Source organism: Tachyglossus aculeatus, chromosome X2 (assembly GCF_015852505.1).
Source record: "Tachyglossus aculeatus isolate mTacAcu1 chromosome X2, mTacAcu1.pri, whole genome shotgun sequence".
In the NCBI taxonomy this organism is placed as follows: Eukaryota; Metazoa; Chordata; class Mammalia; order Monotremata; family Tachyglossidae; genus Tachyglossus; species Tachyglossus aculeatus.
Window position 1 is genome coordinate 3065587 of NC_052100.1, and position 72089 is coordinate 3137675.

Here is a 72089-nt window from a genome sequence, read left to right on the forward strand (position 1 = left end):
CTGTCCGACCCTATTCGCTTGTTTCCACCCCAGCGCTTCGCACACCGCCCGGCACGGAGTAAGGACTTATCGGATACCGTCATCGTTATTACTGTCCACTAAGTCACGCCGCTGGACCGGGACGGGGTCAGTGGGAGCCACCTCCGCCCCCGAGAAGCAGGCTGGAGAAGAGGCGGGGGTGTTCATCTCGGGCGCCGCGCTATAAATCAAACGCGACTCAATTAGGGCGGCGTGAAAACTTTCTGCTCATGCGGCAGAAATGGCCTCGGCCTCGCCTGGCCCTCGGCCAGCTGCCCGCTCAGAGGGGCGTCGGAGCAGACCCTGCCCCGGGGCCGGCGGCCCCAGGAACCCCAAAGGAGTTGGGGGGTGGCGGTGGTGGTGGAAGGGGCTTTGTTCTGGGCAAGGCCGGGATGGGGGGGAAAGTAGGCTGGAGAGGAAAAAGCAGAGAGGGGCAGTTGGAGGGAAGAGTGAGGAGGGTCTTCCCTGGTGGAAGGAGAGAAGGGGGTTGTGTGGAGGGGGAAACTGAGGCTCTGAGGATGGGGGCAAGCTCCTGGAAGGTGCCCCTACCACCCAGGCCTTAGGGGGGAGGCGAGGATTTGGGGGAGACTGCCAGAGGGGGGATTCTGGGGAGGAAAGGGCCTGTCGGGGGCTACCCAGGGAGGGGGTGCTGCCGGAGAGGGGCTGTTGAGGTGGGGGGCTGTTGGGAGAAGGTCTCTGGGGAGGGGAGTGGGAGAGGAGGGGGCCGTGAGATGCTGTGTGTGTTGGGGGGTCTCCGTCTTGGAGCTGACAGGTGGCGCGGGGAGAGGGGGGCGTCCGCATTCCTGTCCCAGGACCCCGGCGGAGGAGGCCTCGGCCTCAGGGAGGCCCCTCCTGGCACGACCCCCCCCCCCCCGGCCCCCTCCCCCCTCGCCCGGCTGGGCCCGGCCCCCACACAAAAGGGCCTTCAGTGCCAGCGGACAAAGCATTCCTCCTCGGCCCGTAATCAGATTGCCAGCCAGCAAACCACCCTTGTCTGGCCCCCGGGCACCGGGGTTCCAGCCGGGACCCTCTCCCTGGGCGGGGTCGGCCCTACCGGGGACCCCCGACCCTTGGCCCTCGGCCGCTCTGGGCTCCAGAGAAACCAAACCCCGGGAAAATCTCTCCTTTTCCTTGTTTTTTTTTTTGTCACGGTATTTGTTAAGCGCTCATTATGGGCCTGGCACAGTACGACACGCTGGGGTAGATACAAGTTAATCAGGTTGGACGCAGTCCCCGTCCCACGGGGGGCTCACAGCCTTAACCCCCGTTTTACAGACGAGGGAACCAAGGCCCAGAGAAGCAGAGGGATTTGCCCGAGGCCCCACAGCAGAAGAGTGGCGGAGCCGAGGTTGGAACTCAGGTCCCGCGGACTCCCAGCCCTGAGCTCTAGCCATTAATAATAATAATAATAATGTTGGCACTTGTGAAGCGCTTACTATATGCAAAGCACTGTTCGAAGCGCTGGGGGGGATACAAAGTGATCAGGTTGTCCCACGTGGGGCTCACAGTCTTCATCCCCATTTTACAGATGAGGTAACTGAGGCTCAGAGAAGTTAAGTGACTTGTCCAAGGTCACACAGCAGACGTGGCGGAGGCAGGATACGAACCCATGACCTCTGACTCCAAAGTCTGTGCTCTTTCCACTGAGCCATGCTGCTTCTCTGCTTCTCTCGATCAGGCAATCGTATTTACTGAGAGCTTAATGTGTGCAGAGCGCTGTACTAAGCGCTTGGGAGAGTACAAAAGAACAAAGAACATCCTCCTCCACCTCTTTCTTCTCCACTTCCCCTCTAGGAGTCTGGCCCCTCTGTTTCCCCGCCTCTTTGTCTTCCCCTCTGTAGTTTACAGGTAATTGGAGTCCAGAGAGGGTAAGCTGCTCGCCAGAGGTCACACAGCAGCCGGAGACGAGATGGAAACCTGGTCCCCGGGCTCTTTCCCGGGGTCCCCACTGCCAGCCACCCGTGTCCGGACCCCCTGTTGCAGTGTGATCCCAAGGCCTTCCCCACAGCACCTGTATATATGTATATATGTTTCTACATATTTATTACTCTATTTATTTATTTATTTATTTATTTATTTTACTTGTCCATATCTATTCTATTTATTTTATTTTGTTAGTATGTTTGGTTTTGTTCTCTGCCTCCCCCTTTTAGACTGTGAGCCCGCTGTTGGGTAGGGACTGTCTCTAGATGTTGCCAACTTGGACTTCCCAAGCGCTTAGTACAGTGCTCTGCACACGGTAAGCGCTCAATAAATACGATTGATGATGGTGATGATGAAGGCCTTACCATCCAGGAAGACTTGGATGAAGCCTGGTGAAGAGCGGAAGCTACCACAACAGCAACAGTAATAGCCGCAGTATTTGTGAAGCGCTTGCTTAACAAATAACTAACGCCCGAGATGATCCCCCCCATCTTACCTCCTTCCCTTCCCCACAGCACCTGTATATATGTATATATGTTTGTACATATTTATTACTCTATTTATTTATTTATTAATTTATTTACTTAGTTTTATTTATTACTTTTATTTATTTATTTATTTATTTTATTAATTCATTTATTTACTATTTATTTATTTATTTATTTATTTATCTTGCTTGTACATATCTATTCATTTTATTTTGTTAGTATGTTTGGTTTTGTTCTCCGTCTCCCCCTTTTAGACTGTGAGCCCACTGTTGGGTAGGGACTGCCTCTATATGTTGCCAATTTGTACTTCCCAAGCGCTTAGTACAGTGCTCTGAACATAGTAAGCGCTCAATAAATACGATTGATGATGATGATGATGGCATAGGACACAACCCCTCTCCCACCCTGGCCTCACAATCTGAGGGGGGATGGAGAACTGGGATCTCATCCCCATTTTACGAATGAGGCTACTGAGGCACGGAGAAGTTAAGAGACTCACCCAAAGTCACACAGCAAGCAACGGAGCTGGGATTAGAACCCAGGTCTTCCGATTCCCGGTCCCGGGCCCTTTCCGCTACGCCAAGCTGCTTCCTTAAAATTGACGGAGAGGAGGAGGAAGTGGGTATGCCGAGGAGTGAGGGCTTTAGTAATAGCCCTCAAGCGCGTAGTACAGTGCTCTGCACATAGTAAGCGCTCAATAAATACGATTGATGATAATAGGGTACATAAGATGTGTCACAGGTTGACTTATAAATACACAAGCTAAAGAGAAGCACTGTGGCGTAATGGATAGATCGCGGGCCTGGGAGACAGAAGGACCCGGGATCAGTGAGGGTATCTAATAATAATTATTATGGTATTTGTTAAACGCTTACTACGTGCCAAGCACTCTTCTAAGCGCCGGGGTAGATGGAAGGTAATCAGGTTGTCCCACATGGGGCTCAGTCTTAATCCCTGTGTGCTCTGCACACAGTAAGTGCTCAATAAATATGACTGATGAGGAATCCCCCTTTTACAGATGAGGTAACCGAGGCCCAGAGAAGTGAGGTGGTTTGCCCAAGGTCACACAGCAGACAAGCGGCAGAGCCGGGATTAGAACCCACGTCCTCCGACTCCCAAGCCCGGGCTCTTTCCACAGGGCCACACGGCTCTTTTCTCTGTTGGTGGGAGAGTGCATCTGTGTGTGCGTCTGTACTGGTGTGACCGCGGACCCGTGACTGTGCCCAGCGCTTAGGACGGTGCCTGGCACATTGTCAGCACTTAACAAATACCGTTAAAAACAAAACAGGAAAAAAAAAACTGTGGGTTTTCACTGCTGTGTCAATTTGTTGCGTTTTCCTTGTCATCGTCATCATCACCAACCGTATTTATTGAGCGCTTACTGTGTGCAGAGCACTGTACTAAGCACTTGGGAAGTACAAGTTGGCAACATACTGTCTTTCTTAAGCGTCCTGAAACGTGCCCAAGTCCCTGGGTATTGGGGCAGGGGGTGTCTCTGGGGTGGGTCACTGAGTGAATACGGGACGGGCAGCCAACCGACGCTGCCATCCCTAGCATCCCAAGTCCAGCCATCCCAGGGATCCGTCTCTGCCAGGGGCAGTGGGATACTTGGAGGGATTGGGTATGGATTGCTCACTCGGCCACATCCACGCTCGTGGTGAGGCATGAACCAATATCCCTGACTGTCCCCTCTCCATCCCTGACTCTTCCCCTCAGTGAGCCAGCCCGGACCATCCAACGCCCCCGACTCTCCTCTCTCCCTCTCTGCCTCTCCCCCGGCGACGCAGCGTGGATGCTCATCTATAAATCCAGCCAAGCCTCTCCGGGCCCCGCTGCTATTTTTAGCTGCCCCGGCTTCCTGTGGCTTGGAGCGGGGGCAGGCTGGGGGGCAAGAAGGAGGCCTCCCTCAGGAAGCCGATCACTTCCCAGCCCCGCCTGCCTCTCCGCAACGGCCCCCGTCGGCCAAGGGGGCCAAATCCCAATCCCTCCTGCTCTCCCGACTTGTGGAAGCGCTTAGGCATCTCTCCCGCAAAGGCCCCGACCTACCAGGATCCCCTCCCCTCTCGCCTGCTGCTCCGTCCCCCTCCATCCAATCCCACAAACCGGATCCGCAACTCAGCTAGGGCCGCTTTCCGCGCACCCCCAAAAAGGAGCCTGGCTCAGTCCCCGCCGGTCGGTGCCCCCGTCCCACCCACACCACCACCGCGCCGTGGACGCAGCCTACAGCCCGGGGACGGTCTCCCCCCCGTCCAGGCCCAGCGGGAGAGCGGGCCGCTTCCCCGTACCGGAACGTCTGGGAGTCGGGAGGTCGTGGGTTCTCATCCTGGCTCCACCACTTGTCTGTTGGGTGACCTTGGGCAAGTCGTTTCGTTCCTCCGTGCCTCAGTTCCCTCGCCTGTAAAACGGGGATGGAAACTGTGAGCCCCAGGTGGGACGGAGACCGCGTCCAAACCATGTACCTGTAACCACCCCGGCGCTTAGTATACTGTGTGGCGCATAGTAAGCACTTAACAAATACTAGTTATTATTACCTCGAAAATTCCCCCCTTGCATTCTAGGAAGGAGCGAGACAATGGCGGGAACGGCCCCTCCAGCCTCCCAAGACCCCCCGCATCCAGCCCGCAGCCGGTGGCGGCCACCAGAAGCTGGAAATCTCTCCCCCGCCTCCAGGAAGACTTCAGGCCCTGCCCGTCCCCACGTTCCCACATCCCCCTCCCGGAATCGGCCTCATTTCTTCTCCCACCGCCCCCCGCCGCGCTCGGTTTCCGTGACTGATGGCAACGCAGCCTCCTCCGGTCGCAGCTCCGGGAAACCGGGTGGCCGTTGGTTTTATTTATTTCGCTCTCCCTCGCTCTTCGGAGCTGATAATTATTCCGATCATCGTGGGGATGATTTACTCGGCCATCAGAGGGGCTTGACGACGGCGGCCGGTGGAGGGAATGAGAATGACCAGGGGCGGCGGGGTGGGGGGTGGTCCCAGCCCTCTTTCTTTCTTCTCTTCATGTCCCCGTCCCCACGGGGACCCTCCCCAAAATCCACCAGGGCAGATCCGGGTACAAGTGTGCACACGGGGAAGAGTACGTTTCTTCACACACGTGAAGGAGCGGGGAGCTGCACACGGGTCTAAGGACGTGCACGCCGGCAGGGCTGCCCGTGCGCCGGAATGGGCACGCGTGGCTTCAAGCGTGTATGGGTGCCTGGCCGTCGAAATGCACGCATGTGGGGTGTGCACGCTCGCGTCCACGTGTACGCCCGATCGGTTGCGTGCAGGCCCATCGGTGAGGTCGTCCTTGTGTGCCAGCCCACCCAGGTGAGCAACAGTGCATACACGCTACGAGCTTGGGTACCCACCGCGTGGCTCCGCGGAAAGAGCCCGGGCTTTGGAGTCGGAGGCCCTGGGTTCAAATCCCGGCTCCGCCAACCGTCAGCTGTGTGACTTCGGGCAAGTCACTTCACTTCTCTGGGCCTCAGTTACCTCATCTGTAAAATGGGGATTAAAACTGTGAGCCCCCCGTGGGACAACCTGATCACCTTGTAACCTACAGTGCTTTGCACATAGTAAGGGCTTAACAAATACCATCATCATTATTATTATTATGTAAGTAGGATGTGTGTATTCATATGCACGCAAGCGTGCCTAGGGATCCACATGTGCCGAGCAAGAGTGTGTAAATGGGTGCGCGCGTGATTGTGTGTTTCTCCTTTCCTGATTGCTGCTCCCATCTTAAATGGCGGAGGCGAGGTGACCTCATTAACATCTCTGCAGCGTCCCCGGAAAAACCCATCCCATCCGTCTCATCCGGCTGCTTTAAACGTCGGAGAACGGGGCTGTGTTTTCTTCATCAGCTGCTTAAAATTCAGGGTCGGGGCTCAGTGCGGGGAGGTGTGTGTGTGTGTCGGGGGGGGGGAGGTCTGGGTTTCCTCCCCGCTCCCCTCTCTCACGCTCGCTCTCTTTTTGGAAAACAGGGATGCCGGCCTATTGGAAAATCTCCCCCCACCCGGCCCCTCCCCGCTCTCTGGAAGGAGCTCGGTGGGGAATAAACTCTGGAATCTGTTCCACTTGAGCAGATGGCTGAGAAACTTTTGGCTGAGAATTAAATTGAGTGTGACGGCCTAGGTCCAATCACAGATGGCTGAAACCCTAGCGCCGTCCCCGATGTCCTGAGCGGAGAGAGCTCCCCGCTCGCCCCTTTCGTGCCGGAGAGCCACGGTCGGCTGTGTAACGTGGGCTGGAAAAATGTGCGGGGAAAAGGGGCGGAGGGGCCGGCTTCCCGGCTTCGGCTCCATGGGGGGGGGCTGAAGCCGGGCCCTGGGAATGTCGTTCCGGGGGAGCCCCCCTCCCCATCCTGCACCCTCCTCAGCTCTTCCGCTCCTGAACCCCAGTCCTGTCTCCCCCCTCTCCCTCGTGTCTGGAAGGAAAGGCCCCTAAGCGTAGAGATTGGGAGCACCCCTGCCCTTACTATAAAGAGATGCCTGGACTGGGGAGTGGGCTGTGATTCCCCCCGGCCCCCCCAGACTGTAGGCTCGTTGCGGGCAGGGAATGTGTCTGCTCAACGCTGTACTGTACTCTTCCAAGAGCTCAGTACGGTGCTCTGCACACAGTAAGCGCTCAATAAATCACCCTGGAAACGAGCACGTGGAAGACGCCGGCCCCTGGAGCCTCTCCATCCCCCCATCTTACCACCTTCCCTTCCCCACTGCACCTGTATATATGCATATATGTTTGCACAGATTTATTACTCTATTTATTTTACTTGTACATGTCTATTCTATTTATTTTATTTTGTTAGTATGTCTGGTTTTATTCTATGTCTCCCCCTTTTAGACTGTGAGCCCACTGTTGGGTAGGGACCGTCTCTAGATGTTGCCAATTTGGACTTCCCAAGCGCTTAGTGCAGCGCTCTGCACACAGTAAGCGCTCAATAAATACAATTGATGATGGAGCCCCGGTGGAGCTCCGCCACTTGTCAGCTGGGTGACTCTGGGCAAGCCGCTTCCCTTCTCTGCGCCTCAGTTCCCTCATCCGGAAAACGGGGGTGAAGACTGCGAGCCCCCCGTGGGACAACCTGATCACCGCGTAACCTCCCCAGCGCTTCGAACTGTGCTTGGCACATAGTAAGCACTTAATAAACGCCATCATTATTATTATTATTAATAATAAACTCGATTGAATGACCGAGCGAATGGATCCTGGACATGGGGGTGAAGCGGCTGTCTCCCGGTCAGCCTGGTTCAACGCGGGTCCCCCAATGGGCGGAAAATTGGGGCTCCGGGACCCCCCGAGTCAGGGCCGGCCACCCACCCCGGCTCTGGACGCCGAGATGATTCTCCGCAGAGGCTCTGGACCGGAGCCCTACCTGCCCTACCCTCCCTCAGCCTGGCTCCGGTTTCCATGGGAACTACTTGGCCACCTGCCTCGGTCATCCTGGCCTGAGGATGTGGATTCCCGCCCGCCCCCCCTCCTGCTTCCCGGAGCTCTCTCTATTCCTCAGTTTCTCTGGGAGTAAAATGAGAAAGACCCAAGGGGGAAGTGGGGAGGAGGGAGAGGCTGGGGGGGCGGGGGGGGGGGGGAGGGAATCCTGCTGAATCAGATCCTGCCCAACTCTTCAGCTCTCTACCAGTCCGGGGAGCCGGTATCGACCAAGGTGAAGTCAAGGTCAATATCCACTTAAGCAGCATTTAATCCCCTTTTCCCTCGGCCTGAGCGGGTGACACCTGAATTACTTACACCCTCATCATCACCATCATCATCATCATCATCATCAATCGTATTTATTGAGCGCTTACTATGTGCAGGAAGTACAAATTGACAACATATAGAGACAGTCCCTACCCAACAGTGGGCTTCCACACCCCACAACCAGCGAGGTCCTCACCTTCCCACCCCCGGCCCTCTCCGGTCTCCCTGCGACCTCTCCCTCGCAATTCGCGCCGTTTCAGAGTGAAAACGTCCCCCCGCTTTCGGGGGGCAATAAGGCGGGCACACTTTTTGGGGGGCAGAGATCCTGGGGCTCTGGTTTCCTGGAAATCTTAGAGAACCCCCTCCCCAGTTACCTGAGCTGTGGGTGGGGGGCAGTTGGGCTGAGGTTTGTACATATTTATTACTCTATTTATTTATTTTTTAGACTGTGAGCCCACTGTTGGGCAGGGACCGTCTCTATATGTTGCCAATTTGTACTTCCCAAGCGCTTAGTCCAGTGCTCTGCACACAGTAAGCGCTCAATAAATACGATTGATGAGGATTTATCTTACTTGTACCTGCCGATTCTATTTATTTTATTTGGTTAGCATGTTTGGTTTGGTTCTCTGTCTCCCCCTTCTAGCCCGTGAGCCCGCTGTTGGGTAGGGACCGTCTCTATGTGTTGCCGACTTGGACTTCCCCAGCGCTTAGTCCAGTGCTCTGCACACAGTAAGCGCTCAATAAATACGACTGATTGATTGATCGATTGAGGTTGGGGGGGGCGAGGCGGGGAGACGGGGCTGTCCTACCTGGAGGCAGGGGGCTGGACGGGATGACCTTTGGAGAGTTCTGTCGGCCTGGCCTATGGGTCTTAAAATCTCAGCGCTTCGAACAGTGCTTTGCACATAGTAAGCGCTTAATAAATGCCATATCTATTTATTTATTTAAAAGGGAGGTGATGACGGTTCCAACAATGATCTCCGGGATGCAGCCAATCAGGAGGCGCAGATTTAAACAGGCAACCTGATCGGTTAAGGTTATTTTATAATAATAATAATAATGGCATTTATTAAGCGCTTACTATGTGCAAAGCACGGTTCTAAGCTCTGGGGAGGTTACAAGGTGATCAGATTGTCCCACGGGGGGCTCACAGTCTTCATCCCCATTTTACAGATGAGGTAACTGAGGCCCAGAGCAGTCAAGTGACTTGCCCAAAGTCACACAGCTGACAATTGGCAGAGCCGGGATTTGAACCCATGACCTCTGACTCCAAAGCCCGGGCTCTTTTCCATTGAGCCACACGGCTTCTCCTCTTTAGGGTGGCACATATGGGGTGGGCAGGGCTCAGGTGGGCTGGGGGCAGGGCCTCCATTCATAAAAACCCCCCCCCAACCCAACCGGTCAATCATCATCATCATCATCATCATCAATCATATTTATTGAGCGCTTACTGTGTGCAGAGCACTGTACTAAGCGCTTGGGAAGTCCAAGTTGGCAACATCTAGAGACAGTCCCTACCCAACAGTGGGCTCACAGTTTAAAAGGGGGAGACAGAGAACAAAACCAAACATACTAACAAAATAAACTAAATAGAATAGATATGTACAGGTAAAATAAATACAGTAATCAATAGTATTTATTAAGCGCTTACTATGTGCACAGCACTAGACTAAACGCTTGGCAGGGGGCAAATCAACAGACCCGTTCCCCGCCCACAAGGAGGGTGACTCCGACGAACTACGGAGGTTACGGTTTGGAAATTAAATTGCGAGGATAATCGTAATCCTCATCAAGGTGTTCGCTTAGGCACTGTCCTAAGCGCTGAGGTAGATTATAGGAATAATGGCATTTGCGAATAATAATAATAATAATAATGGCATTTATTAAGCGCTTACTATGTTCTAAGCTCTGGGGAGGTTACAAGGTGATCAGGTTGTCCCTCAGGGGGCTCCCAGTCTTCATCCCCATTTTACAGATGAGGTCACTGAGGCCCAGAGAAGTGAAGTGACTTGCCCAGAGTCACACAGCTGACAATTGGCGGAGCCGGGGTTTGAACCCATGACTTTTTTTTTTATGGCATTTATTAAGCGCTTACTATGTGCAAAGCACTGTTCAAAGCGCTGAGGTAGGTTATAGTAATAATGGTATTTGCTAGGAACTTACTATGTGCCCAGCACTGTTCTAAGCACTGAGGTAGATTATAGTAATAATGGTATTTGCGAAGAACTTACTATGTGCCAAACACTGTTCTAAGCGCCGAGGTGGACTGTAATAATAATAAAGGTATTTGCTAAGAACTTGCTACGTGCCAAGCACTAATGATAATAATAACTATGGTATTTGCTAAATGCTTACTATGTGCCAAGCACTGTTCTAAGCACTGAGGTAAATACGATAATAATAATTATTATTATTATGGTATTTGCTAAATGCTTACTATGTGCCAAGCACTGTTCTAAGCACTGAGGTAAATATGATAATAACAATTATTATTATTACGGTATTTGCTAAGCACTTACTATGTGCCAAACACTGTTCTATGTGCTGAGGTACATAAAATAATAATGATAATTCTGGTATTTGTTAAGCACTTACTATGAGCCAAACACTGTTCTAAGCACTGAGATAAATACAATAATAATAATAATTATGGTATTTGCTAGGTGCTTATTATGTGCCAGGCACTGTTCTGCGGTAGACACAAGATAATTGGGTTGGACACAGTCCCTGTCCCACGTGGGGCTCACAGTCCTAATCCCCATTTTACAGATAACTGAGGCACAGAGAAGTGAGGTGACTTGCCCAAGGTCACACAGCAGACAAGTGGCGGAGCCGGAATTAGAAACCAGGTCTTCTGACTCCCAGGTATAGAGAAGCAGCGGGGCTCAGTGGAAAGAGCCCGGGCTTTGGAGTCAGAGGTCATGGGTTCAAATCCCACTCTGCGGCTTTGGGCAAGTCACTTCTCTGTGCCTCAGTTCCCTCATCTGTAAAATGGGGATTGAGACTGTGAGCTCCCTGTGGGACAACCTGATCACCTTGTGACTTCCCCAGTGTTTGGAACAGTGCTTTGCACATAGTAAGCGCTTAATAAATGCCATTATTATTATCAATCAATCAATCGTATTTATTGAGCGCTTACTGTGTGCACAGCACTGTACTAAGCGCTTGGGAAGTACAAGTTGGCAACATCTAGAGACGGTCCCTACCCAACAGTGGGCTCACAGTCCACCAGGCCTCTCTGCTTCTCAATGAATAAGCGCTTAATAAATGCCATTATTATTATTATCAATCAATCGTATTTATTGAGCGCTTACTGTGTGCAGAGCGCTGTACTAAGCGCTTGGGAAGTACAAGTCGGCAACATACAGAGACGGTCCCTACCCAACAGTGGGCTCACGGCCCGCCAGGCCTCTCTGCTCCTCAACGAATAAGTGCTTAACAAATGCCATTATAAAAAAAAAAAAAAATGAATCAACCGATGGTATTTATTGAGCGTTTACTGTGTGCAGAGCACTGAACTAAGCGCTTCTCCCCCCTCTCCCCTCTCCGCCCCGCATAGATGGGGATCCGAGCCCGCTGTTGGGTAGGGACCGTCTCTATATGTTGCCGACTTGTACTTCCCAAGTGCTTAGTACAGTGCTGTGCACACAGTAAGCGCTCAATAAATACGATTGATGGATTGATTGATTTTTACTTGGGGTCTGGGGGTGGTCTCCATGCTCTCTAAGGGTGATGACCCTCCGGGCCCAGCGAGCCGGATCCACGCTCTGCTTCCTCCTCTTCTCCCCTTCCATCTTCTCCTCCTCCTGGTCCTCCTGTCTCTGGGATGGGCTTCCCGGCCCTGCCCGGAATCGCTTCCCGGGGGTTCCCGGCCATCACGTGCCTTCCCTCCTCCTCCTCCTCCTCCTCCTCTCCGGGGGACCGGTGCGGCGCTGGGAACTCGCGCTCCCCCCTTCCCATCCAACCCCACCCCCATCGGAGGGCTGACTGTCTCTATATGTTGCCGATTTGTACTTCCCAAGTGCTTAGTACAGTGCTCTGCACATAGTAAGCGCTCAATAAATATGATTGATGACGATGATGATGACCAGGGGGGTGGGAAGGGATGGGAAGGAGGGACGCGCGTTCACAGAAGAGGTAACTGAGGCCCAGAGAAGTGGCTTGTCCAAAGTCACCCGGCTGACAAGTGGCGGAGCCGGGATTTGAACCCATGACTTCTGACTCCAAAGCCCGGGCTCTTTCCACTGAGCCCTGCTGACAGGGCTCTGCACACACTAGGCGCTCAATAAATACGATTGATGATGATGATGATGATGACCAGGGGGGTGGGAAGGGATGGGAAGGAGGGACGCGCGTTCACAGATGAGGTAACTGAGGCCCAGAGAAGTGGCTTGTCCAAAGTCACCCGGCTGACAAGTGGCGGAGCCGGGATTTGAACCCATGACTTCTGACTCCAAAGCCCGGGCTCTTTCCACTGAGCCCCGCTGACAGGGCTCTGCACACAGTGGGCGCTCAATAAATACGATTGATGATGATGATGATGATGACCGGGGGGTGGGAAGGGATGGGAAGGAGGGACGCGCGTTCACAGATGAGGTAACTGAGGCCCAGGGAGGTGGCTTGTCCAAAGTCACCCGGCTGACAAGTGGCGGAGCCGGGATTTGAACCCATGACTTCTGACTCCAAAGCCCGGGCTCTTTCCACTGAGCCCCGCTGACAGGGCTCTGCACACAGTAGGCGCTCAATACATAGGACTGAATGAAACGAATGAATTCCGCGCGGGTCTGCGCCGAGGCTCCGGCGGCTCTCCCGGGGAACGGGATGCGGGCTGGCCCGGAGGCAGGGGGAGGGTGGAGATGACCTCTTGGGAATATCCGGGATCAGTCGCCATGGGGAGGAAGAGGGGGGAGGATGGAGGGGAAGCCAGGCGGAGCTGGCATTGCGAAGCAAAGCTGATCCCTGACCATCTGTCTTGATTTTCCTAAACCGCTGAGCCGGGCAGCTGTGTGCTGAGCGACCGGGGGGTCTTCAGGGGTTGGGGGCGAGGAGGTTGGCAAGGGTGGAGGAAGAGGGTGGGCACTAAGCCTGGCATTACTCAGAGCCCCGCGCTGCCCCTCTGTCCCCGTGCCTTCCTCCTGCGCCTAACCAATCAATCAATCAATCGTATTTATTGAGCGCTTACTGTGTGCAGAGCACTGGACTAAGCGCTTGGGAAGTCCAAGCTGGCAACATCTAGAGACGGTCCCGACCCAACGGTGGGCTCACAGTCGAGAAGGGGGAGACAGAGAACCAAACAAAACATATTAACAAAATAAAATAAATCATCATCATCATCAATCGTATTTATTGAGCGCTTACTGTGTGCAGAGCACTGTACTAAGCGCTTGGGAAGTCCAAATTGGCAACATCTAGAGACAGTCCCTACCCAACAGTGGGCTCACAGTCTAGAAGGGGGAGACAGAGAACAAAACAAAACATATTAACAAAATAAAATAAATAGAATAGATATGTACAAGTAAAATAAATCCCTTCCCCACAGCACCTGTATATATGTATATATGTTTGCACATATTAATTACTCTATTTATTTATTTATTTTACTTATACATATCTATTCTATTTATTTTATTTTGTGAATATGTTTGGTTTTGTTCTCTGTCTCCCCCTTTTAGACTGTGAGCCCACTGTTGGGTAGGGACCGTCTCTATATGTTGCCAACTTGGACTTCCCAAGCGCTTGGTACAGTGCTCTGCACACAGTAAGCGCTCAATAAATACGATTGATTGATTGACTGATTGAGTAATAAGTCCGGGTTCAAATCCTGGCTCCGCCAATTGTCAGCTGGGTGACTCTGGGCAAGTCACTTCACTTCTCTGGGCCTCAGTGACCTCATCCGGAAAATAGGGATTAAGACTGTGAGCCCCCCGTGGGACAACCTGATCACCTTGTGCTTAGAACAGTGCTTTGCACATAGTAAGCGCTTAATAAATGCCATCATCATCATGGACAGGATAGCCCTGCCTCCCGCCCCCATTCATTCATTCATTCAATCGTATTTATTGAGCGCTTAATGTGTGCAGAGCACTGTACTAAGTGCTTGAGAAGTCCAAGTTGGCAACATCTAGAGACGGTCCCTACCCAACAGTGGCCTCACAGTCTAGAAGTCCCCAATTTGATGCCCCTTGGCCTGCCCCTGCTGAGAGCTCACCTCCTCCAGGAGGCCTTCCCAGACTGAGCCCCTTCCTTCCTCTCCCCCTCGTCCCCCTCTCATTCCCCCCATCTTACCTCCTTCCCTTCCCCACAGCACCTGTATATATGTATATATGTTTGTTCATATTTATTACTCTATTTATTTATTTATTTATTTATTTAACTTGTACATTTCTATCCTATTTATTTTATTTTGTTGGTATGTTTGGTTCTGTTCTCTGTCTCCCCCTTTTAGACTGTGAGCCCACTGTTGGGTAGGGACTGTCTCTATGTGTTGCCAATTTGTACTTCCCAAGCGCTTAGTACAGTGCTCTGCACATAGTAAGCGCTCAATAAATACGATTGACTGATTGATTGATTACTCTATTTATTTATTTATTTATTTATTTTACCTGTACATATCTATTCTATTTATTTTATTTTGTTAGTATGTTTGGTTTTGTTCTCTGTCTCCCCCTTCTAGACTGCGAGCCCACTGTTGGGTAGGGACTGTCTCTAGATGTTGCCAATTTGTACTTCCCAAGCGCTTAGTCCAGTGCTCTGCACATAGTAAGCGCTCAATAAATATGATTGATGATGATGATGATGATGATGCCCCCACATTTCCCTCGCCCACGGATCCCGGGGTCACCCTCTCGTCCATCCCCCTGCCTCTGGGCAAGGTTGCCCGTCCCTGCCCACCCGGCGGACCCTTCCCCACCTCAGCCCGTCTCCTCCCACCCCGGGGCCCCTCAGCAGTCTGGCAGGGGAGCTGAGCCCGCTGTTGGGTAGGGACCGTCTCTATATGTTGCCAATTTGGACTTCCCAAGCGCTTAGTACAGTGCTCTGCACACAGTAAGCGCTCAATAAATACGATTGATTGATTGATACACGACAGGTAGGAAGATGGAGCAGACAGTTTAGTCAAGCAGAACCAGGGTGACCCGCTCTGCGGGCACCGTCCACGGCAGATCAGAGGTTCGGCATAATGGGTAGAGCCCGGGCTTGGGAATCGAAAGGTCCTGGGTTCTAATCCCGGCTCTGCCACTCGAATGCCCTCCCTCCCCACATCCGCCCTTCCCTTCAAGGCCCTACTGAGAGCTCACCTCCTCCAGGAGGCCTTCCCACACTCATCCCCCTCCTCCCCCTCTCCATCCCCCCCGCCTTACCTCCTTCCCTTCCCCACAGCACCTGTATAGATGTTTGTACGGATTTATTACTCCCTTTATTGATTTATTTTACATGTACATATTTCTTCTATTTATTTTATCCTGTTAATCTGTTTGGTTTTGTTCTCTGTCTCCCCCTTCTAGACTGTGAGCCCACTGGTGGGTAGGGACCGTCCCTAGATGTTGCCAACTTGGACTTCCCAAGCGCTTAGTACAGTGCTGTGCACACCGTAAGCGCTCAATAAATACGATTGAATGAATGAATGAAATGCTGGGTGACCTTGGGCAAGTCGCTTCACTTCGCTGGGCCTTAGTTACCTCATCTGTAAAATGGGGATTTGAGACTGTAAGCCAGCCGCACGTGGGACAGGGACTGTGTCCAACCCGATTTGCTTGTATCCACCCCAGCGCTTAGTACAGTGCCTGGCACATAGGAAGCACTTAACAAATCCCATAATTATTATTATTATTACCCATGGCTATGAGCCTATGGGCGAATGGGGAAGCGGCGTCGCCTACAGGATAGAGCACGGAGCCTGGCGGGGGGGCAGAAGGGCCTGGGTTCTAATCCCGGCTCTGCCACTTGCCTGCTGTGTGACCTTGAGCAAGTCACTTCACTTCTCTGGGCCTCAGTCCCGTCTTCTGGAAAATGGGGATGGAGATGTGAGCCCCACGTGGGACAGGGACTGCCTCCAACCCTGTTTGCTTCTATCTACCTCAGCGCTTTAGCACAGTGCCTGGCACATAGTAAGCGCTGAACAAAGCCCCACGGGAAGCAGCGTGGCTCAGTGGAAAGAGCCCGGGCTTTGGAGTCGGAGGTCAGGGGTTCAAATCCCGGCTCCACCAATTGCCAGCTGTGTGACTTTGGGCCAGTCACTTCACTTCTCTGGGCCTCAGTTCCCTCATCTGTAAAATGGGGATGAAGACTGTGAGCCCCACGTGGGACAACCTGATCACCTTGTATTCCCCCCAGCGCTTCGAACAGTGCTTTGCACATAGTAAGCGCTTAATAAATGCCATCATTATTATTATTATTATTTGGAGTCAGAGGTCAGGGGTTCAAATCCCGGCTCCGCCAATTGTCAGCTGGGTGACTTTGGGCACTTCTCTGGGCCTCAGTTCCCTCATCTGTAAAATGGGGATGAAAACCGTGAGCCCCCTGTGGGACAACCTGATCACCTTGTATTCCCCCCAGCGCTTCGAACAGTGCTTTGCACATAGTAAGCGCTTAATAAATGCCATCATTATTATTATTATTATTATTTGGAGTCAGAGGTCAGGGGTTCAAATCCCGGCTCCGCCAATTGTCAGCTGGGTGACTTTGGGCACTTCTCTGGGCCTCAGTTCCCTCATCTGTAAAATGGGGATGAAGACTGTGAGCCCCCTGAGGGACAACCTGATTACCTTGTATCCCCCCCGGCGCTTCGAACAGTGCTTTGCACATAGTAAGCGCTCAATAAATGCCATCATTATTATTATTATTTGGAGTCAGAGGTCAGGGGTTCAAATCCCAGCTCCGCCAATTGTCAGCTGGGTGACTTTGGGCACTTCTCTGGGCCTCAGTTCCCTCATCTGTCAAATGGGGATGAAAACCGTAAGCCCCCTGTGGGACAACCTGATTACCTTGTATCCCCCCCAGCGCTTCGAACAGTGCTTTGCACATAGTAAGCACTTAATAAATGCCATCATTATTATTATTATTATTATTATTATTATTTGGAGTCAGAGGTCAGGGGTTCAAATCCCGGCTCCACCAATTGTCAGCTGGGTGACTTTGGGCACTTCTCTGGGCCTCAGTTCCCTCACCTGTAAAATGGGGATGAAGACTGTGAGCCCCCTGAGGGACAACCTGATTACCTTGTATCCCCCCCCAGCGCTTAGAACAGTGCTTTGCACATAGTAAGCGCTTAATAAATGCCATCATCATTATTATTATTATTATTATTTGGAGTCAGAGGTCAGGGGTTCAAATCCCGGCTCCGCCAATTGTCAGCTGGGTAACTCTGGGCACTTCTCTGGGCCTCAGTTCCCTCACCTGTAAAATGGGGATGAAGACTGTGAGCCCCCTGAGGGACAACCTGATTACCTTGCATCCCCCCCGGCGCTTCGAACAGTGCTTTGTGCATAGTAAGCGCTTAATAAATGCCATCATTATTATTATTATTTGGAGTCAGAGGTCAGGGGTTCAAATCCCGGCTCCGCCAATTGTCAGCTGGGTGACTTTGGGCACTTCTCTGGGCCTCAGTTCCCTCATCTGTAAAATGGGGATGAAGACTGTGAGCCCCCTGTGGGACAACCTGATTACCCTGTATCCCCCCCAGCGCTTCGAACAGTGCTTTGCACATAGTAAGCGCTTAATAAATGCCATTATTATTATTATTATTATTTGGAGTCAGAGGTCAGGGGTTCAAATCCCGGCTCCGCCAATTGTCAGCTGGGTGACTTTGGGCACTTCTCTGGGCCTCAGTTCCCTCATCTGTAAAATGTGGATGAAGACTGTGAGCACCCTGTGGGACAACCTGATTACCTTGTATCCCCCCCGGCGCTTCGAACAGTGCTTTGCACACAGTGCTTTCCCCCTCGTCCCCCTCTCCATCCCCCCCATCTTACCTCCTTCCCTTCCCCACAGCACCTGTATATATGTATATATGTTTGTACAGATTTATTACTCTATTTATTTATTTATTTATTTTATTTGTACATATCTATTCTATTTATTTTATTTTGTTAGTATGTTTGGTTTTGTTCTCTGTCTCCCCCTTTTAGACTGTGAGCCCACTGTTGGGTAGGGACTGTCTCTATATGTTGCCAATCTGTACTTCCCAAGCACTTAGTACAGTGCTCTGCACATAGTAAGTGCTCAGTAAATACGATTGATGATGATGATGATAGTAAGCGCTTAATAAAAGCCATCATTAACAAATACCGAAATTATCATTACAGTGCACAAGCGGGTGACGAGCGTCGGCTCGCGTCCTGCGGGTGCAAAAATACGGGAAGTCGGCCCCGCCGCCCGGGCAAGGAGCCGACTGGTGAGGCAGCCGGGATCGGGTGATGGAGTGGGGAGTCCGGGGCCCCCCTCTCCCCCACCCGGCAGCCCCTCCGGGGGTGGCGAGGAGGGGGGGTTGGTGGCTTGAATGGCCCTGAATAATTCAGGGAGGCCAGGCTGTCTGTGTACGCCTCCTCCTCTCCCCGTCTCAGCGGCAGCTGCATCAGCTGTGTGACTTTGGGCGGGACACTTGACTTCTCTGGGCCTCAGTTCCCTCATCTGCAAAATGAGGATGAAGACTGTGAGCCCCCCACCGTGGGACAACCCGATCACCTTGTAACCTCCCCAGTGCTCAGAACAGTGCTTTGCACATAGTAAGCGCTTACAAATACCGTCGTTATTATTATTATCCTGGGACCCCCCCCCCCCCCACAAAGGCCGAGGTTCAGGGGTGCCACCTCTGAGGGGAGGCGGTCTTGGGGGGGACCAGAGCCCACCCAACGCCGGGCTCCCAGCTGAGGTACATAGACGCAAATTGGGTTGGAGGCAGTCCCCGTCCCACGTGGGGCTCACATCTCCATCCCCATTTTCCAGATGAGGGACACGAGGCCCAGGGAAGTGAAGTGACTTGCCCAAGGTCACACAGCAGACAAGGGGCAGAGCCGGAATGACAATCCTGGTCCTCCTGATTCCCAGGGCAGTGCTCTATCCATGTGATACGCCAAGCTAGCTCTCTTCCTCCCTTCAAGGCACTGCTGAGAGCTCACCTCCTCCAGGAGGCCTTCCCAGACTGAGCCCCTTCCTTCCTCTCCCCCTCGTCCCCCTCTCCATCCCCCCATCTTACCTCCTTCCCTTCCCCAAAGCACCTGTATATATGTATATACGTTTGTACATATTTATTTACTCTATTTATTTATTTAGTTTGTACATATCTATTCTATTTATTTTATTTTGTTAGTATGTTTGGTTTTGTTCTCTGTCTCCCCCTTTTAGACTGTGAGCCCACTGTTGGGTAGGGACTGTCTCTATATGTTGCCAATTTGTACTTCCCAAGCGCTTAGTACAGTGCTCTGCACATAGTAAGCGCTCAATAAATACGATTGATGGTGATGATGATGATGAATGAGGGACAAGCCTGGGCTTGAGGCCTCAGGACTGTGAGCCCACTGCTGGGTAGGGACTGTCTCTATATGTTGCCAACTTGGACTTCCCAAGCGCTTAGTACAGTGCTCTGCACACAGTAAGCGCTCAATAAATACGATTGATGATGACTGAGGAACCTGTGTGAAGAAGCTCATTGTCATAACAGTGGCATTTGTTAACGGTTTATGATTTGCCAAGCACTGAACTAAGCGCCGAGGCAAATACGATAATCAGCGTGAACACAGTCGCCGTCTGACACGGGGCTCACAGAATAAGAGGATGACTGATACTTTAGAGAAGCAGCGTGGCTCAGTGGAAAGAGCCCGGGCTTTGGAGTCGGAGGTCATGGGTTCAAATCCCGACTCCGCCAATTGTCAGCTGTGTGACTTTGGGCAAGTCGACTTCTCTGGGTCTCAGTGACCTCATCTAGTGAAATGGAGATGAAGACCGTGAGCCCCCCGTGGGACAACCTGATCACCCTGTAACCACCCCAGCGATTAGAACAGTGTTTTGCACATAGTAAACGCTTAATATGTTATGTTGCCAACTTGTACTTTCCAAGCGCTTAGTACAGTGCTCTCCACACAGTAAGCGCTCAACAAATATGATTGATTGATTAATAAATGCAATCATTATGATTATTATTATTACCTAGTCCCTATTTTACAGAGGAAACTGAGGCACAGAAAAGCCACCTGCCCAAGATCACAGAGCAGGCAAGTGGGGGAGCCAGAATTAGAACCCAGGACCTCTGACTCGTAGGCCTTGACGCTCCCTTTACCCTGCATGTCACCATATCTGAAATTCGGCAGGGCTCGCACCCTCCAGCCCCAATCTGGAAGTTCAGAGGTGACTCTATATCCTGAATCTGAAGTCCACATTAATGCCCTTCCTGGATTTCAATAGCCTCCCCTAACTGATCTCTCATCTCCCAACTCTATTCCCCACCCTTCTGCGTCACCTATGACTTGAGTTCTCACCCTCCAAGCACTTACCCCCATCCCTAAAGCACTTAGTTGCTTCCTCCACCAGTAATTTATCTTAATGTCTGTCTCCCTGTCTGGATTTTAAGGTCCTTGAGGGCAGGGATCATGTCAGTTTATTGCTTTCTCTATCCTATTCTCCCAAGCGCTTAGTTCAGGGCGCTACACACAGTAAGCGCTCGACAAATACAATACTTTGCTGCCCAGATTATCTCTGTACAGAAACACTCTGGGCATGTCACTCCCCTCCTCAAAAATCTCCAGTGGCTGCCTGTCAACCTATGAATCAAGCAAAAACTCCTCACTCTCGGCTTCAAGGCTGTCCATCCCCTCGCCCCCTCCTACCTCACCTCCCTTCCGTCCTTCTCCAGCCCAGCCCACACCATCCGCTCCTCTGCCGCCGCTAATCATCATCATCATCATCATCATCAATCGTATTTATTGAGGGCTTACTGTGTGCAGAGCACTGTACTAAGCGCTTGGGAAGTCCAAATTGGCAACATATAGAGACAGTCCCTGCCCAACAGTGGGCTCACAGTCTAAAAGGGGGAGACAGAGAACAAAACCAAACATACTAACAAAATAAAATAAATAGAATAGATATGTACAAGTAAAATAAATAAATAAATAGAGTAATAAATATGTACAAACATATATACATATATACAGGTGCTGTGGGGAAGGGAAGGAGGTAAGATGGGGGGGATTCTCGCCTGTCCCACCGTGGAACCCTGGCCCACGTCCTCTCCCTGGCCCGGAATGCCCCCAATCCCTCTGCCCATCCGCCAAGCTAGCTCTCTTCCTCCCTTCAAAAACCTACTGAGAGCTCACCTCCTCCAGGAGGCCGTCCCACACTGAGCCCCCTTTTTCCTCCCCTCCTCCCCATCCCCCCGGGCCCTACCTCCTTCCCCTCCCCACAGCACTTGCATATATATATATATATATATATATATTTGTACAGATTTATTACTCGATTTATTGTACTTGTACATATTTACTATTCTATTTATTTTCTTACCTCCTTCCCTTCCCCACAGCATCATCATCATCAGTCGTATTTATTGAGTGCTTACTGTGTGCAGAGCACTGTACTAAGCACTTGGGAAGTACAAATTGGCAACATCTAGAGACAGTCCCTACCCAACAGTGGGCTCACAGTCTAAAAATACAGCACATGTATATATGTTTGTACATATTTATTACTCTATTTATTTATTTATTTTACTTGTACACATCTATTCTATTTATTTTATTTTGTTAGTATGTTTGGTTTTGTTCTCTGTCTCCCCCTTTTAGACTGTGAGCCCACTGTTGGGTAGGGACTGTCTCTAGATGTTGCCACCTTGGACTTCCCAAGCGCTTAGTACAGTGCTCTGCACACAGTAAGCGCTCAATAAATACGACTGATTGATTGATTGATGTGCAAAGAGGTTTAATTCTATTTGTTCAGGCGATTTTGACACCTGTCTACATGTTTTGTTTTGTTGTCCGTCTCCCCCTTCAAGACTGTGAGCCCGTTGTTGGGTGGGGACCGTCTCTATATGTTTCCGACTTGTACTTCCCAAGCGCTTAGTACAGTGCTCTGAACACAGTAAGCGCTCAATAAATACGATGGAATGAATGAATACATGAGTCAGCGATCAATGAATACGATGGACTGATTGATAGAGAAGCAGCGTGGCTCGGTGGCGGAAGGGGCCCGGGCTTTGGAGTCAGAGGTCATGGGTTCAAACCCCGGCTCTGCCAATTGTCAGCTTAAGTCACTTCTCTGGGCCTCAGTTCCCTCATCTGGAAAATGGGGATGAAGACTGAGCCCCACGTGGGACAACCTGATCACCTTGGAACCTCCCCAGCGATTAGAACAGTGCTTTGCACACAGTAAGCGCTTAATAAATGCCATTATTATTATTATTGATTGATTGGGCCAGACGCCAATCAAGCTGCAGGCCCGCCCCAGACCACGCCCCCTCGTGATTCAGGCCCCGCCCCCGGCCCGGCAACACTCCAATCAGGACCTAGGCCCGGTCCCCGACCACGCCTCCATCATTATTCAGGCCCCGCCCCTCCTGCGAAACGCTCCAATCAGGACCCAGGCCCCGCCCCCTCCCGAGCAACGCTCCAATCAGGACCCGAGCCTGCTCCCGACCACGCCTCCATCATTATTCAGGCCCCGCCCCTCCTGGGAAACGCTCCCATCAGGACCCAGGCCCCGCCCCCTCCCGGGCAACGCTCCAATCAGGACCCAGGACCCGCTCCCGACCACGCCCCCATCATTATTCAGGCTCCGCCCCTCCTGGGAAACGCTCCAATCAGGACCCAGGGCCTCTCCCGACCACGCCTCCATCATTATTCAGGCCCCGCCCCTCCTGGGAAACCTTCCAATCAGGACCCAGGCCCCACCCCCTCCCGGGCAACGCTCCAATCAGGACCTAGGCCCGGTCCCCGACCACGCCTCCATCATTATTCAGGCCCCGCCCCTCCTGGGAAACGCTTCAATCAGGACCCAGGCCCCGCCCCCTCATGATTCAGGTCCCTCCCCCTGCCGGGCAACGCTGCAATCAGGACGCAGGCCCTCTCCAGACCACGCCCCCTCATTATTCAGGCCCCGCCCCTCTTGGGAAACGCTCCAATCAGGACCCAGGCCCCGCCCCCTCCCGGGTAATGCTCCAATCAGGACCTAGGCCCGGTCCCCGACCACGCCTCCATCATTATTCAGGCCCCGCCCCTCTTGAGAAACGCTCCGATCAGGACCCAGGCCCCGCCCCCTCCCGGGCAACGCTCCATTCAGGACCCAGGCCCCGCCCCCTGGTGATTTAGGCCCCGCCCCCTCCCGGGCAACGCTCCAAGCAGGACCCAGGGCCTCTCCCGACCACGCCTCCATCATTATTCACGCTCCGCCCCTCCTGGGAAAAGCTCCGATCAGGACCCAGGCCCCGCCCCCTCATGATTCAGGCCCCGCCCCCTGCCGGGAAACGCTCCAATCAGGACTCAGGACCCGCTCCCGACCACGCCTCCATCATTATCCAGGCTCCGCCCCTCCTGGGAAACGCTCCAATCAGGACCCAGGGCCTCTCCCGACCACGCCTCCATCATTATTCAGGCCCCGCCCCTCCCGGGAAACGCTCCCATCAGGACCCAGGCCCCGCCCCCTCCCGGGCAACGCTCCAATCAGGACCCAGGCCCGGTCCCCAGACCACGCCTCCATCATGATTCAGGCCCCGCCCCTCCTGGGAAACGCTCCAATCAGGACGCAGGCCCCGCCCCCTCATGATTCAGGTCCCTCCCCCTGCCGGGCAACGCTGCAATCAGGACGCAGGCCCTCTCCAGACCACGCCCCCATCATTATTCAGGCCCCGCCCCTCTTGGGAAACGCTCCAATCAGGACCCAGGCCCCGCCCCCTCCCGGGTAATGCTCCAATCAGGACCTAGGCCCGGTCCCCGACCACGCCTCCATCATTATGGAGGCCCCAGGACCGGGCCAGGCCACCAAGGGCACCGCTCAGCTCGCCCCAAGACCCCCCTGTCGTCGGGATGCCAAGGCCCTGAGCCCCCCCCCCTGCTCCTAATAACAATAATCATCATGACGATGGCATTTATAAAACGCTTACTATAGATGTTGCCGATTTGTACTTCCCAAGCGCTTAGCACAGTGCTCTGCACACAGTAAGCGCTCAATAAATAATAATGTTGGTATTTATTAAGCGCTTACTATGTGCAAAGCACCGTTCTAAGCGCTGGGGGGGAACACAAGGAGATGAGGTTGTCCCATGTGGGGCTCACAGTCTTGATCCCCATTTTACAGATGAGGGAACTGAGGCCCAGTGAAGTGACTCGCCCAAGGTCACACAGCAGACATGTGGGGGAGGCGGCATTCGAACCCATGACCTCTGACTCCCAAGCCTGCACTCTTTCCACTGATGAATGTGCAAAGCACTGTTCTAAGCGCTGGGGAGGTTACAAGGTGATCAGTCTGTCCCACGGAGGTGGGGGGCTCACAGTCTTCATCCCCATTTTACAGAGGAGGCCCAGAGAAGTGAAGTGACTGGCCCAAAGTCACACAGCTGGCAAGTGGCGGAGCTGGGATTTGAACCCATGACTTCGGACTCCAAAGCCCGGGCTCTTTCCACTGAGCCACGCTGCTTCTCAACCGGTGAGCCCACCTTGGGGAGGGGCCTACCCCAGAATAAGGGGAAGGGGAAGGTCCCTGAGGCAGCCCCCTCTGAAGTTATCATCATCATCATCATCACAGCGCTTAGAACAGTGCTTTGTACATAGTAAGCGCTTAATAAATGCCATTATTATTATTATGGTATTTGTTAAGTGCTTACTCTGTGCCAAGCACTGTTAGAAGCGCTGGGGTAGTTACCAGCTAATCAGGTTGTCCCCACGTGGGGCCCACAGTAAGCGCTTAGTACAGTGCTCTGCACACAGTTAGCGCTCAATAAATACGAATGAATGAATGAAATCCCCATTTTACAGATGAGTTCACTGAGGCACAGAGAAGAGACACGCTTGCCCGAGCTCACACAGCCGAAAGTGGAAGAGCCAGGATTAGAACCTACATCCTCTGATTCCCAATAATAATAATGGCATTTGTTAAATGCTTACTATGTGCTAAGCACTGTTCTAAGCCCTGGGGGGGATACAAGGGAATCAGGTTGTCCTACGTGGGGCTCACAGTCTTAACCTCCATTTTCCAGATGAGGTAACAGGCACAGAGAAGCGAAGTGACTTTCCCAAAGACACACAGCTGACAAGTGGCGGAGGCAGGATCCGAGGTAACAGGCACAGAGAAGTGAAGTGACTTTCCCAAAGACACACAGCTGACAAGCGGCGGAGGCAGGATTAGAACCCACGTCCTCTGACTCCCAAACCCAAGCTCTTTCCACTAAACCATGCTGTGTGGCTAAATTCTGCCTCTCTCTCTCTGACGCCTTTGTCTCTGTGCCATCAATTAATTTCTGCTTCCTTAAGGCGTTTGTTTAGCGCTTGCCACGTGCCAGACACTGTTCTAAGCGCCGGGGTACGTACAAATTAATCAGATTGGACACAGTCCCTGTCCCACATGGGGCTCACAGTCTTAATCCCCATTTTACAGATGAGGCACAGAGAAGTGAAGTGACTTGTCCAAAGTCACACAGCAGGCGCGTGGCGGAGCAGGATTAGAACCCACGTCCTCTGACTCCCAAGCTCGTGCTCTAACTTGGCTATGCTGTTGGAGAACGAGCCAGTCTAGGCCTGATGAAACTGTGTGAATCAATCAATCGTATTTACTGAGCGCTTACTGTGTGCAGAGCACTGTACTAAGCGCTTGGGAAGTATTTGGTAAGGGTTTATGATTTACTGAGCGCTGAAGAAAATACAAGATAATCGGCTTGGACGCCGTTCCACAGAGTAGGAGGATAACAGGTACTTCTAGACTGTGAGCCCACTGTTGGGTAGGGACTGTCTCTATATGTTGCCAACTTGGACTTCCCAAGCGCTTAGTACAGTGCTCTGCACACAGTAAGCGCTCAATAAATACGATTGAATAATAATAATAATGGCATTTGTTAAGCGCTTACTATGTGCAGAGCACTGTTCTAAGCACTGGGGGGGATACAAGGTGATCAAGTTGTCCCACGTGGGGGCTCACAGTCTTAATCCCCATTTAACAGATGAGGGAACTGAGGCCCAGAGAAGTTAAGTGACTTGCCCAAGGTCACACAGCAGACATGTGGCGGAGCCAGCATTCGAACCCATGACCTCTGACTCCAAAGCCCGGGCTCTTTCCACTGAGCCACGCTGCTTCTCTAATGAATGCAGAATGATAATGAATGAATGAATGTAGTCCCCATTTTACAGAGGAGGAAACTGAGGCCCAGAAAAACCAAGTGACTTGCCCAAGGTTACACAGCAGACAGGTGGCGGAGCCGGCATTCAAACCCATGACCTATGACTCCAAAGCCCGGGCTCTTTCCACTGAGCCACGCTGCTTCTCTAATGAATGCAGAATGATAATGAATGAATGAATGTAGTCCCCATTTTACAGAGGAGGAAACTGAGGCCCAGAAAAACCAAGTGACTTGCCCAAGGTTACACAGCAGACAGGTGGCGGGGCCACAGTTAGAATCCGGATCCTCTGACTCCCAGGCTGCTTCCACTTAATGAATGCCCCCACTGAAAAACCCCTGGGAATTGTCAGCTGTGTCACTTCGGGCAAGTCACTTCTCTGGGCCTCAGTTCCCTCATCTGTAAAATGGGGATGAAGACTGCGAGCCCCCCGTGGGACAGCCTGATCACCTTGTAGCCTCCCCAGCGCATAGAACAGTGCGTTGCACATAGCCCTTGATAAATGCCATTGTTTATTATTATTATTTGGGGGCAGGGAACAGTGTTGCCAACTGTGCTGCAGTGTACTCTCCCGAGCGCTCAGTACAGGGCTCTGCACTCAGTAAATGCTCAATAAATGCCATTGATTGATTCCATCTGTCCCTCACGGTGACTTGTCTCTATTGTTCGTCCTCTCCCTCCATCTCCCTGCCCATCTCTTTGTTCCCATCTCTCGGCCCGCGTCTCCGTATCTCTGTGCCCGTCTCTGTCGGCGTGTCTCTGCCTTTCTCCACCCTCTTTCCACCTTCCCCCCCGTCCCCCCGCCATTTCTCCCCCCCCCCCGCCCCGTGTGCCCTTCCTCTCCTCCTTCCTTCCTCCCGGCGAGGTCTGCCCGCCGGTTCCCAGCCGGATGGCGGCGGTGGAGGCGATAATAGCCGGGCCGGCTTCTCACTCGGAATAATTTTAGACGGCAGACAGACACGAGGCAGATGGTGACGGGAGCTCCTCCCGGCTCCCCGCGGCGGATCGCTTTACGCCCCGCAGCCTCAGGGTCCTCCTCCCGCGGGAATATTTTGGGCCCGACTTGGGATCTAAAAGTGGCAATTGGTGCTCCGTGCGCTCGGCGCGGTTCTCTCCCCGGCAGGCCTCGGGAGAGCTCGTGTCCTCCGTTCAAGTGACCGGCGGTCACCAATCGCCGGCAACCGAGCCCTCGGACGTTCCCCTGAAGGGGCTTGGCAATCCGGGAATTTCCCCGCTGGGCCTTGGCTACCATTTTGCCTCCAACCCATCCGCCCGGCTCTTCCGTACGCAACTCCCGTGCTTCCCGGACTCTCTCAGATACCCCGGGGTGTTGGATGGTTCATATTGGGCCGCCGGGGGAGAATCAGGGAGGGGAGAATCACGGGTGTTGGATGGGAAGCAGCGCAGAGGTCATCGGTTCAAATCCCGGCTCTGCCCCTTGTCAGCTGTGTGACTTTGGGCGAGTCACTTCACTTCTCTGGGCCTCAGTTCCCTCATCTGTAAAATGGGGATTAAGACTGTGAGCCTGATCACCTTGTAAACTCCCCAGCGCTTAGAACAGTGCTTTGCACGTAGTAAGCGCTTAATAAATGCCCTCATTATTATTATTATGGTCCGTGTTGGGTCACTGGGGGAGAGAGCCAGGAATGGAGGGGAAAAACTCAGGGATGAAGGGGAGAGAATTAGGAATATTGGATAATCCAACCAAAACCATTCCTCCCCCTTCTAGACTGTGAGCCCGCTGTTGGGTAGGGGCCATCTCTATATGTTGCCAACTTGTACTTCCCAAGCGCTTAGTACAGTGCTCTGCACACAGTAAGCGCTCAGTAAACCTCAACTATAAATGGGGATGAAGACTGTGAGCCTCCCGTGGGACAACCTGATCACCTTGTCACCTCCCCAGCGCTTAGAACAGTGCTTTACACATAGTAAGCGCTTAATAAATGCCATCATTTTTGTGTGGCTCAGTGGAAAGAGCCCGGGGCTTTGGAGTCAGAGGTCATGGGTTCAAATCCCGGCTCCGCCAACTGTCAGCTGTGTGACTTTGGGCAAATCACTTCACTTCTCTGGGCCTCAGTTACCTCATCTGTAAAATGGGGATTAAAACTGTGAGCCCCATTTGGGACAACCTGATCACCTTGTCCCCTCCCCAGCGCTTAGAACAGTGCTTTACACATAGTAAGCGCTTAATAAATGCCATCATTTTTGTGTGGCTCAGTGGAAAGAGCCCGGGGCTTTGGAGTCAGAGGTCATGGATTCAAATCCCGGTTCCGCCAACTGCCAGCTGTGTGACTTTGGGCAAATCACTTCACTTCTCTGGGCCTCAGTTACCTCATCTGTAAAATGGGGATTAAAACTGTGAGCCCCATGTGGGACAACCTGATCACCCTGTATCTACCCCAGCGCTTAGAACAGCGCTTTGCACATAGTAAGCGCTTAACAAATACCGTCATCATCAATAAATACGATTGAATGAATGAATGAATGAATGAATGAACCAAGGGTGTCCCTTCTAGACTGTGAGCCCATTGTTGGGCTCACGGGAAGCAGCGTGTCTCAGTGGAAAGAGCACGGGCTTTGGAGTCCGAGGCCGTGGGTTCAAATCCCGGCTTCGCCAGTTGTCAGCTGTGTGACTTTGGGCAAGTCACTTCACTCCTCTGGGCCTCAGTTACCTCCTCTGTAAAATGGGGATTAAGACTGTGAGCCCCCCGTGGGACAACCTGATCGCCCTGTAACCTCCCCCGCGCTTAGTACTGTGCTTTGCACACAGTAAGCGCTTAACAAATGCTATCATTATTATTATTATCGGGTAGGGACCGTCTCTATACGTTGCCAACTTGTACTTCCCAAGCGCTTCGTCCAGCGCTCTGCACACAGTCAGCGCTCAATAAATACGATCGAATGAATGAATGTCCCCGCAGGAGACAGAGTCCCGAGCTGGCTGGCCGGAGGATGACAGAGCCTTTCGGCTGATGTATGTTCTCACCTTGTTCTCTGACCCAGACAGCCACAAGAATGTGACCGGCGTCTAGTACCAAGGGAAAGGCCGAGAAGCAGCGGGGCCGAAAGGATGGAGCAAGAACCTGAGAGTCAGAAGGACCTAATCTGCTCCGCCCCTTGTCGGCTGGGTGACCTTGGGCAATTCATTTCGCCTCTCCGGGCCTCAGTTACCTCGTCTGTAAAACGGGGATTAACTCCAACTCCCTCCTCCTTAGACTGTGAGCCCCATGTGGGACAGGCACTGGGTCCAGCCGAATTAACCTGTATCTACCCCAGCACTTAGAACGGTGCTTGGCACATAATAATAATAATGATGGCATTTATTAAGCACTCACCATGTGCAAAGCACCGTTCTAAGCGCTGGGGAGGTTACAAGGTGATCAGGTTGTCCCACAGGGGGCTTCACAGTCTTAATCCCCATTTTACAGATGAGGTAACTGAGGCACAGATAAGTGAAGTGACTTGCCCAAAGTCACACAGCTGACAAGTGGCGGGGCTGGGATTAGAACCCACGACCTCGGACTCCCAAACCCGGGCTCTTTCCACTAAGCCGTGCTGCTTCTCCAGTTCAGCAGCCTTGAACCCATTTCCCAGGAAAGAAAGTTAGGCCCTAAGAGGCCCTTCCGCATCACCCTGACCGGCTCCCTTGATTCATCCCCCCTCCCAGCCCCACAGCAGTTACGTACATATCTGTCATCATCATCATCAATCGTATTTATTGAGCGCTTACTATGTGCGGAGCACTGTACTAAGCGCTTGGGAAGTACAAATTGGAAACATCTAGAGACAGTCCCTACCCAACAGTGGGCTCACAGTCTAAAAGGGGGAGACGGAGAACAAAACCAAACATACTAACAAAATAAAATAAATAGAATAGATATGTACAAATAAAATAGAGTAATAAATATGTACAAACATATATACATATATACAGTGTCATTTATTTATATTACTTTCTATCCCCCCCCCAGAATGTGAGCTCGTTGTAAGCAGGGAATGTGTCTATTGTACTCTCCCAAGCACTTAGTACAGTGCTCTGCACACAGTAAGTGCTCAATAAATACGATTGATTGAATGAATGAATGAATGAATGAATGAAAAGACTTTTCCTCAGTGCAGATCCAGTCAATAAGGAGGCAGGATTCCCGAGGCGAAAAACCTTGGAAGGAAGGACAGGAGACAACCTTAAACTGCAGCATGATGGGCTAAGGCTAGACCTCAAGAAGGCCTTCATGGCCGTGAGGGCTGGGAGATACTAAAATGGGGGAGGGAAGTCAGGACATCCATTTCAGTGCAGTGCTCTGCACATAGTAAGCGCTCAATAAATATGATTGATGATGATGATGATGATTTCCCTTGGGAACTGTAGTGGTAGCATGAGTAGGAATAGTATTTATAAAGCCCTTCTCGGGTGCAAAGCACTATACAAAGCACTGGGAAAAATAAAGGGGACAGAATAGGCCTGACCCACCAAGGTCTCACAATCCACAGTGTAAACTCCTTGAGGGCAGGAATTGTGTCTACCAACCATACTTTAACAACAACAACTGCGGTATTTGTTAAGTGCTTACTATGTGCCAGGCACTGTACTAAGCGCTGGGGTAGATACAAGCAACAAATCGGGTTGGACACGGTCCCTGTCCCTCACAATAATAATAATGAGGGCATTTATTAAGCGCTTACTACGTGCAAAGCACTGTTTTAAGAGCTGGGGAGGTTACAAGGTGATCAGGTTGTCCCTCAGGGGGCTCACAGTCTTAATCCCCATTTTACAGATGAGGTCACTGAGGCACAGAGACGTGTCCAAAGTCACCCAGCTGACAATTGGCGGAGTCGGAATTTGAACGCATGACCTCTGACTCCAAAGCCTGTGCTCTTTCCACCGAGCCACGCTGCTTCACATGGGGCCCACAGACTTAATCTCCATTTTACAGACGAGGTAACTGAGGCACAGAGAAGCACAGTGACTTTCCCAAGGCCACACAGCAGGCAAGTGGCGGAGCCAGGATCAGAACCCAGGACCTTCTGAATCCCAGCAGGCCCGTGCTCTAGCCAGTATGCCAAGCAGCTTATACCCTCCTTAAGCATTTAGTATAGAGCTCTCAACATGGCAAACCCTTAATAACAACGGCATCGATGGATTGATAAGCAGGAGACGGACGCTGAAGGAAAGGTGAAAAAATAGAAACACAAAAACCACACAAAGGACAAAACTCGGAGGTCCCCGCAGTGGGGAAGGGCCACAGGATGCTGCCGGCCTGGTCATTCAGGATCCAGTCAGGACCACGACCTTCCCATTGTACTTACATTTTTGCGGAGGTCTCGCTCTAGTGAAACTTGGAATTCCTCACGGCCCCACTGGCACGGGGCACGTTGGGAGAAAAGGGCCTTCCTTTGGACGGGTGGCGATCCTTCCTAATAACAACAACAATGGTATCTGTTAAACACTTACTCTGTGCCACAATACCATCAGATCCCCGTCCAACATGGGGCTCACGGTCTGCGGGACATTTTATAGATGAGGAAACTGAGGCCCAGAGAAGTTGAGTGACTTATATGGTCACGCAGCAGCCAAGTGGCAGGCTTTTTCCTCTAGGCCTTGTTGTCCCCCGCCCTGAGTGGAGGCAGGGGGATGGATGGATTGACCACTTTGGTGGGGGTCTGGGACGTTCCCCAGCTGGAGTGTGGGCGCGTGGGTCATGAGGAGCACTTAGTAGTGTTCCTGGTCCATGGTAGGCATTAAGTATTATAAAAACAAAATCCCTCTGAACACTGGTGTGACTTCCAAGCCTCCAAATTTCCTGGCTGGTGCCAAAGTGGAAGGAAGGTGAAGATTTTAAATAAAAACACCAAACACATATCCATAGAACTGCACAGGAGACACAGTAACTGTATAAAACCAGGCAAATGGCCATCCTACTGAAGCCATGCTGATAGGAATTGCAGTTTGTATCCCCACACTCTCCCAAAGCGCTTAGTACAGTGCTTTGCACACAGTAAGCGCTCAATAAATACGATTGAATGAATGAATGAGGAGGAAGGATGAAATGGGGGTGGGGGCTGGAAGGGAGGCTGGATGAGGCTGGGGAGGGGTGTCACAAATGAAATACACCCTCATCTCCCACCATCCATTCCTCTAGATCAAAAGCTCTCTGTGGGCAGGCCACGTGTCTGTCAACTCGGTTGTATTGTACTTTCCCAAGCACTCAGTACGGTGTTCTGCACATACTAAGCGCTCCGCACATTTCTCCAGACCGTAAGCTCACTGGGGACATGTTTAACATTCATTCATTCATTCAATCGTATGTATTGAGCGCTTACTGTGTGCAGAGCACTGTACTAAGCGCTTGGGAAGTCCAAGTCGGCAACATCTAGAGACGGTCCCTACCCAACAGCGGGCTCACAGTCTAGAAGGGGGAGACAGACAACAGAACGAAACATGTAGACAGGTGTCAAGTCACCAGAACAAATAGAATTAAAGCTAAATGCCCGGCATTAACAAAATAGAATGGTAAATATGTACAAGTAAAATAAATGGAATAATAAATCTGTACAAACATATATACAGGTGCTGTGGGGAGGGGAAGGAGGTAGGGTCGGGGGGGTGGGGAGGAGGAGAGGAAAAAGACTCATCTCTCATTCAAACCACATATTAAAATTTGTCACTAAATCACGTCAGTTCAACCTTCACAACATCGCTAAAAATCAGCGTGGCTCAGTGGAAAGAGTACGGGCTTTGGAGTCAGAGGTCATGGGTTCAAATCCCGGCTCCGCCACATGTCAGGATTAGAACCCATGACCTCTGACTCCAAAGCCCGGGCTCTTTCCACTAAGCCACGCTGCTTCTCTAATGCCTGTTTTGCTGTCTTTCTCCCGCCTTGTAGATTGTGAGCCCGCTGCGGGCAGGGAGGGTCTCTCTGTTGCTGAATTGTCCTTCCCAAGCGCTTAGTACAGTGCTCTGCGCACAGTAAGCGCTCAATAAATACGATTAAATGAAATGAAATGTCAGCTGGGTGACTTTGGGCAAGTCACTTCACTTCTCTGGGCCTCATCTGTAAAATGGGGATTAAGACTGTGAGCCCCACGTGGGACAACCTGATCACCTTGTATTCCCCCAGCGCTTACAACAGTGCTTTGCACATAGTAAGCGCTTAATAAATGCCATTATTATTATTATTATTAATCATTGTATCCATCCTCTCCCAAGCGAGAGTCGAGGGCAGAGACTTGAGTTTTGTTTTGTTCTCTGTCTCCCCCTTCTAGACTGTGAGCCCGCTGTTGGGTAGGGATCGTCTCTATATGTTGCCAACTTGTACTTCCCAAGCGCTTAGTACAGTGCCCTGCAACAGTAAGCGCTCAATAAATACGACTGAATGAAAGAGTGAATGAGTTTACTGTGCAGAAGGAGAAAGTGGCAAACCACTTGGTATTTTTACCAAGATTCACTACAAGAACCATTGTAGACGGAGGTGGGGTGTTCTGGGCGAGGTGGGTCCATGGAGTCACTGCGGAGAAGCAGCGTGGCTCAGTGGAAAGAGCCCGGGCTTTGGAGTCAGAGGTCGTGGGTTCAAATCCCGGCCCCGCCAACTGTCAGCTGTGTGACTTTGGGCAAGTCACTTCACTTCTCTGGGCCTCAGTTACCTCATCTGTAAAATGGGGATGAAAACCGAGCCCACCGTGGGACAACCTGATCACCTTGTAACCTCCCCAGCGCCGAGCACATTGTAACCGCTTATCAAATGCCATCATTATTTATTATTATGGGCGGAAACGACTCGACGGCACGAGAGGAGGCTCTCCCAAGCGCTTAGTACAGTGCTCTGTACACAGTAAGCACTCAATAAATATGGTTGAATGAATGAATAAATCCCACTGATTGATCCCCTCGCCTGTCTCACCTAAGTTGGAACTCCTCAGGCCTCTCCTGCCAGCCACACTGGTGCTCCAAAGTTTCAACTGAATCTGAGTGTGGCAGTGGAGGTTGTGGCGTTGTCCTCTTCCCGGGGACAATACAGAAGGCTATTACGTGTCGGGGAGAGTTGGTCATTTTGTCTGGGGAAGGAGACGGTGGTGGCAGTGGCAACCCGTTCTGGTGGACATCAAAAACAAGCACCCCACTGTCGGCGAGCTCAAACTAAACACACACTGACACGCGGATTCACCCAAACGCACACAAAAAACACACTCGCCCACATACATACAAAAGAACGCCCAGATACACAAAACCACACCTCTGCAAAAACAAACCCAGACACACAAAACCACATACTAAGCAGACATTCACATACACACACAGACCCATTTATCCACATACACAAAAACACTCACCCCTACACAAAACCCTACCCACACTCACACACACCCTAAACACACAAACACACACACAACCCTAAACACACGAACACACACACACCCCTAAACACACAGTCACACATGCCTACTCACCCCCCACACACCTACCTTACACACAAAAACTCAAACACACCTACCCCTGACACACAAACACCCCCCACACACCTACCCTAACACATAAACCCCCCCACACCTACCCTAACACATAACCCCCCCCACACCTACCCTAACACATAACCCCACACACACCTACCCTAACACATAACCCCACACACACCTACCCTAACACATAACCCCCCACACACCTACCCTAACACATAACCCCCCCACACACCTACCCTAACACATAACCCCACACACACCTACCCTAACACATAACCCCCCCACACCTACCCTAACACATAAACCCCCCACACTTACCCCTAACACATAACCCCCCCACACCTACCCTTAACGACAAACCACCCCACACCTAACACACAAACCCCCCCCCACACCTACCTCAACACACAAACCCCCCCCACACATACCCCTAACACATAAACACCCCCACACCTACCCCTAGCACATAACCCCCCCACACCTACCCCTAATACATAACCCCCCCCCACACCTACCCCTAACACATAACCCCCCCACACACCTACCCCAACACATAAACCCCCCACACTTACCCCTAACACATAACCCCCCCCACACACCTACCCCAACACATAAACCCCCCACACTTACCCCTAACACATAACCCCCACACACACCTACCCTTAACGACAAACCACCCCCACACCTAACACACAACCCCCCCACACACCTACCCCAACACACATACCCCCCAACACCTACCCCTAACACATAACCCCCCCCACACCTACCCCTAACACATAACCCCCCCACAGCTACCCCTAACACATAAACACCCCCCACACCTACCCCTAACACACAACCCCCCCCACACACCCACACCTACCCCTAACACACACAACCCCCCCACCTACCCCTAACACATAACCCCCCCACACCTACCCCAACACATAAACACGCCCCACACCTGACACATAACCCCACCACCCCTAACACACAAACCCCCCCCACAAACACCTACCCCTAACACACAACCCCCCCGACACACCTACCCCTAACACAGAAACACCCCCCACACCAATCCTTAACACACAAACCCCACACACACCCCTACCCCAACACACAACCCCCCCACAAACACCTACCCCCAACACGCAAACCCTGCCACAAACTACCCCAACACACAACCCCCAACACACACCTACCCCAACACACACACAGCCCACCTAACCCGAGCGCTCAAAACCGCCCTCACACACCTACCCCTAACACACACAACCCCCCCCCCACACCTACCCCTAACACACACAAACCCCCCCTCACACCTACCCCTAACACACAAAACCCCTCTCACACATACCCCCACCCCTGCCTCCCCCTAATCCGGCCCCCAGCCCCCAAACCCCGTGTCCCGGGGGGCTTCCTTCCTTCCTTCCCTCCCTCCCCTCAGGCCTCAGGCCTCGTCTCCTCAGCCTGTCACCTTCGGCCCCCGCCTCAGTCAGGGCCGACGTAAGGGCACGCACGCACGCACACAGTTAGGCCAAGCTGGGCCGCCGCCTTCGGTCCTGACAGGAGCCGGGGCCATTTTGGGCCTGCTCTTCCAGGCCTTTCCCGCACATGATTAATTGGAGGCCGCGGGCGGGCGGGCGGGGACGGCTGGAAACGCTTAACGCTTCCAGCTCCGGGGAAAGAGAGGGAAAGGGAAAGAGGGAGAGAGAGGGAGAGGGAGGGAGAGGGAGGGAGAGGGAGGGTCACCGAGCCCCCACCGGGAAGCTCCCGCCTCCTCCTCCCCCCCGCAGGGATCAAGGCGAAGGCGGCGGCCTAATCCCGCAGACAAAGAGCCGGATTGTCTGCGGGGTGCGGGCCGGCGCCGGCCGACCGACCGACCGACCGACCGACCGGGCCCTGGCCCCGGCCCCATCTTCCTCCCCCCACTTCTGCACCTGCCCTCCTCCTCCTCCTCTTTCTCCTCCTCCCGCCGGCGACCTTGCAGCTGATCGTGCCAAGGGGAGATTAGAGACAATTAATAAATTAGGGCGCTAATTGCTGGGCGCCCGGCTGCAGGAGGAGGGGAGGGGGGCGGGAAGGGGCCCTCTGCCCAAATAATAATAATAATAATAATGATCAATCAATCGTATTGAGCGCTTACTGTGTGCAGAGCGCTGGACTAAGCGCTCGGGAAGCACAAATTGGCAACATATAGAGACAGTCAATCAATCGTACTGAGCGCTTACTGTGTGCAGAGCGCTGGACTAAGCGCTTGGGAAGCACAAGTTGGCAACATATAGAGACAGTCAACTGTATTTATTGAGCGCTTACTGTGTGCAGAGCGCTGGACTAAGCGCTTGGGAAGCACCGGTTGGCAACATATAGAGACAATCAATCGTATTGAGCGCTTACTGTGTGCAGAGCGCTGGACTAAGCGCTTGGGAAGCACAAGTTGGCAACATATGGAGACAGTCAACTGTATTTATTGAGCGCTTACTGTGTGCAGAGCGCTGGACTAAGCGCTCGGGAAGCACCAGCTGGCAACATATAGAGACAGTCAATCGATCGTATTGAGCGCTTACTGTGTGCAGAGCGCTGGACTAAGCGCTTGGGAAGCACAAGTTGGCAACATATAGAGACAGTCAGTCAATCAATCAATCAATCGTATTTATTGAGCGCTTACTGTGTGCAGAACACTGGACTAAGCACTTGGGAAGCACAAGTTGGCAACATATAGAGACGGTCCCTACCCAACAGTGGGCTCACAGTCTAGAAGGGGGAGACAGAGAACAAAACCAAACAGATTAACAAAATAAAATAAATAGACTAGATATGTACAAGTAAAATAAATAGAGTAATAAATCTGTACAAACACATATACATCTATACAGGTGCTGTGGGGAAGGGAAGGAGGTAAGGCTCGGGGGTGGGGGGGATGGAGAGAGGGAGGAGGGGGAGAGGAAGGAGGGGGCTCAGTCTGGGAAGGCCTAACTCACTCATTCACTCATAATAATAATAATAATGGCATTTATTAAGTGCTTACTATGTGCAAAGCACTGTTCTAATAATAATAATAATGGCATTTATTAAGCGCTTACTATGCAAAGCACTGTTCTAATAATAATAATAATAATAATAATGGCATTTACTAAGTGCTTACTATGTGCAAAGCACTGTTATAATAATAATAATGGCATTTATTAAGCGCTTACTATGTGCAAAGCACTGTTCTAAGCACCAGGGGGGATACAAGGTGATCAGGTTGTCCCACGTGGGGCTCACAGTCTTAATCCCCATTTGACAGATGAGGTAACGGGCCCAGAGAAGTGAAGTGACTTGCCCAAAGTCACACAGCTGACAAGTGGCGGAGCTGGGATTTGAACCCACAACCTCTGACTCCAAAGCCCGGGCTTCTCCAGTACAAGTCGGGAACACACAGAGACGGTCCCCGATTCATTCAATCGTCTTTATGGAGCGCTTACTGGGTGCAGAGCACTGGACTAAGCGCTCGGGAAGTCCAAGAGAAGCAGCGTGGCTCAGTGGAAAGAGCAGGGGCTTTGGAGTCAGAGGTCGTGGGTTCAAATCCCAGCTTCGCCACTTGTCAGCTGTTTGGGCAAGTCACTTAACTTCTCTGAGTCTCAGTTACCTTATCTGTAAAATGGGGATTAAGACTGTGAGTCCCCCGTAGGACAACCTGATCTCCTTGTAACTTCCCCAGCGCTTAGAATGGTGCTTTGCACATAGTAAGCGCTTAATAAATGCCAATATTATTATTATTACAAGTCGGCAACATATAGAGACAGTCCCTACCCAACAATGGGCTCACGGGCTGTGAACCTCCGTGCCCGCCACGGGATAAGAAGAATGGCATTGGCTAAGCACTTACTATGTGCCAGGCATTGTACTAAGCGCCGTGAGCAGATCGGGTTGGCCACGGTCCCTCTCCCACACCAGGCACACAGTCTGAATCCCCACTTTACAGATGAGGGAGCTGAGGCCCAGAGAAAGGACGTGACTCACCCAAGGTCACACAGCAGGCGGTTGGCGGGGCCCAGATTACAACCCCCGGCTTTCTGACTCATTCATTCATTCATTCAATCGTATTTATGGAGCGCTTACTGTGTGCAGAGCACTGTACTAAGCGCTTGGGAAGTCCAAGTTAGCAATTCCATTCACCAAACTTCCAAGGAGATGACTACCGAGAATATTAAATCCCACCTAAATACCAAACATAGGTGCAGGTATGTGAAATAAATTTGCCGTTTGACGCCCAAGCCTGTGGACATTCAAGACAAACATACCCAACTTTGCTGCCCCTAGACTGTGAGCCCACTGTTGGGTAGGGACCGTCTCTATATGTTGCCAACTTGGACTTCCCAAGCGCTTAGTACAGTGCTCTGCACACAGTAAGCGCTCAATAAATACGACTGATTGATTGATTGCCCCTGCTGGAAACCCCAGTGGAGAGAAAACACAACAACAACGACAACACTAACAATAATAGTACTTGTTAAGCGTTTACTATGTACCAGACCCCTACTAAGCGCTGGGGTGGACACAGTCCCTGTCCCACAGGGAGCGCACAGTCTTAATCCCCATTTTAGAGATGAGGTCACTGAGGCCCAGAGAAGTGAAGCGGCTTGCCCAAGGCCGCACAGCCAAGCGGCGGAGGCGGAATTAGAACCCATGACCTGATTCTGAAGCAGCGTGGCATAATAGAAAAAGCCCAGGTTTGGGAGTCAGAGGTTGTGGGTTCTAATCCCGGCTCTGCCACTGACCAGCTGTGTGACTTTGGGCAAGTCACTTGACTTCTCTGTGCCTCATTTACCTCATATGGGGATTAAAACTGTGAGCCCCATGTGGGACAACCTGATTACCTTGCATCCGCCCCAGCGTTTAGAACAGTGCTCTTCTAGACCGTGAGCCCATTGTTGGGTAGGGACCGTCTCTATATGTTGCCAACTTGGACTTCCCAAGCGCTTAGTACGGTGCTCTGCACACAGTAAGCGCTCAATAAATACGATTGATTGAATGAATGAATGAATGAATGAATGAATGAATTGCCAGGCCTGGGCTCTATCCGCCATGCCATGCTGCTTCCGCAACCACCCTAAGGGGACAACAAACACCCAAAGGCGTGCCGGTTTTTGTTGCTTAGCTCAGTGCGAGCAACGTATTTATTTATTTTACTTGTACATATTGATTCTATTTATTTTATTTTGCTAGTATGTTTGGTTTTGTCTCCCCCTTTTAGACTGCGAGCCCACTGTTGGGTAGGGACCGTCTCTATATGTTGCCAATTTGTACTTCCCAAGCGCTTCGTACAGTGCTCTGCACACAGTAAGCGCTCAATAAATACGATTGAATGAATGAATGAATGAATGAATGAATGAATTCCCCGGCCTGGGCTCTATCCGCCATGCCATGCTGCTTCCGCAACCACCCTAAGGGGACAACAAACACCCAAAGGCGTGCCGGTTTTTGTTGCTTAGCTCAGTGCGAGCAACGTATTTATTTATTTTACTTGTACATATCGATTCTATTTATTTTATTTTGTTAGTATGTTTGGTTTTGTCTCCCCCTTTTAGACTGCGAGCCCACTGTTGGGTAGGGACCGTCTCTAGATGTTGCCAACTTGGACTTCCCAAGCGCTTCGTACAGTGCTCTGCACACAGTAAGCGCTCAATAAATACGATTGATGATGATGCAAGCGACCAGCGAGACCAGTGTCCGGCGTCCAGACAGCGACACCCCGATTCCCAAGTGGCCCCTGGAGCCCAGCCCGCCGCCTGTTTCCGGAGGCCGGCGTGGCCTGTGGCTTTGTTTCTCTGGCTCCTTCCTCCAGGAACGCCAAGACGGCCCCCCCGGCCCCCCCGTCCGCCATCCCTTGGTCCCCCCTCCCCGCCGCCCGCCGCCGCCGCCGAGATCCAGAAGAAAGGAACGTGGCTGAAATCTGTCATCTTTAATTAAAGGCAGCGAGCGGAGCTCGGGGGCGGCACAGGGGACCCCGGGCTGCTGGCCAGCGGAGATGCCATGCGGGGCGGGCGGGGGCGGGGGGGGACGACGAGGATGGGGGAGCTGGATTTTTCCACCCGCCTGTTAACCGATCCGCCGAGTGAGCTTCGTTGGCGTCAGCTCCCGACGTGTCCTTGGTCGCCCGGGCCGGGCCCGGAGGGTCGTTCGTCCCTGTCTGCGGGCACAAAGGAGCGCGGCGGGGGGAAGCGGGAGACAGGGTGGGACCCTGGGGAGCGGGGAGACGGGTTGGGGGGAGATAATAATAATAATGATAGTATTTGTGAGGGGGATACAAGGTGACCAGGTTGTCCCACCTGATCTTAATCCCCATTGTACAGATGAGGTAACTGAGGCTCAGAGAAGCGACGTGACTTGCCCAAGGCCACACAGCAGACGTGTGGCAGAGCCGGCATTCAAACCCATGACCTCCGACTGCTCTTTCCACTGAGCCACGCTGCTCCTCAGCGGTCGCCCCGGTGACGGCCTGTGGAGCATCTGCGGTTTTCAATCATCACTTGGTCAGCTTTCTTGAGCACTTACGGTGTCCAGAGCACCGCGCGAAGCCTTCGGGACGCTATAGTAATAATAAAAATAATGGTATTTGTTAAGCGCTTACTATGTGCAAAGCACTGTGGGGGATACAAGGTGACCAGGTTGGCCCACGGGGGGCTTACGGTCTTAATCCCCATTGTACAGATGAGGTAACAGAGGCTCAGAGAAGCGACGTGACTTGCCCAAGGCCACACAGCAGACGTGTGGCAGAGCCGGGATTCAAACCCATGACCCATGACCTCCGACTCCAAAGCCCAGGCTCTTTCCACTGAGCCACGCTGCTCCTCAGCGGTCGCCCCGGTGACGGAGAGCGGTGACGGCCCGTGGAGCATCTGCGGTTTTCAATCATCACTTAGCTTTCTTGAGCACTTACGGTGTCCGGAGCACCGCGCGAAGCCTTCGGGACGCTATAGTAATAATAAAAATAATGGTATTTGTTAAGCGCTTACTATGTGCAAAGCACTGTGGGGGATACAAGGTGACCAGGTTGGCCCACGGGGGGCTTACAGTCTTAATCCCCATTGTACAGACGAGGTAACTGAGGCTCAGAGAAGCGAAGTGACTTGCCCAAGGCCACACAGCAGACATGTGGCAGAGCCGGCATTCAAACTCATGACCTCCGACTCCAAAGCCCAGGCTCTTTCCACTGAGCCACGCTGCTCCTCAGCGGTCGCCCCGGTGACGGAGAGCGGTGACGGCCTGTGGAGCATCTGCGGTTTTCAATCATCACTTAGCTTTCTTGAGCACTTACACTGTCCGCGCGAAGCCTTTGGGACGCTATAGTAATAATAAAAATAATGGTATTTGTTAAACGTTTACTATGGGCCGAGATCTGTTCGAGTCAGGTTAATCAGGTTGGTTCAATCATCACTTGGTCAGGTTTCTTGAGCACTTACGGTGTCCGGAGCACCGGGCGAAGCCTTTGGGACGCTATAGTAATAATAAAAATAATGGTATTTGCTAAACGTTTACTATGGGCCGAGATCTGTTCCAGTCAGGTTAATCAGGTTGGTTCAATCATCACTTGGTCAGTCAGGTTCCTTGAGCACTTACGGTGTCCAGAGCACCGCGCTAAGCCTTCGGGACGCTATAGTAATAATGAAAATAATGGTATTTGTTAAACGTTTACTATGTGCCAAGCTCTGGTCGAGTCCTTGTCCCGCATGGGCCTCACACTCTTAAGCATTTTTCAGATGAGGTATATGTATATATATATATGTATATGTATATATGTGTATATATGTATGTATGTGTATGTATATGTATATATGTATATGCATATATGTATATGTATATATATGTATGTATGTATATATGCATATATATGTGTGTATATATATATACATATATACAGGGATCACCTGTATACATGTATATATGTTTGTACATATTTATTACTCTATTTATTTATTTATTTATTTTACCTGTACAGATCTATTCTATTTATTTTATTTTGTTAGTATGTTTGGTTTTGTTCTCTGTCTCCCCCTTTTAGACTGTGAGCCCGCTGTTGGGTAGGGACCGTCTCTATAAGTTACCAACTTGTACCTCCCAAGCGCTTAGTCCAGTGCTCTGCACACAGTAAGCGCCCAATAAATACGATCGAATGAATGAATGAATTTATTGAGCGCCTACTGTGTGCAGAGCGTGGCTTAGTGACAGGAGCCCGGGCTTGGGAGTCAGAGGTCATGGGTTCTAATCCTGACTCCACCACTTGTCAGCTGTGTGACTTTGGGCAAGTCGCTTCACTTCTCTGGGCCTCAGTTCCCTCATCTGTAAGATGGGGATGAAGACCGTGAGCCCCACGTGGGACAACCTGATTCCTGTGTATCCCCCCAGTGCTTAGAACAGTGCTTTGCACATAGTAAGCGCTTAATAAATGCCTTCATTATTATTATTAAGTACCAACCCCAGGATCCCACTGCTGCTTGTGAATTATCCCTTCCCCATACTTCTATATAAATTTTACATAAATATAATATAAATATAAATACTTCTAAAATAAATTTATTTATTTTACTTGTACTTATCGTATTTATTTTATTTTGTTAGTATGTTTGGTTTTGTTCTCTGTCTCCCCCTTCTAGACTGTGAGCCCACTGTTGGGTAGGGACTGTCTCTAGATGTTGCCAACTTGTACTTCCCAAGCGCTTAGTCCAGTGCTCTGCACACAGTAAGCGCTCAATAAATACGATTGATTGATTGATTGATTGCCAGCCCACCACGAGTTTCTAGTCTAGAGTAATAATAATAGCAGTAATGGTATTTGTTAAGCGCCTACTATGTGCTAAGCACCGTCCAAAGTGCTGGGGTAGATACAAGGTAATCAGGTTGGACACAGTCTCTGTCCCACATGGGGCACACCCTCTTAATCCCCATTTTACAGATGAGGTAACTGAGGCCCAGAGAAGAAAAGTGACTAGCCCAAGGTCACACCGCGGCTAAGCGGAGGAGGCAGGATTAGAACCCGGGTCCTTCTGACTCCCAGATTCTGCAGCAGGACTGTGTTCTAGTCGATAAGCTTGTATCTACCCCGGCATCTAGTACAGTGCCTGCTATATAATAAGCGCTTAACAAATGTCATAAAAAAAAAAAGGGAGTTCGATCCTGGAAGACAAAGGGAGAGATGGTGGGATAATTTCCTTTCTGGAGATTTTGAAGGCCAGGATGGATTTGGTCCAGGGCCCCACCTGCAAGGATTGGGTGGTTGAGGTTTATTCATTCAATCGGATTTATCGAGCGCTTACTGTGTGCAGAGCACTGTACTAAGCACTTGAAGGAGTACAGTAGAACAATAAACAGACACATTTTCTGTCCACAACGAGTTTACGGTCTAGAGATAATAATAATAATAATAATAATAATAATAATAGGCATTTGTTAAGCGCTTACTATGTGCAAAGCACTGTTCTAAGCGCTGGGGAGGATACAGGGTGATCAGATTGTCCCACGTGGGTCTTCATCCCCATTTTACAGATGAGGTAACGGAGGCCCAGAGAAGTTAAGCGACTTGCCCAAGATCACCCAGCAGACATGCGGCAGAGTCAGAATTCGAACTCGTGACCTCTGACTCCAAAGCCCGGGCTCTTTCCACTGAGCCACGCCGCTTCACCCCGAGATGAGTTGAGATGAGTTTCCGTTCTGTCCCACTTTGCCCAACTCCCCGCCGAAGCCCGGACCCACTTCCGGAGGGAAATCGAAGATGAGGCGGTCCAGAAAGGATGCCGGTTTCCATGGTAACAGGGTGGTCACAGGCGTAGCGGGGCGCTTACTGCCGTCTGTCGGCATTTCAATCAAATGATCCACCGGTGTTACTTTTTTATGGTATTTGTTAAGCGCTTACTAGGCGCCAGGCACCGGACTAAGCGCTGGGGTAGATACGAGCTAACCGGGTCGGCCCCAATCCCTGTCATCATCATCATCATCATCATCAATAGTATTTATTGAGCGCTTACTGTGTGCGGAGCACTGGACTAAGCGCTTGGGAAGTCCAAGTTGGCAACATCTAGAGACAGTCCCTACCCACCAGTGGGCTCCCAGTCCCGCGTCGGGCTCGTGGTCTTAATCCCCGCTTTACAGATGAGGGAACTGAGGCACAGAGAAGCAAAGTGACTTTCCCAAGGCCACACAGCAGACACGTGAGAGAGTGAGGATTAGAACTCGGGTCCTCTGACTCCCAAGCCCACGCTCTTTCCGCCAGGCCACGGGGCTTATTGAGAACATGATATATGCAGAGGACTGTACTAAGTGCTTGGGAGAGTACACTGCAGTACTATATAGGATCCTTACCCTCAAGGACCTTATAGTTTAAAGTGTGCCGAGCACTGCGCTCAACACTTGGAAGAGCACACTTGCGGCATGGCATAGTGGATTGACCACGGTCTTGGACGTCTACAGGTCACGGGTTCTAATCCCAGCTCCACCACTTTTCCGCTGTGTGACCTTGGGCACGTCACTTTGCTTCTCTGGGCCTCAGTCTCCTCCTCTGTAAAATGGGGATTGAGACTGTGAGCCCCACACGGGACAGGGACTGCGTCCAACTCGATCTGCTGGCACATAGTAAGCGCTTAACAAAGGCCATCATCATTATTATTATAGTTAGTAGGCACAATCCCCAAGGTCAAGGAGTTTGTGTTGCAGGGCACTGTACTGAACACTTGGGAGAGTCCAACAGAGTTAGCAAACTGTACTGAATTCAGCGCTCCACACAGAGTAGGTCCTCAATCAGGCAAGTCACTTCACTTCTCTGTGCCTCAGTTACCTCACCTGTAAAATGGGGAGGAAGACTGTGAGCCCCACGCGGGACAACCTGATAAGGCGTCCAAGGTCATCATCAATCGTATTTATTGAGCGCTTACTATGTGCACAGCACTGTACTAAGCGCTTGGGAAGTACAAATTGGCAACATCTAGAGACAGTCCCTACCCAACAGTGGGCTCACAGTCTAAAAGGGGGAGACAGAGAACAAAACCAAACATACTAACAAAATAAAATAAATAGAATAGATATGTACAAATAAAATAAATAAATAAATAAATAAATAAAAAGGTCACGGATTCGAATCCCAGCTCCGCCACATGTCTGCTGTGTGACCTTGGGCGAGTCACTTAACTTCTCTGAGCCTCAGTTCCCTCATCTGTAAAACGGGGATGAAGGCTGTGAGCCCCACGTGGGACAACTCGATCACCTTGTATTCCCCCCAGCGCTTAGTACAGTGCTTGGCATCATCAATCGTATTTATTGAGCGCTTACTGTGCGCAGAGCACTGTACTAAGCGCTTGGGAAGTACAAGTTGGTAACATATAGAGACAGTCCCTACCCAACAGTGGGCTCACAGTCTCCATAGTTAAGCGCTTAACAAATGCCATCATCATTATTATTATTATTATTACCCCAGCGCTTAGAAATAGTGCTTGGCACGTAGTAAGCGCTTAACAAACACCATCAGTCCCACTGATTGATTAATTTATAGGCCTCTGTTTTACTAGAAGATTCCATCCTTCATTCACTCAATCGCATTTCATCAATCATCAATTGTATTTATTGAGCGCTTACTATGTGCAGAGCACTGTACTAAGCGCTTGGGAAGTACAAATTGGCAACATATAGAGACAGTCCCTACCCCACAGTGGGCTCACAGTCTAAAAGTATTTGAGCGCCTACTGGGTGCTGAGCGCTGTACTATCATCAATCGTATTTATTGTATTTATTGAGCGCTTCCTGTGGGCAGAGCACTGGACTAAGCGCTTGGGAAGTACAGATTGGCAACGTATAGAGACAGTCCCTCCCCAACAGTGGGCTCGCAGTCTAAAAACATGCTATGTACTATGCTGTGTGCTGTACTATGCGCTCGGGAAAGTCCAATACATCAATAAACGGACAGATTCCCTGCCCGCAACTCTTAGGTCCTGGTCCAAACTGATGAAATCCATCAATTCTGAACCGGGGGGACCTTTCTTTCCTGGTTGATTGACGGGACCGCCGGCGTTACCATCCCGCTATTCGGGCACCAACCTTTCCTCCTCAAAGCACGTGGTTTTTCCCTCTCCCCCACCGGCCGGCCGGTCGGACCGGGTCGCTGGATCCGGCGCTTCAAATCCAACCGCCTTTGAAACGGGAATCCGAAATGGCGGCAGAGAAGCCACCATCCCTGGGATAATAATAATAATAATAATAATAATGGCATTTATTAAGCACTTACTATGTGCAAAGCACTGTTCTAAGTGCTGGGGAGGTTACAAGGTGATCAGGTTGTCCCACAGGGGGCTCACAGTCTTAATCCCCATTTTACAGATGTGGTAACTGAGGCCCAGATAAGTTAAGTGACTTGCCCAAAGTCACACAGCTGACAATTGGCGGAGCCGGGATTTGAACCCATGACCTCTGACTCCAAAGCCCGGGCTCTTTCCACTGAGCCAAGCTGCTTCTCTCTCTGACCGGCACGGCAGGCGAGGGGGATTCTGACCGGAACGGATGCTCGAGCGAGGAACCAAGAAATCGAGGCAGATCAGGCCCCACACATGCTCAGGCATGCTACTCTTCCCCTCTTCATCATTATCAATCGGATTTATTGAGCGCTTACTGTGTGCAGAGCGCTTGGGAAGTCCAAGTTGGCAACATCTAGAGACGGTCCCTACCCAACAGTGGGCTCACAGTCTAAAAGGGGGAGACAGAGAACAAAACCAAACAGACTAACAAAATAAAATAAATAGAATAGATAGGTACAAGTAAAATAAATAAATAGATAGAGTAAATTGAAGGCCCAGCTCCTCAGAGAGGCCTCCCTTTCCCCTTCTCCCACTCCCTGATTTGCTCCCTTTGATCACCCCCCTCTCCCAGCCCCGCAGCACTTAACTGTCATCATCATCATCATCAATCGTATTTATTGAGCGCTTACTGTGTGCAGAGCACTGGACTAAGCGCTTGGGAAGTCCAAGTTGGCAACATCCAGAGACAGTCCCTACCCAACAGTCAGTCTAAAAGCAGGAGACAGAGAACAAAACCAAACAGACTAACAAAATAAAATAAATAGAATAGATAGGTACAAGTAAAATAAATATAGAGTAAATTGAAGGCCCATCTCCTCAGAGAAGCCTCCCTTTCCCCTTCTCCCACTCCCTGATTTGCTCCCTTTGATCACCCCCACTCCCAGCCCCGCAGCACTTAACTGTCATCATCATCATCATCATCAATCGTATTTATTGAGCGCTTACTGTGTGCAGAGCACTGGACTAAGCGCTTGGGAAGTCCGAGTTGGCAACATCTAGAGATGGTCCCTACCCAACAGTGGGCTCACAGTCTAAAAGGGGGAGACAGAGAACAAAACCAAACAGACTAACAAAATAAAATGAATAGAATAGATATGTACAAGTAAAATAAATAAATAGAGTAATAAATATGTACAAACATATATACAGGTGATGTGGGGAAGGGAAGGAGGTAAGTTGCGGGGGTGGAGACATCTGTCCTTTATTTATTTAATATTAATGTCTGTCTCCCCCCCCCCCCCGGTCTAGACTGTACGCTCGCTGTGGGCAGGGACCGTGTCAATTTATTGTAGTATTGTACTCTCCCAAGCGCTTAGTATCATGCCATGCACACGGTAAGCCTTCAACGGATGTGACTGAATGAATAAATCCATCTTCCGTTCCCGCTTCTTGCCCCAGCCGCCGGCCATCCCCGGAGACCCAAGAGATCCTTTGCGAAATAAAAATAGTTCTCACCCCCGGTTTGAGCAGTGTGGGCCCAGTGAATTCATTCAATCGTATTTATTGAGCACTTACTGCGTGCAGAGCACTGTACTAGGCGCTTGGGAAGTCCAAGTTGGCAACATATAGAGACGGTCCCTATCCAACAGTGGGCTCGCAGTCTAGAAGGGGGAGACGGAGAACAAAACCAAACATACTAACAAAATAAAATAAATAGAATAGATATGTACAAGTAAAATAAATAGAGTAATAAATCTGTACAAACATCTATACATATATACAGGTGCTGTGGGGAAGGGAAGGAGGTAAGATGGGGGGATGGAGAGGGGGACGAGGGGGAGAGGAAGGAAGGGGCTCAGTCTGGGAAGGCCTCCTGGAGGAGGTGAGCTCTCAGTAGGGCCTTGAAGGGAGGAAGAGAGCTAGCTTGGCGGATGGGCAGAGGGAGGGCATTACTGTGTGCAGAGCACTGTACTAAGCGCTTGGGAAGTACAAGTTGGCAACATGGAGATGGAGATGGGGTTTCTGGCCCCTGCTCCACCCCTGGCCTGCTGCGAGAACCGAAGGACGTTCCCTCTACCTCTCTGGGCCTCCATTTCCTCATCTGTAAAACGGGGATGATAAATCCTTGCCTCTCCCTCCCTCACGGGGAGGGTGTGAGGACAAAAGGAAATCACTGAGGTGAAAACACCGTGGGAGGAAATGACGGTGCCAGCTCAATTTAAGGTGTTATTCGAGAAGGCTCCTTTAGCACTTAAGTCTCTATCAAGTTTATTTATTTCTGTTCACTGCTGGCACCAAGCAAATTTTTTTTTTCCCCTCCCGTTCCCCTCTGAAGGGCATTATTTGGGTCTGCCTGTCTCACTCATTATCATTATCATCATCATCATCAATCATATTTATTGAGCGCTTACTGTGTGCAGAGCACTGTACTGTTCCCTTCAAGGCCCTGCTGAGAGCTCCCCTCCTCCAGGAGGCCTTCCCAGACTGAGCCCCTTCCTTCCTCTCCCCCTCGTCCCCCTCTCCATCCCCCCATCTAACCTCCTTCCCTTCCCCACAGCACCTGTATAGATGTATATATGTTTGTACATATTTATTACTCTATTTACTTATTTATTTATTTTATTTGTACATATCTATTCTATTTATTTTATTTTGTTAGTATGTTTGGTTTTGTTCTCTGTCTCCCCCTTTTAGACTGTGAGCCCACTGTTGGGTAGGGACTGTCTCTATATGTTGCCAATTTGGACTTCCCAAGCGCTTAGTACAGTGCTCTGCACATAGTAAGCGCTCAATAAATACGATTGATGATGATGATGATGATGTACTAAGCGCTTGGGAAGTACAAATTGGCAACATATTAGACTGTGAGCCCACTGTTGGGTAGGGACCGTCTCTATATGTTGCCAACTTGGACTTCCCAAGCGCTTAGTCCAGTGCTCTGCACACAGTAAGCGCTCAATAAATACGATTGATGATGATGATGATGATTAGGAGAATGGGCTTCTAGTCCCAGCTCTGCCACTAGCCTGCTGGGTGGCCTTGGGCAGATCACTTCACTTCTCAGTGCCTCAGTTTCCTCATCTGTAAAATGGGATTCAAAACCTGTTCTTCCTCCTCCTTAGACTGGGGTGCCCCGTATGGGGGAGAAACTGTGACTGACTTAATTATCTTGGATAATAATAATAACGATGGCATTTATTAAGCGCTTACTATGCACAAAGCACTGTTCTAAGCGCGGGGGGGATACACAGTAATCAGGTTGTCCCACGTGGGGCTCACAGTCTTCACGGGTTCAAATCCCGGCTCCACCAATCGTCGGCTGTGTGACTCTGGGCAAGTCACTTCACTTCTCTGGGCCTCAGTTACCTCATCTGTAAAATGGGGATTAAGACTGTGAGCCCCCCCGTGGGACCACCTGATCTCCTCGTAATCTCCCCAGCGCTTAGAACAGCGCTTTGCACATAGCAAGTGCTTAAGAAATGCCATCATTATTACTATTATTATCCCCATTTTACAGATGAGGTAACAGGCCCAGAGAAGTTAAGTGGCTTGCCCAAAGTCACACAGCTGACAAGTGGCGGAACCGGGATTTGAACCCCGGACCTCTGACTCCAAAGTCTGTGCTCTTTCCACCGAGCCACGCTGCTTCTCTGCTGCTTGGATCGACCCCGGGGTTTAGAACAGCGCTTAGCGCACAGTAAGCGCTTGACAAATTATTATTATTATTGTTATTACCTTAGCTCAGTAAGCGCTTGACAAATTATTATTATTGTTATTACCTTAGCTCTGCCACTGGGCTGCTGGGTGACCTTGGGGGTCAGAGTCTCAGCCTTCTGGGCCTCAAATCCAGCGCTTAGAACAGTGCTCGGCACATAGTAAGCGCTTAATAAATGCCATCATTATTATTATTATTATTGTCCACATCTGTAAAATGGGGACAAAACAGACTGTGAGGCCTTATTACCTGATCTAACAAACTTGTACCTCCTCCAGTCCTTAACGCTTACTATCAAATGCCGTCGGGCCGCTTCCGATTTTGATGCTGAACCGTTTCGGATTCTAATCCCGGCTCCACCGCACGTCTGCTATGTGACCTTGGGCAAGTCACTTCGCTTCTCCGGGCCTCAGTTTCCTCATCTGTAAAACGGAGATTAAGACTGCGGGCCCTTTGTGGGACAGGGACTGTTCAACCCACCTTGTATGTCTGGTTTTGTTCTCTGTCTCCCACTTTTAGACCGTGAGCCCACTGGTGGGTAGGGACTGTCTCTATATGTTGCCAATTTGTACTTCCCAAGCGCTTAGTACAGTGCTCTGCACACAGGAAGCGCTCAATAAATACGATTGATTGATTGATTGACTGTGTCCAACCTGATTATCTATGTAACTTGTATATATGTATATATGTTTGTACGTATTTATTACTCTATTTATTTATTTATTTATTTATTTGTACTTATCTATTCTATTTATTTTATTTTGTTAGTATGTTTGGTTTTGTTCTCTGTCTCCCCCTTTTAGACTGTGAGCCCACTGTTGGGTAGGGACTGCCTCTATATGTTGCCAACTTGGACTTCCCAAGCGCTTAGTACAGTGCTCTGCACATAGTAAGCGCTCAATAAATACGATTGATTGTGTCCAACCTGATTATATATGTAACTTGTATATATGTATATATGTTTGTACATATTTATTACTCTATTTATTTATTTATTTATTTTATTTGTACATATCTATTCTATTTATTTTATTTTGTTAGTATAGGGTTGCTTTTGTTTTCTGTCTCCCCCTTTTAGACTGTGAGCCCACTGTTGGGTAGGGACTGTCTCTAGATGTTGCCAATTTGTACTTCCCAAGCGCTTAGTACAGTGCTCTGCACATAGTAAGCGCTCAATACGATTGATGATGATGATGATTGTATCTACCCCAGTGCTTGACACGTAGTAAGCGCTTAACAAGTACCACAATGATTATTATGATTATTATAGTTTCTCCAGAACCTTAGCCCATAGTCTACACTTAATATAGCAAGCACGTAACAAATAGCATATTATTACCATTATCTGGCGGATCCCTTTACCTCCAGGGATCTCGCCCACCCTCCCAGGGAGAGGGGGGCTGCATTTTCCGCCACAAAGGAATCAGGCGAGGACCCCGGGAATTCGATAGGCTTGGGAGTGGAGGCGGAGGGCGAGAGAGGCGTGAACAGCTGGACAAAGGATGACCTCTCCGGCCTTCTGTCTTCCCGGTACGATGCCCCGCTACCCGCAGTCTGGCCCAGCGCGGAACCCGAATGAATAAAAGCGAAGCTCGCCCAGCCGCCGAGACGTCCCGTGGTCGCCGAGATCAATCAATCAATCAATCAATCAATCGTATTTATTGAGCGCTTACTATGTGCACAGCACCGTACTAAGCAAGCGCTTGGGAAGTCCAAATTGGCAACACATAGAGACAGTCCCTACCCAACAGTGGGCTCACAGTCTAAAAGGGGGAGACAGAGAACAAAACCAAACAGGCTAACAAAATAAAATAAATAGAATAGATAGGTACAGGTAAAATAAATAAATAAAGAAATAGAGTAATAAATATGTACAAAGATGTCCCGTGGTCCCCGGGGGCGGTGACATTTTGGCAGCGATGGCGCGGGTGGGACCCCGAAACTGACCCTGAAACCTCCCATTTGGATTCCAAGGCTTGGGCCGACCGCTAATCAGATTAAAGTATTAAAATGCGGTACAAAGTTGTTTCCTTGGTCGCCCCGTTCTCTCCCCTGAGCCCCTGAGTCTGCTTTCTTTTCCTCAGCAGCAGCCCAGGGGTGTCCAAGCGCTCCTCGCTTAGCCGGTCCTTCCCGCTGGGCATCTCCAAGCTCTGAGCAGGCTTCGTAATAATAATAATAATAATAATAATAATAATAATAACGATACTTAAGAGCTTATTATTTGCCAGCGCTGTTGTAAACACCGGGGAAGACACAAGAGAATCAGGTTGGACACAGTCCCCGTCCCACTTTGGGCTCACACTCTTTCGGAGAAGCAGCGTGGCTCAGTGGAAAGAGCCCGGGCTTTGGAGTCAGAGGTCATGGGTTCGAGTCCTGACTCCGCCACATGTCTGCTGTGTGACCTTGGGCAGGTCACTTCTCGGAGCCTCAGTTACCTCATCTGTACAATGGGGATGATGACTGTGAGCCCCACGTGGGACAACCTGATCACCTTGTATCCCCCCCCAGCGCTTAGAACAGTGCTTTGCACATAGTAAGCGCTTAGCAAATGCCATCATTATTATTATTATTAATCCCTGTTTGGTTTTGTCTCCCCCTTTTAGACTGTGAGCCCACTGTTGGGTAGGGACTGTCTCTATATGTTGCCAATTTGTACTTCCCAAGCGCTTAGTCCAGTGCTCTGCACATAGTAAGCGCTCAATAAATACGATTGATGATGATGATGGTACAAATGCAGTAACTGAGGCCCAGAGAAGTTAAGTTTGAGAAGCAGCATTACTCAGTGGAAAGAGCCCAGCCTTGGGAGTCAGAGGTTATAATACGATGGCATTTATTAAGCGCTTACTATGTGCAAAGCACTGTACTAAGCGCTGAAGCACTGTACTAAGCGCTGAGCACTGGTTACGGGTTCTAATCCCAGCTCCGATGCTTGTCAGCTGTGTGACCCCGGGCAAGTCACTTGACTTCTCTGGGCCTCAGTCCCCTCATCTGTAAAATGGGGAATAAGACTGTGAGCTCCGCGAGGGGACAACCTGATAATCTTGTATCCTCCCCAGTGCTTATAACAGTCCGTTGCACAGGGTAAATGTTTAATAAATGCTATCATTATTATTATTATTACTATTGACTTGCCCAAGGTCACACAGCAGACCCGTGCCGGAGCTGGAATTAGAACCCACGCCCGTGCTCTATCCACTAAACTAGAGAAGCAGCGTGGCTCAGTGGAACGAGCCCGGGCTTTGGAGTCAGAGGTCACGGGTTCGAATGCCGACTCCGCCACATGTCTGCTGGGTGATCTTGGGCAAGTCACTTCACTTCTCTGGGCCTCAGTTATCTCATCTGTAAAATGGGGATGATAACTGTGAGCCTCATCTGTAAAACGGGGATTAAGACTGTGAGCCCCCCGTGGGACAACCTGATCACCCTGTATCCTCCCCAGCGCTTAGAACAGTGCTTTGCACATAGTAAGCGCTTAACAAATGCTATCATTATTACTTAACTTCTCTGGGCCTCAGTTCGCTCATCCGTAAAACGGGGATTAAGACCGTGAGCCCCACGTGGGACAACCTGATCACCCTGTATCCTCCCCAGCGCTTAGAACAGTGCTTTGCACATAGTAAGTGCTTAACAAATGCTATCATTATTACTTAACTTCTCTGGGCCTCAGTTCCCTCATCTGTAAAACGGGGATTAAGACCGCGAGCCCCACGTGGGACAACCTGAGCACCCTGTATCCTCCCCAGCGCTTAGAACAGTGCTCTGCACATAGTAAGCACTTAACAAATGCCAATTATTAGTATTATTATTATTATTAAACCACGCTGCTTTACCCCAGTGGGGATCAGGGGCAGCTCTCTGGCCCCCACCATAGCCACAATTCTGCAGAAATCTATTTATTTTATTTTGTTAGTATGTTTGGTTTTGTTCTCTGTCTCCCCCTTTTAGCCTGTGAGTCCACCGTTGGGTAGGGACTGTCTCTATATCTTGCCAACTTGTACTTCCCAAGCGCTTAGTACAGTGCTCCGCACATAGTAAGCGCTCAATAAATACGATCGATGATGATGATGCTCGGACCACCGACTTCTCAGCTCCGGCCGGGGGTCCCTGGCCAAGGCCGGAGACCCCTCCCGGGGGACTGACCGGCGTGGACGCCCCTCGGATAACTCCAACATGGGGGGGATGCGCGCGTGGGGCTTCAGGATAATGAAAAAAGGCCCAGATTGGCAGGCGGTGAGGGCGTTGGAGTGGCCAGTTGTACTTTTAGCAATTAGAGGGTTAAGTTTCTTCGGGTCCTTGCTGTGTTAGCTGGAAAGGAATGAAGTGTCAAGTATGTTCTCACCACAGCAGGCTGTTGGAAAGCAAGTCCCCCCCCCCCAACCTCTCTTACACACTCACACACACAGACACACACCTCCCACTGCTGTGCCCAAATAATTTTCTATCCTCCAGAGGCTCAGGATGCCAGACAAAATCCGCAGCCCGCCTCTGATTCACGGCCAAAGGATGCAGATGCAAAATTCCCTTTTCACCAGGCTTCCCTTCCCCGCATCCCTCTCCTTCAGCATTTTGGGAACTTTCAGATGGATTCTCCCCCTCCCCAAGGGAGAGAGGGATGGGAGATGGGGGGGGGGGGGGGGTCGGTTCACATCAGACAGCCTCCTAGGAAGCCCGGCCTCAACGTGCTAATTAGCTTCCTATTTAGAAGTAAATAGGTATGATTGGTGGCAATTTCCTGGCTGTAAGGGTAATTATTTGTTTCAAGCCTGTCTGCGGAACCAGGTGAAATAGGAAACTCAATTCAAAGGGAAGTTTCCTCTTCCCACCGAGAGCCGGGCTGGGATCGGGTCTGAAATTCCTCTTTTTTTTTTTTTTTTTTTTATTTATAGTGCGCGGTCTCCATGGAAACCTGCAGAGGAGGTCACGGTAGCTAGGCCTCGCCATCACCCCGGCTCGCTCGGGGAAGGGGGGGGGATTACGGTTTCGCCTCCGGGTTTGGAGGGAAGGGAGTTCACGGCTCCCAGGCCTGGGCTTCCCAATCCTTTTCCCACCCCCTCCCTCGGCCGGGATCCCTGGGAAGATTTATGGGCGTCCTCCCCGTGTGCTCATTAAAGCCGGGGCCGGAGGGGGTTTTAATCGACCGTAAATCGGGAGGAGACGGGGGAGGGGGGCCTGCTGGGGGTCCCACCCACCCGCATTTCTGCGGGAGAATCAATCAATCAATCGTATTTATTGAGCGCCTACTGTGTGCAGAGCACTGTACTAAGCGCTGGGGAAGTTGGCAACATAGAGAGACGGGCCCTACCCAACAACAGGCCCACCGTCTAGAAGGGGGAGACGGACGACGAAGCAAAAGATATAAACCAAATCAAATAAAGAGAATAAATGTGTACAAGTAAAATAGAGTAATAAACCCACCCGCATTTCAGCGGCAGAATCAATCAATCGTATTTATTGAGCGCTTACTGTGTGCAGAGCACTGGACTAAGCGCTGGGGAAGTCCAAGTTGGCAACATAGAGAGACGGGCCCGACCCAACAACAGGCTCACCGTCTAGAAGGGGGAGACGGACGACGAAGCAAAAGATATAAACCAAATAAAATGAATAGAATAAATGTGTACAAGTAAAATAGAGTAATAAACCCACCCGCATTTCAGCAGGAGAATCAATCGATCGTATTTATTGAGCACTTACTGTGTGCAGAGCACTGGACTAAGCGCTGGGGAAGTCCAAGTTGGCAACATAGAGAGACGGGCCCGACCCAACAACAGGCTCACCGTCTAGAAGGGGGAGACGGACAATGAAGCAAAAGATATAAACCAAATAAATAGAATAAATGTGTACAAGTAAAATAGAGTAATAAACCCACCCGCATTTCAGCAGGAGAATCAATCAATCGTATTTATTGAGCACTTACTGTGTGCAGAGCACTGGACTAAGCGCTGGGGAAGTCCAAGTTGGCAACATAGAGAGACGGGCCCGACCCAACAACAGGCTCACTGTCTAGAAGGGGGAGACGGACAATGAAGCAAAAGATGTAAACCAAATAAATAGAATAAATGTGTACAAGTAAAATAGAGTAATAAACCCACCCGCATTTCAGCAGGAGAATCAATCAATCGTATTTATTGAGCGCTTACTGTGTGCAGAGCACTGGACTAAGCGCTGGGGAAGTCCAAGTTGGCAACATAGAGAGACGGTCCCGACCCAACAACAGGCTCACCGTCTAGAAGGGGGGGACGGACGACGAAGCAAAAGATATAAACCAAATAAAATGAATAGAATAAATGTGTACAAGTAAAACAGAGTAATAAACCCACCCGCATTTCAGCGGGAGAATCAATCGATCGTATTTATTGAGCGCTTACTGTGTGCAGAGCACTGGACTAAGCGCTGGGGAAGTCCAAGTTGGCAACATAGAGAGACGGTCCCGACCAACAACAGGCTCACCGTCTAGAAGGGGGAGACGGACGACAAAGCAAAAGATGTAAACCAAATAAAATGAATAGAATAAATGTGTACAAGTAAAATAGAGTAATAAACCCACCCGCATTTCAGCGGGAGAATCAATCGATCGTATTTATTGAGCACTTACTGTGTGCAGAGCACTGGACTAAGCGCTGGGGAAGCACAAGTTGGCAACATACAGAGACGGGCCCGACCCAACAACGGGCTCACCGTCTAGAAGGGGGAGACGGACGACGAAGCAAAAGATATAAACCAAATAAAATGAATAGAATAAATGTGTACAAGTAAAATAGAGTAGTAAACCCACCCGCATTTCAGCAGGAGAATCAATCAATCGTATTTATTGAGGACTTACTGTGTGCAGAGCACTGGACTAAGCGCTGGGGAAGCACAAGTTGGCAACATACAGAGACGGTCCCGACCCAACAACGGGCTCACCGTCTAGAAGGGGGAGACGGACAATGAAGCAAAAGATATAAACCAAATAAATAGAATAAATGTGTACAAGTAAAATAGAGTAGTAAACCCACCCGCATTTCAGCAGGAGAATCAATCAATCGTATTATTGAGCGCTTACTGTGTGCAGAGCACTGGACTAAGCGCTGGGGAAGCACAAGTTGGCAACATACAGAGACGGTCCCGACCCAACAACGGGCTCACCGTCTAGAAGGGGGAGACGGACGACGAAGCAAAAGATATAAACCAAATAAAATGAATAGAATAAATGTGTACAAGTAAAATAGAGTAATAAATATGCACAAACATATATACGTATATACAGGTGATGTGGGGAGGGGATGGAGGTAAGGCGGAGGGGGAGAGGGAGAGTACAGTGCCTGCCACCTAGTAGGTGCCTAAGGAAGACCATAAAATAAAATATAAAATAAAATAAAATGAAATATAAAATAAAATAAAATAAAATAATAAAATAAAATAAAATAATAAAATAAAAACCGAAGCAGCATGGTAGCTGGGGTGCGGGGAGGGCGGGGTTTTGGGGTCGCTCACCGTCGGGGCCGGGCAGGGCCGCCTCAGCCCAAGGAGAAGCCGGTTGCCGTCCCCCTCCAGTCTGGCAGGAATAATAATAATAATAATAATAATAACAGTAATAGCGGATTTCATTCAGTCACCTTTTATTGAGCAGTTACTGTGTGCACAGCGCTTGGAAAGGTACAGAAGCAGTGTGGCTCAGTGGAAAGAGCCCGGGCTTTGGAGTCGGAGGTCGCGGGTCCAAATCCCGGCTCCACCAACTGTCAGCCGTGTGACTTTGGCCAAGTCGCTTCACTTCTCTGGGCCTCAGTTACCGCATCTGTAAAATGGGGATGGAGACTGTGAGCCTGAGCACCTTGTAACCACCCCAGCGCTTAGTACAGTGCTTTGCATGTAGTAAGCGCTTAATAAATGTTATTATTATTATTATTATAAATCCCGGCTAGGCCAATTGTCAAATGTGTGACTTTGGGCAAGTCACTTCACTTCTCTGGGCCTCAGTTACCGCATCTGTAAAATGGGGATTAAGACTGGGAGCCTAAGCACCTCGCAACCTCCCCAGCGCTTAGTACAGTGCTTTGCACATAGTAAGCACTTAATAAATGCCATCATTATTATTATTATAAATCCCAGCTAGGCCAATTGTCAAATGTGTGACTTGGGGCAAGTCACTTCACTTCTCTGGGCCTCAGTGACCTCATCTGTAAAATGGGGATTAAGACTGTGAACCCCTCGTGGGACAACCTGATCACCTTGTAACCTCTCCAGCGCTTAGAACTGTGCTTTGTACATAGTAAGCGTGTAGCTCAGTGGAAAGAGCATGGGCTTTGGAGTCAGGGGTCCTGGGTTCAAATCCCTGCTAGGCCAACTGTCAGCTGTGTGACTTTGGGCAAGTCACTTAACTTCTCTGGGCCTCAGTTACCTCATCTGTAAAATGGGAATTAAGACCGTGAACCTCCCCGTGGGACAACCAGATCACCTTGTAACCTCCCCAGCACTTAGAACAGTGCTTTGCACATAGTAAGTGCTTAATAAATGCCATTATTACTATTATTACAATGCAGCACTCAAGAGAGACAATCCCTGCCCACAGTGGGCTCACAGTCTAGAGGTATTAGTTATGCCCTTACTGTGTGCCAGGCACTGTACTAAGCACTGGGGTGGATACAAGCAGTCCCTGTCCCACGTGGGGCTCCCACTCCCAATCCCCATTTTACAGATGAGGCAACTAAGGCACAGAGAAGTTCATTCATTCAATCGCATTTATTGAGCACTTACTGTGTGCAGAGCACTGTACTAAGCACTTGGGAAGTACAAGTCGGCAACATATAGAGAAGTGAGGTGACTTGCTTAAGGTCACATAACAGACAAATGGTGGGGCTGGGATTAGAACCCATGACCTTTTGACTCCAAGGCCTGTGCTCTATCCACTAATAATAATAATAATGGTATTTATTAAGCGCTTACTATGTGCCGAGCACTATTCTATGCGCTGGGATAGAGACAGGGTAACCAGGTTGTCCCACGTGGGGCTCACAGTCCTAATCCCCATTTTACAGATGAGGGAACTGAGGCACAGAGAAGTGGAGTGACTTGTCCAAAGTCACACAGCTAAGTGATGGAGCAGGGATTATAACCCATGACCTCTGACTCCCAAGGCCGTGCTGCTTCTCAATAACGACAGTGATGGTATTTGTTAAGCACCTACTAAGTGCCAAGCCCTGGGGTACAGAAAGGGTAACCAGGTTGTCCCACGTGGGGCTCACAGTCTTCCTCCCCATTTTACAGATGAGGGAACTGAGGCACAGAGAAGTGAAGTGACTTGCCCAAAGTCACACAGCTAAGTGATGGAGCCGGGATTAGAACCCACGACCTCTGACTCCCAAGGCCGTGCTGCTTCTCAATAACGACAGTGACGGTATTTGTTAAGCACTTACTAAGTGCCAAGCTCTGGGGTAGAGAAAGGGTGACCAGGTTGTCCCACGTGGGGCTCACAGTCTTCCTCCCCATTTTACAGATGAGGGAACTGAGGCCCAGAGAAGTGAAGTGACTTGCCCAAAGTCACACAGCTAAGTGATGGAGCCGGGATTAGAACCCATGACCTCTGACTCCCAAGGCCGTGCTGCTTCTCAATAACGACAGTGACGGTATTTGTTAAGCACTTACTAAGTGCCAAGCTCTGGGGTAGAGAAAGGGTGACCAGGTTGTCCCACGTGGGGCTCACAGTCTTCCTCCCCATTTTACAGATGAGGTAACTGAGGCCCAGAGAAGTGAAGTGACTTGCCCAAAGTCACACAGCTAAGTGATGGAGCCGGAATTAGAACCCACAACCTCTGACTCCCAAGGCCTTGCTGCTTCTCAATAACGACAGTGATGGTATTTGTTAAGCACTTACTAAGTGCCAAGCCCTGGGGTAGAGAAAGGGTGACCAGGTTGTCCCACGTGGGGCTCACAGTCTTCCTCCCCATTTTACAGATGAGGTAACTGAGGCACACAGAAGTGAAGTGACTTGCCCAAAGTCATACAGCTAAGTGATGGAGCCGGGATTAGAACCCATGACCTCTGACTCCCAAGGCCCTGCTGCTTCTCAATAACGACAGTGATGGTATTTGTTAAGCACTTACTAAGTGCCAAGCTCTGGGGTAGAGAAAGGGTGACCAGGTTGTCCCACGTGGGGCTCACAGTCTTCCTCCCCATTTTACAGATGAGGTAACTGAGGCCCAGAGAAGTGAAGTGACTTGCCCAAAGTCACACAGCTAAGTGATGGAGCCGGGATTAGAACCCATGACCTCTGACTCCCAAGGCCGTGCTGCTTCTCAATAACGACAGTGATGGTATTTGTTAAGCACCTACTAAGTGCCAAGCCCTGGGGTACAGAAAGGGTAACCAGGTTGTCCCACGTGGGGCTCACAGTCTTCCTCCCCATTTTACAGATGAGGGAACTGAGGCCCAGAGAAGTGACTTGCCCAAGGTCACCCAGCAGACAAATGGCAGGGCCAGGATTAGAATCCTATGTTTGGTTTTGTTCTCCGTCTCCCCCTTTTAGACTGCGAGCCCACTGTTGGGTAGGGACCGGCTCTAGATGTTCCCAACCTGGACTTCCCAAGCGCTTAGTCCAGTGCTCTGCCCACAGTAAGCGCTCAATAAATACGATGGATCGATTGATTGAGAGGGCGAGGTGCCCGCTCGGCACAACAGGAGAGGCGGGGGACGGGGCTGGCAGAGACGCCCGATTACCGCATCCCTTATTACAAGCGAGACTGCAGGCGCGGAGGGCAGGGAGCTGGCATCCCGGTATTCCCGGGAGAAGCCCCCCTCTTCCGCCGGCCGCCCGGAGCGCAGGCAGGCGGAGAGCCGGCCTCTTCACAGCCCACTGCATCCTCCCTCGCAGCCCTGGAAACGCCAGTCCCTTGCGCCAATCGGCCGGGGCCGCCTGCGCCATGGCAACCGCTGCTCCCCGGCCCCCGGGGTCGCCCACCTGCGAGGAGCGGGAGAGCCGGAAAGGGCACCGCCATCACTCATTCAATGATAATAATGATAATTACGGTATTTAATAATGAGAATGACGGCGTTTATTAAGCGCTTACTACGTGCAAAGTGCTGTTCCAAGCAGGTGATGAGGTTGTCCCACGGGGGGCTCCCAGTCTTCATCCCTATTTTCCAGATGAGGAGACCGAGGTCCAGAGAAGTGACTTGCCCCAAGTCACCCAGCTGACAGTTGACGGAGCCAGGATTCGAACCCATGACCTGCGACTCCCAAGCTAAGCCTCGCTGGTTACTCACCGTCGCCGCCGGGGCGCTTTGTTAAGCGCTTACTATGTGCCAGGCCCTGTTCGAAGCGTTGGGGTGTTGGACCGTCCCTGTATGTGGGGCTCACAGTCTCAATCCTCATTTTACAGATGGGGGAACTGAGGCATACTAATAATAATGATGGCATTTACTTAAGTGCCAAGCGCTGTTCTAAGCGCCCAGGAGGTTACAAGGTGATCAGGTTGTCCCACGGGGGGGCTCACAGTCTTCATCCCCATTTTACAGATGAGGTAACTGAGGCACAGAGATGTTAAGTGACTTCATTCATTCATTCAATCGTATTTATTGAGCGCTTACTGTGTGCAGAGCACTGTAGTAAGCGCTTGGGAAGTCCAAGTTGGCAACATCTAGAGACGGTCCCTACCCAACAGTGGGCTCACAGCTGACAATTGGCGGAGCCGGGATTCGAACCCCGACCTCTGACTTCCAAAGCCCGTGCTCTTTCCACTGAGCCACGCTGCTTCTCATGGAGAAGTGACTTGCCCAAGGTCACACAGCAGACACGTGGCAGAGCCGGGATTCGAACCCCTGACCTCTGACTTCCAAAGCCCGTGCTCTTTCCACTGAGCCACGCTGCTTCTCATGGAGAAGTGACTTGCCCAAGGTCACACAGCAGACACGTGGCAGAGCCAGGATTCGAACCCATGACCTCTGACTCCCAAGCCCGGGCTCTTTCCACTGAGCTGCCTGCCTTATCGTTATTGCTATTATTAGACTATTTGTTAAGCACTTACTAAGTGCCAGGCACTGTTCATTCATTCATTCATTCATTCATTCAATCGTATTTATTGAGCGCTTACTGTGTGCAGAGCACTGTACTAAGCGCTTGGGAAGTACAAGTTGGCAACATATAGCAACGGTCCCTACCCAACAGCGGGCTCACAGTCTACAAGGGGGAGACGGAGAACAAAACCAAACATACTAACAAAATAAAATAAATAGAATAGATGTGTACAAGTAAAATAGAGTAAGAAATATGTACGAGTCCAAGTTGGCAATCATCAATTGTATTTATTGAGCGCTTACTATGTGCAGAGCACTGTACTAAGCGCTTGGGAAGTACAAATTGGCAACATATACAGTCCCTACCCAACAGTGGGCTCCCAGTCTAAAAGGGGGAGATCAGCGTGGCTCAGTGGAAAGAGCCCGGGCTTTGGAGTCAGAGGTCCTGGGTTCAAATTCCGGCTCTGCCAATTGTCAGCCGTGTGACCTTGGGCAAGTCGCTTCTCTGGGCCTCAGTTCCCTCATCTGCAAAATGGGGGTTGACTGTGAGCCCCCCCGTGGGACAACCTGATCACCCCAGCGCTTAGAACAGTGCTTTGCACATAGTAAGCGCTTAATCAATCCCATCATCATCATCAAAGAGCAGGGGCCTGGGAGACAGAAGGTCACGGGTTCTAAACCTGGCTCTGTCCCTTGTCCGCTGCGTGACGCTGGGTAAGTCACGTCACTTCTCAGTTCCCTCAGCTGTAAAATGGGGATGAAGGCTGTGCGTCCAACCTGATTTGCTTTTCTCTACGCCAGTGTATAGTAAGCGCTTAGCAAATACCATTATTATTATTATTATTATTATTATTAATAAAGAGCGGGGATCCAGCGGGAATGAGCGGGCCGGCCCACGGAGGGGTTGAAGGGAGGCAGGGCTTGTTTTCCGGGCTCGGCTAACCGGAGGACAGGAGGACAAGGATGGCGAGCTGGAGGCCGCAGTGGGCCCGTTCCCGGCCAAGGCTGCGGCGCTGGTGTCTTACCCCCCCATCTTACCTCCTTCCCTTCCCCACAGCACCTGTATATATGTTTGTACAGATTTATTACTCTATTTATTTATTTATTTTACTTGTACCTATCTATTCTATTTATTTTATTTGGTTAGTATGTTTGGTTTCGTTCTCTGTCTCCCCCTTTTAGACTGTGAGCCCACTGTTGGGCCGGGACCGTCTCTATATGTTGCCAATTTGGACTTCCCAAGCGCTTAGTCCAGTGCTCTGCACATAGTAAGCGCTCAATAAATACGACTGATGATGATGATGATGGTGGTGGTGGTGGTGGAAAACGCCCCTCGCCCCTTCGTCTCCGCAGCAACGGGCCAGCATCCCTTCCCGGAGACCCCAGGCCCGGCCACCCCAGGCTGGGTTTTCCATCCGGCTCCCGGCAGCAGCTGTCAGGGGACGGGGCTGACCTTCTCCGAACAGGGAGTTTCAATTAACTGGAAATCAGATAAGCGAGGCCCGGATGGCCGGTATCGCCTGTCCACGGTGGCTTTCATCCCCGCCAACGCGGGCCCCCCGCCTCAGTCCCACGGCGGCGGCGGCGGCGAGGACGATAAGGACACGCCACGTTGGCACTGCGGACGGCAAGGAGGGGCTGTCACAGAGGAAGGACCGGGGGGCTTCTCCTTTGGGGTCCCCTGATGGATGGACCATCATCCATCCCTTCAAGGCCCTACTGAGAGCTCACCTCCTCCAGGAGGCCTTCCTCTCCCCCTCGTCCCCCCCATCTTACCTCCTTCCCTTCCCCACAGCACCTGTATATATGTTTGTACAGATTTCTATTTATTTTACTTGTACATATCGATTCTATTTATTTTATTTTGTTAGTATGTTCGGTTTTGTTCTCCGTCTCCCCCTTTTAGACTGTGAGCCCACTGGTGGGTAGGGACTGCCTCTAGATGTTGCCAATTTGGACTTCCCAAGCGCTTAGTACAGTGCTCTGCACACAGTAAGCGCTCAATAAATACAACTGATGATGATGATGGGCGCAGCCCCTCTCGGAACGGTCTCCCTCTTTTTTTTATAAAAATAAAAGGTATTCGTTCAGCACTTACTATGTGCCAGGCGCCGGAATGACGCCCTGAAGTGGATACGAGCTCATCCCACGGGGGGGATCGCCGCCTTCCACCCCCATTTGACGGATGGGGCAACTGAGGCGGAGAGACGTGAAGTGGCAAAGCCAGGGTTAGGACCCCAAGTCCTGACCTAGTAGCAAGAGCCCGGGCTTAGGAGTCGGAGGACGGGGGTTCGAATCCTGGCTCCGCCACTTGTCCGCTGTGTGGCCTTGGGCAAGTCACTGAATCAATCATATTTATTGAGCGCTTACTGTGTGCAGAGCACTGGACTAAGCTCTTGCGAAGTACAAATCAGCAACAGAGACGGTCCCTACCCTACCCCTACACTGAACTTCTCTGAGCCTCAGTTCCCTCATCTGTAAAATGGGGATTAAGACTGTGGGCTCCACGTGGGACAACTTGTATCCCCCTCAGCGCTTGGAACAGTGCTTTGCACATAGTAAGTGCTTAACAAATGCCATTATTATTATTATTATCATTATTATCTCCAGGCCTCAGTTACCTCATCTATAAAATGGGGATTAAGACTGTGGGCCCCACGTGGGACAACCTGATTACCTTGTATCCCCCCAGCACTTAGAACAGTGCTTTGCACATAGTAAGTGCTTAACAAATGCCATTATTATTATTATTATTATTATCTCCAGGTCTCAGTTACCTCACCTATAAAATGGGGATTAAGACCATGAGCTCCACGGGGGACAACCTGATTACCTTGTATCCCCCCCAGAGCTTAGAACAGTGCTTTGCACATAGTAAGTGCTTAACAAATGCCATTATTATTATTATTATTATCTCCGGGCCTCAGTTACCTCATCTATAAAATGGGGATTAAGACCATGAGCTCCACGGGGGACAACCTGATTACCTTGTATCCCCCCCAGCGCTTAGGACAGTGCTTTGCACATAGTAAGTGCTTCACAAATGTCATTATTATTATTATTATTATCTCCGGGCCTCAGTTACCTCATCTATATAATGGGGATTAAGACCGTGAGCTCCACGGGGGACAACCTGATTACCTTGCATCCACCCCCGCTCCGCCACTTGTCAGCTGAGTGACCTTGGGCAAGCCACTTAACTTCTCTGTGCCTCAGTTACCTCATCTGTAAAACGGGGATTGATCAATCAATCAATCGTATTTACTGAGCGCTTACTGTGTGCAGAGCACTGTACTAAGCGCTTGGGGAGTCCAAGTTGGCAACATATAGAGACGGTCCCTACCCAACAGTGGGCTCACAGTCTAGAAGACAGTGGGATTAAGACTGTGATCCCCAAGCGGGACAACCTGATCACCTTCTATCCCCCCCAGCGCTTAGAACAGTGCTTTGCACATAGTAAGCGCTTAACAAATACCACCATTATTCTTATCATTATTATTATTATTATTAACAAAGACCATAATCATTATTATTAATAGGTGCTCTGACTTTCAAGCCCGTGCTCTCTCCACTAGGCCACACCACGTCCCTCCCATCCCACACAACGCAGTGCTCCTTATTCACTAAATCATCATCACCATCATCAATCGTATTTATTGAGCGCTTACTATGTGCAGAGCACCGTACTAAGCGCTCGGGAGGTACAAATTGGCAACATCTAGAGAGAGTCCCTACCCAACAGTGGGCTCACAGTCTAAAAGGATGCTTACCATGGGCAGAGCACTGTACTAAGCGCTTGGGAAGTACAAATCGGCAACGGATAGAGACGGTCCCTACCCAACAACGGTAATGGAGATTAAGACTGTGAGCCCCACGTGGGACAACCTGATCACCTTGTATCCTCCCCAGCGCTTAGAACAGTGCTCTGCACATAGTAAGCGCTTAACAAATGCCATCATTATTATTATTATACAAGAGGAAGAGCGTGTGGGATGACCGGGGAAGGAAGTCTGGAGCCCCTCGTGATTTTTCCTCTCAGACTGGGGTCAGGGCTGGAGCCCACAGCAGATCCAGACCTGGTGGTTCCTGCGGGCTATTAGGAAGACGCCAGAATGACGTCCCATGCCCCTCTCCAGGCGCCAGCCGGGGCTCTGTTCAGTCGCCCCTCTCAATCAATCATATTTATTGAGCGCTTACTATGTGCAGAGCACTGTACTAAGCACTTGGGAAGTACAAATTGGCAACATATAGAGACAGTCCCTACCCAACATTGGGCTCACAGTCTAAAAGGGGGAGACAGAGAACAAAACCAAATATACTAACAAAATAAAATAAATAGAATAGATATGTACAAGTAAAATAGAGTAATAAATCTGTACAAACATATATCCATATATACAGGTGCTGTGGGGAAGGGAAGGAGGTAAGATGGGGGGGATGGAGAGGGGGACGAGGGGGAGAGGAAGGAAGGGGCTCAATCTGGGAAGGCCTCCTGGAGGAGGGGAGCTCTCAGCAGGGCCTCTCCCCTCCGTGACGACAGGGGCCGGAGATCCCGTCGACCACGTGCTAATCGGGGAGGGCAGGAGGGAGATGTCGGCCTGAATCGACGCCCAGCTCACAGTCAGGAGGTCCCACGTGCTCCCATGTGAAATCAAGCCGCGACCCCACATTTTATTTTTATGGTATCTGTTGAGCGCTTCCTGTGCGCCAGGCGCTGTTCTAACCACTGCGGTGGATACGAGCTAATCATCATCATCATCATCATCAATCGTATTTATTGAGCGCTTACTATGCGCAGAGCACTGGACTAAGCACTTGGGAAGTACAAATTGGCAACATCTAGAGACAGTCCCTACCCAACAGTGGGCTCACGGTCTAAAAGGGGGAGACGGAGAACAAAACCAAACATACTAACAAAATAAAATAAATAGAATAGATATGTACAAAAAAAATAGAGTAATAAATATGTACAAACATATATACAAGTTACATATATTATCAGGTTGGACACAGTCCCTGTCCCACATGGGGCTCACAGTCTTCACCCCCCAGTTTACAGATGAAGGAACTGAGGCACGAGAAGTGACCTGTCCAAGGTCATTCATTCATTCAATCGTATTTATTGAGCGCTGTGTGCAGAGCACTGTACTAAGCGCTTGTACTCTGTCTCCCCCTTTTAGACTGTGAGCCCAATGTTGGGTAGGGACTGTCTCTGTATGTTGCCAATTTGTACTTCCCAAGCGCTTAGTACAGTGCTCTGCACATAGTAAGCACTCAATAAATATGATTGATTGATTGATTGTACGAGGCTTAAAGGCCCCACTAGACTGTCAGCTTTTTGAGGGTAGGGATCATATAACAATAACAATAGTAACGGCATTTATTAAGCGCTTACTATGTGCAGAGCACTGTTTTAAGCGCTACAAGGTGATCAGGTTGTCCCACGGGGGGCTCACGGTCTTAATCCCCATTTTCCAGATGAGGGAACTGAGGCCCAGAGAAGTGAAGTGACTTGTCCAAAGTCACACAGCTGACAAGCGGTGGAGCCGGGATTTGAACCCATGACCTCTGACTCCGAAGGCCGGGCTCTTTCCGCTGAGCCGCGCTGCTTCTCATATCTACTGACTCTACTGTCCTCTCCTAAGTGCTTAGCGCAGTGCTCTTCACACAGTAGACTATAAACTCTTTGAGTACAAGGGATTGTGTCTACAAACTCTACTGTTCTCTTCCAAGTGCTTAGGGCAGTGCTCTGCACATTAACTCTACTGTACTCTCCCAAGTGCTCAGTAAAGTGAAGCAGCGTGGCTCCATGGAAAGAGCCCGGGCTTTGGAGTCCGAGGTCCGGGGTTCAAATCCCGGCTCCGCCAACTGTCAGCTGTGTGACTTTGGGCAAGTCGCTTAATCAATCAATCAATCAATCGTATTTATTGAGCGCTTACTGTGTGCAGAGCACTGGACTAAGCGCTTGGGAAGTACAAGTTGGCAACATACAGAGACAGTCCCTACCCAACAGTGGGCTCACAGTCTAGAAGGGGGAGACAGAGAACAAAACCAAACATACTCACAAAATAAAATAAATAGAATAGATAGGTACAAGATAAATAAATAGAGTAATAAAGATGTACAAACATATATACATATATACAGGTGCTGTGGGGAAGGGAAGGAGGTAAGATGGGGGGGAAGAGACAGAGGGAAGCAGCGTGGCTCAGTGGGAAGAGCGAGGGCTTGGGAGTCCGAGGTCATGGGTTCGAATCCCTGCTCCACCACTTGTCAGCTGTGTGACCTTGGGCAAGCCGCTTAACTTCTCTGTGCCTCAGTTGCCTCACCTGGAAAATGGGGATTAAGACTGTGAGCCCCAAGTGGGACAACCCAATCACCTCGCAGCCCCCGCCAGTGCTTAGAACAGTGCTCTGCATACAGTAAGCGCTTAACGAATACCACCATTATTATTATTATTATTAGTGAGAGAAAGAGTGAGAATCAATCCATCAATTGCATTTATTGAGCGCTTACTGTGTGCAGAGCACTGGACTAAGCGCTTGGGAAGTACAAGCTGGCAACATAGAGGGACAGTCCCTACCCAACAGCGGGCTCACAGTCTAAAAGGGGGAGACAGAGAACAAAACCACACGTACTAACAAAATAAAATAAATAGAATAGATAGGCAGAGAAAGAGGCCAAGACAGATACAGCACGACACAGGCCTACACAAAAAGACGGAGACGTTGACGGTGGCTGCCCACGTCCAACAGGCTTTATGCCCCCCCTGCCACATACACAATCCCCTCCCAGGGGGGCCACGCACAGGCACTTTCTTTAAGCATCCCGGTGCCCGGCTGGTTGAAGACAAGAGCCCGGGGCCTGCCGGACCCAGGGACATCATCATCATCATCATCAATCGTATTTATTGAGCGCTTACTGTGCGCAGAGCACTGGACTAAGCGCTTGGGAAGTCCAAGTCGGCAACATCTAGAGACGGTCCCTACCCAACAGCGGCCTCACGGTCTAAAAGGGGGAGACGGAGAACAAAACCAAACAGACTAACAAAATAACATAGACAGACTAGATAGGTACAAGTAAAATACATAGAGTAATAAATCTGTACAAACATATATACATATATCCAGGTGCTGTGGGGAAGGGAAGGAGGGAAGATGGGGGGATGGAGAGGGGGGCGAGGAAGGAAGCCTGGGGTGGGGAGTGGGGGCAATGACCTCTAGCTCTCCCCTTTTCCCTCCCTCCCCTGCCAAGCCCCAGGCTGGCACCGCCCGCCCACCCGCCTGCTGAGGTCTGCCAAGCCCCCGGGCTATTTCCGTCACAGAGAGCCTCTATTCCCCAGGCAGAGAGTGGAAGGAGGGTCTCCCTGCCTTGGGGGGTGGCCAGGGTTGGGGAGCATGCACATACACCCCTATATCCTCCCCCTCACTCATGCTCACACCCAGCCACCCGCTCTGACACACATTTTTACACACTTTCTCTCCCTCTCTCTCATCTCCCCCTTGATCCGGCTGGCAGGAGGCACAGAGCAGGCAGTGTTTCTGCCCGCCCCGCTCCCTCCATCCTGTGTGGTCAGACTAATGGGTGGGGAGGAAGCCCAGAGTCCAGGCTGGAGTGCCCCGTCCGTCCGTCCGGGTGGGGCCTGACCCTCTCCCCCTCAAAAGCCCCCCTCTTCTCCTCCAAGCAGGCCAGGCCCGAGGGAAGCCACCAGATCCCAGCAACAAGCAGCCTATTTATAATAGCGGTGCTCCTCGGCGCTCATTATGTGCCAAGCGCTGTGCTGTTTCCAACCCTTCACTGTCTCTGGGCTCGCTGGCTCCCACCCCTAACCCCCAAAAGCTGGGGTGGGGGTCTCCTCAATCTGTGAGCTCTAGCAGTCCTGCCTGGAGTCCGTCTTGATGGCGTGAAGCAGTGGGGCCTAATGAAATAATAATAATAATGGCATTTGTTAAGCACTTACTAGGTGCAAAGCACTGTCCTAAGCGCTGGGGGTGGGGGGATACCTGTATATATGTATATATGTTTGTACATATTTATTACTCCGGTACCTACCCCAGTGCTTGGCACAGAGTCAGAGGTCACGGGTTCAAATCCCGGCTCCGCCACTTGTCAGCTGCGTGACTTTGGGCGAGTCACTTCACTACTCTGGGCCTCAGTGACCTCATCTGTAAAATGGGGATGAAGACTGTGAGCCCCCCCCCCCCCCCCCCCCCCGTGGGACAACCTGATCACCTTGTAACCTCCCTAGTGCTTAGAACAACAGTGCTTTGCACACAGTAAGCACTTCATAATGTATATATGTTTGTACATATTTATTACTCTATTTATTATTTTACTTGTACATATCTAGTCGATTTATTTTATTTTGTTAATATGTTTGGTTTTGTTCTCTGTCTCCCCCTTCTAGACTGTGAGCCCACTGTTGGGTAGGGACTGTCTCTATACGGTGCCAACTTGTACTTAAATAAATATATGTACTTAAATAAATAAATAAATATGATTGATTGTACTTCCCAAGCGCTTAGTACAGTGCTCTGCACACAGTAAGCGCTCAATAAATACGATTGATTGATTGATTGATAAATGCCATCATTATTTTATTATTACTACTAGTAAGGATTTAACCAACACCCTCGTTATTATAATCAATCAATCGTATTTATTGAACTCTTACTGTGTGCACAGCACTGTACTAAGCGCTTGGGAAGTCCAAGTTGGCAACATATAGAGACAGTCCCTACCCGACAGTGGGCTCACAGTCTAAAAATGATCATCATCATCATCATCAATCGTATTTATTGAGCACTTACTGTGTGCACAGCACTGTACTAAGCGCTTGGGAAGTCCAAGTTGGCAACATATAGAGACAGTCCCTACCCAACAGTGGGCTCACAGTCTAAAAATGACCATCATCATCAATCGTATTTATTGAGCGCTTCCTGTGTGCAGAGCACTGGACTAAGCGCTTGGGAAGTCCAAGTTGGCAACATATAGAGACAGTCCCTACCCAACAGTGGGCTCACAGTCTGAAAATGATCAAAGCCGCCTGTCCCTCTCCGCCCACGGGGAGGGGGGGATCCACGGGGGACCATTTGGGGGGAGGGAAAGGGGGTGATTCTGGGGGAGCCCCGTCCCCTCCCGACGGTCCCTTGGGGGGTGTTGGGGGGGGGATTCTGAGTCACCAGGCAGGGTGACAATAATAATAATAATAATAATGATGGCATTTGTCACCACTAATCTCCTCACTGTACCTCACTCTCGCCTGTCCCGCCATCG

At 50.6% G+C, this 72089-nt stretch overlaps 1 long non-coding RNA gene across 2 annotated transcripts; it reads right to left on the reverse strand.

Moving 5' to 3' along the window:
* Window positions 1–4784: 4784 nt before the first annotated feature.
* LOC119949655 lies at window positions 4785–34734 on the reverse strand. Of its 2 annotated transcripts, none has more exons than XR_005457236.1 (3): window positions 34313–34734; window positions 31722–31829; window positions 4785–4824 (listed from the first exon to the last, which is right to left on the reverse strand). It is a non-coding gene; the product is annotated as an uncharacterized LOC119949655 (long non-coding RNA). The 2 variants fall into 2 exon arrangements; XR_005457237.1 differs by lacking the exon at window positions 4785–4824 and adding an exon at window positions 27887–27911.
* Window positions 34735–72089: the final 37355 nt, after the last annotated feature.